The 67,239-nt window shown below is 43.8% G+C and overlaps 3 protein-coding genes across 6 annotated transcripts; all 3 read left to right on the top strand.

The window, feature by feature from the left end:
• The first annotated feature begins 16,954 nt into the window (after positions 1 to 16,954).
• On the top strand, positions 16,955 to 19,384 carry LOC146389352 (uncharacterized). Its single transcript, XM_084922912.1, has 3 exons — positions 16,955 to 17,925; positions 18,010 to 18,128; positions 18,588 to 19,384. Exons 1-3 carry the CDS (start codon positions 17,646 to 17,648, stop codon positions 19,317 to 19,319), a joined length of 1,131 nt encoding a protein of 376 aa, XP_084779038.1. The 5' UTR covers positions 16,955 to 17,645; the 3' UTR covers positions 19,320 to 19,384.
• Positions 19,385 to 36,390: 17,006 nt separating this feature from the next.
• On the top strand, positions 36,391 to 38,633 carry LOC146389353 (HLA class II histocompatibility antigen, DR alpha chain-like). 3 transcript variants are annotated; one of them, XM_084922917.1, is made up of 5 exons: positions 36,391 to 36,531; positions 36,634 to 36,882; positions 37,634 to 37,918; positions 38,109 to 38,249; positions 38,368 to 38,633. In XM_084922917.1, the coding sequence occupies exons 1-4, from the start codon at positions 36,474 to 36,476 to the stop codon at positions 38,237 to 38,239; spliced, it is 723 nt and encodes a 240-aa protein (XP_084779043.1). In that variant the 5' UTR covers positions 36,391 to 36,473; the 3' UTR covers positions 38,240 to 38,249; positions 38,368 to 38,633. The 3 variants fall into 3 exon arrangements, with proteins under 3 accessions (XP_084779043.1, XP_084779042.1, XP_084779045.1); XM_084922916.1 differs by having other exon boundaries at positions 38,109 to 38,633; XM_084922919.1 differs by having other exon boundaries at positions 36,451 to 36,556; positions 36,593 to 36,882; positions 38,109 to 38,633.
• A 4,554-nt stretch (positions 38,634 to 43,187) lies between these two features.
• Positions 43,188 to 53,746, top strand: LOC146389354 (H-2 class II histocompatibility antigen, E-S beta chain-like). Of its 2 annotated transcripts, none has more exons than XM_084922913.1 (6): positions 43,188 to 43,318; positions 44,492 to 44,761; positions 49,353 to 49,566; positions 52,863 to 52,930; positions 53,009 to 53,134; positions 53,378 to 53,746. In XM_084922913.1, exons 1-6 carry the CDS (start codon positions 43,264 to 43,266, stop codon positions 53,401 to 53,403), a joined length of 759 nt encoding a protein of 252 aa, XP_084779039.1. In that variant the 5' UTR covers positions 43,188 to 43,263; the 3' UTR covers positions 53,404 to 53,746. The 2 variants fall into 2 exon arrangements, with proteins under 2 accessions (XP_084779039.1, XP_084779040.1); XM_084922914.1 differs by having other exon boundaries at positions 43,190 to 43,318; positions 53,021 to 53,134.
• Positions 53,747 to 67,239: the final 13,493 nt, after the last annotated feature.

Raw genomic sequence — 67,239 nt, forward strand, 5'->3', positions numbered from 1 at the left:
TGTTAAATGTTGGTTTTATTGTAAGCACATCCTATCTGACAGATCTGTTTCTTGTGTTGTAAGATCACACACACACACGTACACACACACACACACACACAGTGCCTTGTCTTTTGTAACGGGGGGTCACATTGTACAGGTCAGTGCATTCATCAGCAAGAAAAAATGTTTTATTTCCTGTTCACCACATTTGTTGACAGCTCTTGTGATCCACACCATTTTGCTTTCATTACTGAGGATGGCTTAGATGTTTTTCTTCACATGTACAATCTGATTGTTAGATAAACTGATTGCATTCTATACAACTACATTTAAATTACATGCAGGTTTTTTTCCTCTCTTAGAGATGAAATGATATGCCAGTGCAGCCAAATATGTAGGATGACAGGACACTTTCACTGCCCTGTCTGTAACATGACAATCATACGGCGTGGGGATATGGCAAGGCATTTATTGTCATGTTACGAATTAAGCCTCTGGGCTCTGTGCTGGCCGTTTGTGGCCACTTCACATCTTTTTTTGACCATTTTTGTTGTGTTAATGCAAATGAAATAAAACTTCCCAAGTACATGAATAAAACATTTAGAATTTGCAATATGAACTATAAACCACCTTTGGCCCTAAAGTTTGTTTCTGGGGGTGTCTTTTTTCTAAAAGCGAGTGCTTCAGGAAGGTGAAGAGAAATTGTGATTATTATTATAGAGATGAAACTTGGCCCAGGTGTAGAGTAGGTGGCCCAGAGGAAGAATGTGTTGAAAGATTGATGCCAACTATCAAGTATGATTTGTAATGAAGTTTTAAAAATGATGTGATTCTATTGCAATGACCTGATTGAATTATTCAGGTTGACCCTGGTTCTGCGATTTTGTATTTCATAGAACCGTGTAGTTTTATAACAGATAAGAGACAGTTACTCTCAGGTTCATTACAGATACTCAATATTGCATCAAATTCAAAAATTCATTAAAAGTCACCCTTGGCAGTTGATGTTATATACTCTGTGAAAAAAAGGTCTTCTGGTTCATCCTATTGAAGTTTGGGCCAAGTCTTATCTCAAATGGTTCTCATATTCTTTCAGACTGCAGGCTTACTTGTGGTTCCAAGAGTATTTTAAGGTTGAAAGGCAGGCTGAGTCTTCAGCTCTCAGGCCCCTCTTCTGTAGAAACAGCTCTCAAGATGAATTCAGGAGACAAACACCTGTCTCTGCTTTTGAGATTAGCCTTAAAACTTTCCTTTTTGACAAATAATATAGTTCGGGTGGATCAGGTGACCCTGAATCTTCCCTCATTTATGTTGCAGTAAGCTGGGGCTCCTGCGGGCTTCACATGATATACGTAGTTTTTCTTATTCAGTCACTCGGTGTTTATACACCTCTCTGCATTTTATCATTAGTTAGTATGTATCTCTTGCTCTCTTCCACAGTGTATATGTTGTCCTGTCTCCTTCCCATCAACCTCAGCCAGTCACAGTACATGGCTGTCCCTCCCTGAGCATGGCTCTGCCGGAGGTTTCCACCCTTTCAAAGGGAGTTTTTCAGACTCTGTCTGTCTCTCTCATCATGGTCACCTAAATGCAGCGCACAGTAATGTCAGGTTTTGTAATAAGGCAGATCGCGCTAACATAACATGCACTGTTTGTCAAGTCAAACCGAGTAGGAGGTGGAGAGGCCTGAGGCAAAAAAGGAAAAGTGACTGGAGGGCGGAACTAATCTTGTGTCTGGGTTTCTGTTAGTCATGTGCGATACCACTGATTTCCTTTCCGATCCCATACCAAGTAATATTCAGGGTGGTATCGACGATACTGATCCGATACTTTGTACAAAAACTTATTTTATTTATTGTATCTCAAATTATTATTATTATTATTATTTTTTATTTTTCTGCCTGTCCCGTTTGGTTCTTTTACATCAGAATTATTGTCTAAAGGCGAAGAAAGATGCCCAACGGATTTACTTTACCAAATGGACCATCCCAGCCTTGCCGTAATGGTCCATTTGATTCACCTTTTATTGTTTATTTTATTTGGGGATAAAGGGCAAAAAACAAAAACCAACAAAATAAGCAGACAAAAAATACAATACTCCGGGGGCACCCAACCCCCGAAGTGGCCCGAGTGAGCCCCAGGCTCCAGGCCCCGACAAGCAGCCACCAGGAGTGAGCCGGTGTGTACCTGGACGCCCATCCCCTGACACAAAGAACCACCAACGCACTGATGTCTGAGGGCGTCTGCCACCGGCAGGGGAAGTGGTGGGGGGAGATAGGCCTCCATACCTTGGAGGGCCTGAGATGTCCCCAGAGAGGTGGCGTCTGATACCCAACCTGACATATAGACACAGACAAACAGGCACACACAGAAACAAACATCCATTCCCACCCTCATGCTCTCATATGCACTTACTCCACACTCACCCAACGTGGAGACAGACATAGAGGTATCCTTGCCCTGGAGGGGGAAACTGCACCCAGACCCAAGTGGTGTTACCCTTTTTCCTGTGGTGGGGAGAAGCAGACCACCCCTCCTCCTGGCTGTGGTGATGTGTGGGTGTTCATGTGGTGATAGGGTTTGCCAGCAGGGGGCGCTGTATTTGAGAGGGCTCATGAATGCCTCCAGGGGCATTGCCTCCATAAAAGAAGACTGGTCTGTGAATGGTGAATAAAATGTTTGGAGCAGTAGCTCGCAAAAGACAAGTGGATGCTGTGTTGTTTTTCAAAGCTCTACGAAGACAACACATGGTACCAGGAGTAAAAGTGGGAGAGTGGAAGCGATAGCAGCTCAAAGTTCTGTTTGAGATGGAAAGTTTGAAGCCACCGGAAGGACTGAAACTGGTGGGGAATGTGGACAGCAACTGGCGGTGTTTTAAGCAGCAGTTTGAGCTGTACATGGCTGCCATGGGACTGGACTCTAAACCCGATGCCAGGAAAATTGCATTGCTGCTCACGGTAGCTGGTCCTCAAGCCATTGAAGTCTTCAACACGTTTGAGTTTGAGGAAGTTGGTGACAGGAATAAGTACGACAAAGTGGTTTAAAAGTTTGGTGCGCACTGTTCACCACAGAAGAACACAGTATATGAAAGGTATGTTTTCCGATCTCGGATGCAGCAACCAGAAGAGACTTTTGATTGCTTTGTGACTGGTTTGAAGCTAAAGGCACAGCCATGTGATTTTGGAGAGCTGAAGGATTCTATGGTTCGTGATCAGATTGTGTATGCGATCCATGATAAACGGACTAGAGAACGGCTGCTCAGAGATTCCAAACTGACTCTAGATGAAGCAGAAAGACTGTGTCATGCAAGTGAGTTGGCCCTGCAGCATGCAAGGACATTTAATGAGACAAGCGTCGCTGCAGTACATGATAGTGCAAAAATAGCTGTGGTTAAAAAGAAAATGAGGAAGAATATGTCACTAAAGTCCAGTAAAGAGGATACAGTGTAGTCCTGTAAGCGATGTGGTAGCAGACATGAACCTAGACAGTGTCCAGCTTATGGCAAAAGATGTTTGAAATGCGATGGAAAAAGTCATTTTGCCAAACAATGTCTGTCGAAAGCCAAACCCAAATCAGTGCATGTAGTTGAAGAGACTGACTTAAGTGAGACTTTCTTTGTGGGCATGGTGTCACTTGGGGATGTAAAAAGTGAGCATAACGAAGCAGAAGACAGTGAGAGACGCTCAGATTATGAAGACACGTGGATTGTTTCACTCCCAATACAAGGAACTTTGGTGGCGCTAAGGATTGATACAGGTGCACAGGCAAACCCAATCAGCATGACAGAGATCAAAGCCCAAAATAATAAAGAAAAGAGTACCTCTGAAAGACTACAATGGGAAGAATATTGAGAGCAGTGGTCAATGCAGGCTTAAAGTGACAATAAAACACAAAGATTATGATGTGTTGTTTAATGTTGTTCCAGAAGGTCGTGAATCACTGCTGGGTGGCGTGACATCCAAAAGATTGAACCTAGTAGAAAGAGTGTACCACATCAGCTGTGCAGAAGCAGCAAGTGGTCAGCGAGGAGCAGGTGACTCCATTGTACAGCATTATGAGGATGTCTTCAAAGGTTTGGGATGTCTACCATGCACTTACCGTATCCACCTGAAAGAGGATGCAAAGCCAGTGATCCATGCACCACGTAGAGTCCCGGCTCCACTGAAGGACCGTTTGAAGAAAGAACTGGACAGGATGTTACAGTTGCAGGTCGTTACAAAAGTGGAAGAACCGACTGCGTGGGTAAACTCAACGGTGTGTGTGGATAAAAGGAATAAAAACAATGATTTGAGAATATGCATGGACCCTGGCGATTTAAATCAAGCCATAAAACGTGAGCACTACCAGACACCAAAGCGTGAAGAGATTGCAAGTGAAATGGCAGGCGCCAGATACTTCTCAAAGCTAGATGCAGCACGGGGTTTTTGGCAAATGAAGCTGGATGAGAAAAGTTCAAAATGCTGTACTTTCAATACACCTTTTGGCAGGTACAGATTCCTCAGAATGTCATTTGGCATAATCTCAGCATCTGAGATTTTTCATCGTGCCATGGACAACATGTTAGAGGGATTACAAGGTGTTCGCTGTTATGTTGATGATGTGGTTATTTGGGGCTCCACCCTACAAGAACATAATGAAAGACTGGTGAAGGTGCTGCAACGTGTGAGGGAGAATGGATTAAAGCTAAATCGTGACAAGTGTCATTTTGGTGTAAAGGAAATAACATTTCTGGGAGACAAATTCTCTGCTGGAGGTATTGAGCCAGATGAAAGGAAAATAAAAGCCATCGCATCAATGCCACGCCCGACAGATAAGAGAGGTGTGCTCAGAGTGATGGGAATGATCAACTTTGTAGGAAAATTCATACCTAACTTGTCAGTGAGAACATCAGCACTATGGGAGTTACTTCGTGATTCCATAGCATTTAAATGGTCAGCGAGGCATGAGCAAGAATGGAATGATTTAAAAACCACACTGACAACGCGCCCAGTGCTTGCATATTATGATCCAACTAAGAGTCTGAAAATCTCAACAGATGCCTCAAAGGATGGGCTTGGAGCTGGGAACCAGTTGCTTATGCTTCTAGATCCATGACTGAGTCTGAAATCAGATATGCTCAGATTGAGAAAGAATGTCTTGGGCTGGCATATGGACTTGATATTTTTCACTGTTATGTTTATGGTCTTCCTACCTTTACAGTTGAGACAGATCATCGTCCTCTGGTGTCAATCATTAAGAAAAATCTGAATGAGATGTCGCCGAGGATTCAACGTCTCATGATGAAACTGCAGAGGTACAGCTTTGACTTGATATACACACCAGGCAAGCATTTAGCTTTAGCGGATGCACTGTCGCGAGCATCAGAGGTGTGTCACGCAAGCTCCACTGAGAAAGAAGTAGACGATCATGTTAATATGATAGTGGAGTCTCTGCCAGTGTCTGACGCAAAGATAAAACAAGTATGTGAGGAGACAGCTGCAGACAGGGAGCTGCAAACGGTGATGGGAAATATCCAGGGAGACTGGCCCAAAGGGTCTTGTTCAAAGTATTATCATGTTAGATCAGAGCTCAATGTGGTAAATGGTCTGCTGTTGAGAGGCAATAGGATTGTGATACCACATAGTCTGAGACAGCTGATGCTTCAAAGAATACATGAGGGACATCTGGGAATAGAAAAGTGTAAAGGATGGCTAGAGACACTGTGTACTGGCCTGGCATTAATAAAGACATTGAGACCATGGTCGGAAAGTGTGAAACATGTAACACGTTTCAGAGCAGACAGGCAAGAGAACCCATGATGATTCCTGAACTTCCTACAGCGCCTTGGAGGAAAGTCGGAACAGATCTATTTCATTTTAATGGGAAAGACTATCTGTTGGTGATAGATTATTACTCTAACTTTCCTGAGATGTCTCTGCTTACAAGTACAACTGCTAATAATGTGATCACACATGTGAAGTCTATCTTTTCCAGGCATGGAATACCTGAAACTGTCATTAGTGACAATGGTCCTTGCTATAATTGCAAAGAATGGCAGAATTTTGCAAGAGAATACGGCTTTAAACATGTCACATCAAGTCCTCAACATCCACAGGCAAATGGCAAGGCTGAAAAAGGAGTGCATATCATCAAGCAGCGTCTGAAGAAGGCTACAGACAGTCGATCAGATCCTTATTTAGCCCTGCTGAGCTACAGGACTGCTCCTCTTGACTGTGGTTTATCCCCTGCAGAACTGCTGATGAGTCGTAAGCTACACACAACTTTGCCCTGCTATGCAGAAAGCAAGCAGAGTGAAGGAATTATAAAAAAGCAAGAGCATCTGAAATGGAAACAAAAACAGCAATACGACAAGGGAACAAGAGCACTTGGATTGCTTGCAAAGGACGATGTAGTGAGAATCCAAGATCAGAATGCATGGAGCAGGAAAGCCATTGTTCTTTATTAATCCCTCGGGAGGGTTCCTCCGGGGTTTTCACACAGCTGAATAAACGTCAAACAGAAAACTGATTAAACAAAGTGTGAGACGGTCCAGAGTTTACGTCAGCGCCCGGTTATATTTTAGATAGCAAGGAGCAGACGGCAGAGTTTCACTCCACCGAGGGAGCTCGTGACGTACTACCCGGCTTTCTTTAGACCGCGAAGGCCGGTCCTCGGGTGGAAGCAGCCTCTGAATTTGGACACCCCCGCTGTTTCCGGGCCGGCCAATAATAACGGTGACATTTAACGTATTTTATCCGATAAATAAACACTGTAAAATGTATTTATCACCCCAACAGCCCTTTTGAATGTCTCCCTAATTCTGAGGTCTCAATGTTGGCAAGTGTGGCCACAACACCTCACTTTTTTGCCACATGTATCGCAAACCACGTCTCAGCTGTTTGTGGAGGTAAAATACGTCCGCACAATTACGCTCAGCCGTTGTTGTGAGTGCGCGCGCCAGCGGCTGCCAGACATTTATACAGCCGTATTTCGCACATGACTATGAAAGGCGGAAGAGGAAGTAGTTCCTTTGAATGTAGACAATCCGAATGTTATAGTTTCTTTCCACTGTGTTCCTGTTAATGATAAACTACAAATTTACCCTAAATTACTAAAATATCGATATTTTAATGTGAGAATCGATTCTAGAACATAAATGATTGGTATCGGAGGAATCGATATTTCAGGATCGATCCGCACATCACTAGTTTCTGTCGGGGAGGAAAAAGAAGGCGAACTGGGGAACAACAGGAAGTGGCCACTTACGGGAAAGTTAACCCAGCATAATTCTTTCAATAAGTTGTCACCAACATGGATATTGTGTGGAACTGATGAATCTACAAAGCCAGGGAGGCAGCCGGTAAGGAAATGGTTGCTGACTATGTTAAAAGACTGGTTGAAGCGAGCTGCTAAAGAATCGCGGCTGCCGCTAGGTTACGTAGCATTAGCATTGTGCCATGAGTTGGTCGCCTGTTTACGAGCGGCAGCATTGTTTACTGTTGGTCTGCACATGGAAGGCTGTTAATGCTTGCATATGGTTAAGAGAAGCTGGTTATAAATACTATTGTTACTGCTTAAGTTCTAATGCAGATTGATCATTTAATTTAGCACTTTATAGAAAGCAGTATCTTTTAAGTTGTATGTACAATTGTTAGAGTGAACTATGTAATTTGAGCATTTAAAAATACTCAAGTAAATATTGTGCTGTGAAGCTTATGCACTGCATTGATGTGTTTAAAAAATGTTTGAGATTGTGCACAATATTCTCAGATGTGTGATAACAAACATAATTTGTGTTTTGGTTTTTTGGTTTGTATTTAAAGGTCTTTCACCTCTGGCTGACTATGGCCGAAAAGAAGATTAAAAGAAAAGGAAAGCAAAAGATCTGCCTGGTCATTGAGTGAAATCCAGTTAAACACCTGTGGTAGATGCATCAATCCCTTTCAAGCGGGGAAGCTGCACAAACTTAAAGAGCTTGACACTGTTAGTTGATTATTTACCTGCCGCATTAACGGGAGAGGACGTGCAAACGTTACCGCTGCTGCTGGGTTGAGAGTCACGAGTCTGGAGCAGAATTAAAAACACGACATTCATTTAAGGTCATCGCGTGTTTGTGAGCAAATGCTTTTGCATATTCGTAGTGTTTCCTCCCTTAAATGAAATATCTACTTTGCAAGTATTGCAAGTTTGGACTGTTGTCATCCGTTCTCGTGAAGCAGGGGTGTCCAAACTTTTTTCACTGAGGGCCACATACATAACAATATAGGAGGGGCGGGGCCACTTACTAGAAATTAGGCATATAACCTTAACTTCAGTGTATTAAAGTTAGAAAAATCACTTAAAAGTGGTCAAATATGTTATATTGTTGAATATAATTAAAGACAAACTGCCTTCATCACAGCTTTCCATGAATGGATCTTTGTTGATTTATTCAGAAAAAGCTTTGGTAGCTCATCCTCAGAACAGCCTCAGATTTCTTCTTAGACAGAAGATTTACAGCACAGAGAAAAACAATAAAGGGGAAAATGGGACATTTCAAGTTTGTTATTTAAGTTATTAGGCTCAGCAACACACCTATTAACGTTCGTTTGAAACCTTTATCAACATTAACAGACTGAACTTAATAACAGGAGTGCATAATTTTAGTAAATTATTATGTAAATCGGGCCGTCCAGCTGCGGTGCTGATCGCCACTCGTGCCAAAAATCCGGACAAATGTCACTTGATCAAGGAGCAGATGTGCATCAGATGAGATCAGCTGACTGCGTGTGCGCTGTGCACAGCGGTGTGTACTCTGTGTGTTAACAAGAAAAACGCATATAAGAAAGTGGTGGGCAAAAGCAGAGTAGTGACAGAATCGATGCGCATTATTGATATTTGAAGCATGTGCACATGCATGCTTATTAACACACGGGTACTGTGGGATATATTTTTAAAGTGCTCGTGCTCTCCTCCACTCCCCGCAAAAAAATGATCAGCTGTGCGGTGTCTGGCGTCGGTGCTCTCATCGCCTGCGATGGAGTAAAAATCAAAAGCACAGCTTTATCAGACAGTTGCAGTTTAATGTTGGCTGACGAGTCTTTAGTGCGTCGCACGACTGGATTTCTGGACACGCTGACGTTGTTGAAGTCCTGCACTGTTTCCACATTATTTCAGTGACTTTAACGAGGCCGTGTTTTATGAGGTCTCCATCTGAGAAAGGCTCGCCATGTCTTGGGATGAGTTGGGCGACCTCATAGCTGGCTATTGGAGCCTTTTCCTGGACAATTTGAGCACCAAATAAATACTGTTGCTGACCCTGCAGGAGAGCTACCCTTTGCTTTACTTTCTGCTCTCGCTCAGCACCAGTGTCGGATGCACAGGCCTGATGTTTGGTTTCATAATGACGTCGTACATTATCCTCTTTCATAACTGCCACAGTTTCAGTGCAGATCAAACAGACACACTTGAATTCTTTGAAGAAATATTCACTCTCCCACCGTGTCTGAAATTTCCTGCACTCACTTTCTACCTTTCGCTTCTTTGGTTCTGACCTGTTTAGTAACTTGGGGTACATTTCTTCTGTGATTGTCCTTTTTGGTGGAGCAACTGCCTTGATCACCAGTAGCTCCTCCTGGTGTTAAAACTAAAAAGTGCAACACACTCCAGCAAAAGTTGAAGTGCGGGCCATATTCTGTTCTGTTTATAAAATTACTTGCGGGCCAATGAAAACTGGGCCGGAGTTTGGACACCCCTGTCGTAAAGTGTAACAGAACTTTTTAGCGTTTGAGCCGCTTAGGCGCCATGTTTCCTGCCAGGTAAATGAAGCTCCGCAACGTGGTGACGTCATTCGGGGCGACTGGAATCGATAAGGGAATCATTGGCAAAAATGCCAAACAGTTCCAAGGAATTGAAACAGTGGGAACTTCTCAACAAGAACTGGTTTTCGATACCCATCCCTATGGACGAGTGACAAAGTGTTTCTCGAAACTGAAACTGTTGGAGAATGCTGGAAACTGCTGCTCATCTTCTAAATTTATCTGGGGCTCCAAAAACCTCTATGTCATGAATCGCTGTGCGGCAGGCAGGAGTTGGACCCAAAATGCAGGACTCACAGACTCAGCGGATGAACTCAAAATCACAGCTTTATTTGCTGGTCACAGAAAACGAGCATACAAAACTAAACTGGGGAAACATAAACTCACTTTGCAGCGAGGCACACGAGGAAACACACCGCTTGAGGGACGACGCGACACTGACTCAGAGAAACACAGGGTTTAAATACACTGGGAAGTAACGAGGGGGATGAGACACAGAAGGAGGGCACAGCTGGGAGACATCAGGACTGACGAGACAAGCAAAGCAGGACGCATTCACATAAGACACGGACCTTCAAGGTAAAACAGGAAGTATCACACAGAGACACGAACTTGACACAGTGGGGACAGCAACTAAGAAACACAGAGACATAAACCATAAGGCAGAGGTCTAAGAACCAAAATACACACAGGGAAATACTAAGCTTGGAACACAAGAGACTAGACTAGAGGGAGGAACAAAAGACCAACCATGAGAACATAATGCAGAATGCAGAGTGAGAGAAAACAAGAAACTCAAACATGCAAAGACACACACTCACACAGAACAGAGGGGGCACAGAGAAACATGAAGGGCAAGGGATCAAAACTAGAAACCATAGAATAAATCACAAGTACAATAATACAAAAACCACAAAGAACTAAAAACGCTGGGTCAGGAGACCCAGGACCCTGACACTCTACATCACCAAAATGAGAAGCATGCATCATATATTTAAGACTTCAAATACTTTTTAAAAAGATCCCAGCACAGCTGACTGTATGTGCAGAACCAGACACTCCAGATATTTGTCAGAGGTGTGTTTGGCAGCAGATGTGAAGCGTTGGCATCTTTAATTCATTTGCATATTAGTTTGGTAACAAAGTAAATACCGAAGCAAGATAGTCACCTGTGCTCATCCATCTGTTATGTTATCCTGTCAGTCCACTGTAATAATATTAATAATCAGTGGTTTAGTCATAGCTTTTTTATTCCACTTACCATATTTTTCGGACCATAAGGTGCATTGGATTATAAGGCACATTAAGCGAAACAAAACAGTAAGATAAGTCAAACTTTACTCAGCTTATTCTTCTTGCTTCCTCCACTACCGTACCATTGATTCATTAATGCTGAATTCTCCCGCAGCTGCTCTATTCCCATGAGTTTGAAATTCACTTCGTAAGCATGTCTCTTAACAGGTGCCACACACAATACGGTAATATCATGTTAAAGCACAGTACGTATCACTCCGCAAGGCTCCTGACTACGGTAGCCGCAATGCTCCGACAATCCATCAAGCGGTGCGGCTTCGTAGCTTAGCAAACTCGTACTAAAACATTTTTTAACAGATTTTTGAGCGCCGTGTACCACATAAAATTGGTTCGAGGTCAGTAAACACAACCAGAATTCATACATAAGGTGCACCGGATTATAAGGCGCACTGACGATTTTTGAGAAAATTAAAGGATTTTAAGTGCACCTTATAGTGCGGAAAATACAGTATTGTTTTCTTTTTTTAAAAAAACAAAAACGGTGTGCATCAGTGTTTTGAGGAGTGGGACAGGTTGTTCTCATTGGCCCTGTGTTCCTGGATGCCCCTCTGGTTAGGGATTCAATCTCACTGTTGCTGTATTTTGTAGACCAAAGCTCATTTGAATGATGGTGTTGAGATGAATTAGCACCAACTAAAAGACATGCAAATTTTAAAGCGACATACAGTTAGGGCCATAGCTACTCGGACAGAGGCAACTTTTCTTATTTTGGTTCTGTACATTACCACAATGAATTTTAAATTAAACAACTCATATGAATTTGAAGTGCAGACTTTCAGCTTTATTTCAGTGGACTGAACTAGAAGATTGCATAAAAATGTAAGCATTTTAAACAATCCCTTTATTTTAGGATCTCAAAAGTACTTGGACAAATTAAAAAACTTACATGTGCTGTGTGGAGCGGGCAGGACTGGGGGACCCAAAATACAAACACTTTCAAATGTAAGTGTATGAACATCTGGTTGTACAAAAGTTAAATTGTTATAGCGGTTGTTGTTAAGCTTTGTGCATCTGCATGTTTTGTTCTTTAATTTAAATAAAACTAAACCAGCTTGTATGGCGGGGCCCGCGATCTTTCCCGCTTACATACAGCTAATTTAGATTTTTTGAATTGGTGACATGTTGTGGGGAACAAAGACCAAACGGCTTCATTTATTAAACGAGGAGAAAACGATCACCTCTTCACTGGGGTGAAGAACTGGAGGTACGGCGTGGAGGTACAAGAATAAATCAGTTTACACATCATAGTCATATGAGTGCGGTCCTATTAACCCTCATGCTGCACAGCAGCGGTCCCCAACCTTTTTTGGGCGATCGTGGCTCAAGAGTTGGGAGTTCGCCTTGTAATCGGAAGGTTGCCGATTCGAGCCCCGGCTTGGACAGTCTCGGTCGTTGTGTCCTTGGGCAAGACACTTCACCCGTTGCCTACTGGTGGTGGTCAGAGGGCCTGGTGGCGCCAGTGTCCGGCAGCCTCGCCTCTGTCAGTGCGCCCCAGGGTGGCTGTGGCTACAATGTAGCTGCCATCACCAGTGTGTGAATGGGTGGATGACTGGATATGTAAAGCGCTTTGGGGTCCTTAGGGACTAGTAAAGCACTATATAAATACAGGCCATTTACCATTTACCACAGACCGGTTTATGTCAGACACGGAGCCTTTAAGGTGTCGCGGATAAATACAACCACATAAAATGATCCGACCAAGACACAAACTGTGGTATTTTGTAAATATAAGACTACACACCTTCAGAGTGGGAGTCACAAGTTCGATTCCCACCCGGTATCCGGTAAGGGTCCTGGCTAGAACCTATCATGGGCGACCGTGGCTCAGGGGGTTGGGACGTGCATCTGTAACCGGAAGGTCACTGGTTCGATCCCCGGGCTCTCTGTCCAGGTCGTTGTGTCCTTGGGCAAAACACTTTACCCTACTGGTGTTGGGGCCGATGGTGCGATATGGCAGCCTCGCTTCTGTCAGTCAGGGCAGCTGTGGCTACAACTGCAGCTGCTTCCACCAGTGTGTGAGAGTGAATGAATGAATTGTAAAGCGCTTTGGATAAATGCAATCCATTATTATCATCATGTTCTTTTCTGAATTCTTTTGCCGACAGAGAAAGACTGGACTCAGTGTGGTCAAAGCTCAAAAAATCATCTTTATTGTACATTTCCGGAAACAGAGAACTGTAGACACGAGCACGCACCCACAGTTCTGAAAACATTGCAAGTATATGTAGTTCTGCCCTACGTCACACACAGACACACGTAGTTTAATCAAAACATCTCTGCTTAGTTTCACTGTCTGACCCATGGACCGCTGCTGTACAGAACCCGTGATGTCCAGACGGCGTTCCTCTGCTGTGAAAACTTTGGGTTTAGGGACTAACATAGTTGCCATGGTTTCCTTTCTCCTCTTATTTGTTGTGTGTGATCAGGACAATTCTGGAGAAGATGGGCCTGCAGGGAAAGTCACCCGCTTGCAGGCCAGAAGACATGAGATAACTTTAAAGAATACAAAGTGCGTCTGTGTGTTATCAAGGAGATAATCCTTAAGAACACAAGTTAATAAATGTGCAACTACTAAGAGTTGTTGTGGTGTTTTTATTTGCCTGCTGTCATCTTTGATTTCCTCTGCCTTTAGGATTGCAAGTATCCAGGCTCAGGAGAGGGGTCAGTGGGAAGCCCACTGCTGTGCTTGGCCCTGGTTTGAGGTGAGAGGACAGAGGCCTGTCCTAACATCCTCTCTCCCTGAGGACACTCCAGGGCCAAGTGCAGCAGTGGGCGACCAAAACGACAGCGATGAGGAAGAGTGAGCCACCCACAGCATGAGGCAGCAAAGAGAGGCTGAGGAGAGGAGAGCAGGGGGAGGATGGACACACTGTTTTCACTGCTAGAAAGATTAGTTCCCAAATGGGAACAACCAGCCAGGCTTTCAGGGTTTCACAATGAGCTCACCTGAAACCCTGGCTGATTGGGACCCACGCCCGCTTTCACACCTTGGCTCATGTGATTAGAGGATCATCAGGGGGTCCTTTGTCCCTCTGTGGGGGGAAACTCCCACTGGGTTTAAATCTGGGACTCTCCACCATTTGACCTTAGAACTGAAGAAGCTTCTCTGATGAGAGGTGAAACGTCTTCAAGCAACTTAAAGAAGTCCAGACGCTTTTCTTTCCAAGCTCCTTGGTCATTGCACAAGTTTTACACAAAGAGTAAATACAACTTGTCTTAGATTCTCTAAATATTTCATACTTTTTTCTCATCATTCTTATTACTGCTATTCTCTGTTATCTTCTTCATAATCTAACTGCACACTTCTATATGCTCATGTAAAGCTGAGGAGCACGAGCCAAAGAAGGTCATTACGGGTAAATGTGGCTGCACTGTTTACGCATCAATACACACATCATATATTCAAGACTTCAGAGAAAATATTTAAAATCCTCCCAGTACAGCTTGCTGCATGTGCAGAACCAGACACTCCAGATATTTGTCAGAGGTGTGTTTGGCAGCAGCACTGCTTTGCATATTAGAACACCAAAGCCAGAGAGTCATGTGTGCGCTCATCGTATCTGTCAGTCCACTTTAATAATATTATAAATCTATCGTTTAATGTTAGCTTCTTTTCTCATTTAAAAAGTGTTTCTCTGTGTGGACTAACTCTGCTACCTCCTCTAGAAGTGGGTGTTCTTGAGTAGCAGGTAACCTGCTGCTCTCCTCCTCACAGTTTGTGTTTTGCTTCCAAAACAGCTCCATGAGAGCAAAGCTGTGGGAGCTCTGGTGGACCTGCTGAGGGTGTCCTTTGGTGTGCAGTGCTGGGTGCTGGCAGTGGGTTTGGGTCACAGTGTTGAACTTCCATGAAAGAGAGCAGTGGTCAGTGCCTTCTACTCTGTCTTGGTACATGTGACAAAAATGGCATCTGCATCACTATTTGATGACATTACAACAAAATAAATATGAGCCCTGGCTTGTTGAGCACCTTCCTGCTTTGAGTCAGACATTCTAGCCCAGGGGTGGGCAATCTCAGTCCACGAGGGCCGGTGTCCCTGCAGGTTTGAGATGTGTCCAACACAGCTGGTTTAAATGGCTAAATTGGCTCCTCCACATGTCCTGAAGTTCTCCAGAGGCCTGGTAATATTTAATATTAGAATGTAAACAGAGCACATCAGCCACAGTCACTGCACTGCTTCATGTTCACAGTAATCCACACGTTTTTATTTGATACCAACAGGTCTGTCTTTGACACAGTGTAGACACGTCGTGTTGTCATGTTTGTTAGTGTAGTGAGGACACTGTGAGAACATTGGTGAATTATTTGATCACACAGAGCTAAACGTTTGACAGCAAAAGCAACAACAGAGGTGACTCTGAGTTTGTCTCTGCAAAGATGTTGTTTTCTTTCTTTAAAACAAAGAAATGGGACTTAAAGATGAACTGGTAGCTTATTGACAACAGTCAGCATTAAAATGTTCTGTTTAGTATGTGATCAGTTCTCAAGTTAGACGACTCACTGCCTTCATCGCCTGCACTGACCTGTTTCAGTGAACCAGTAAGACGTCACAATAACCAGAACTAAAGGGTAAAGAGTTAATTACTTTAGTGACTGCTTAATAAATTCGGGGTTAATATGTTTGGTTCACAGTCTGATCATTTACAACATTAAGTGCATTAGATTATATCTCTAAGAGGACCTGCCCACCATCAGAGGACACTTGGCATGTGACTCTGCAGCAGAGCTCTGTTCGATTCATTTAGAAGGAGGAAGTCGTCCTCAGCGTGATCGTCTGATCGGCACTGAAACGGTATCCAAGGAAACAGCACAAACTAGTTTCTGGCTGTTTCCAGTAAGGTTCCCCAGGCTGGGCCTCCCCATGCTCATGAGGCAAACATTTTCTTGTTAGCTGTTTTAAACACACGGAAACCGAAAGATTAACTGGCTCCCCCTAAAAATGTTCTGTTTAGTTTCTGATCAGTTCTTCAAGTTGGAAAAAACATCACTGCTTACTTTCACATATTTTCTGTGAAGCGGTTTAACAGATTTGTCTGTGTTTTCTCATTTTCAGGTTGTCATTTGGATCAGCCCGGTAAGCATCCAAAGACATGTGACCCTTGTCTTCCTTCTGTCAGCTGTACAGTAATGACAACATGTGCACAGTGATCTCCACATTTGTTTCAGTGACACAGTGCGCTGACGTTTGGTTTTTCTTTCATCTGTGAAAGGATTTTGTCAGTAAAATCTTCCACTTTTCTGACACAGAGGAGGAACATCTGTGGATCACATGTGCACCAGAGTCTTCAGATCCTTCTTAAAATAACATCCACATGAATGCCAGCGCTCAGGATGCACTGATCAGTGTTATCTGTGTCTCTGAGTGGTTTTAATGTGGTGATCTGTGTACTCGCTGTTAAACTGTGCTGTCTTTTCTTTTCTCAGCATGTGGCAGCAGGGCTGTGAACAGCAGCAACATCGCAGGAGTTCATGATGCAGCACCAGGAAGTTGGCCCTGGTTCGCTTTTATAAACATTTTTGTTGGAGGGTCCGTTGATGTTTTTGGAGGGTCTCTGATCAACGACCAGTGGGTGCTGACAGATGCATTTGTACCAACGTGAGTTACTGCTGCAAGTTCACGCTTTGTTGAGGAATAATATGATGGTGAAAGTGAAGTGTAATATTTATGAGCAGTAAATAATTACTAGAGATATTTATTAAATGTTTTCTCACTTCTTTTAACATTTAAAAACGGGCGATCGTGGCTCAAGAGTTGGGAGTTCGTCTTGTAATCAGAAGGTTGCCGGTTCGAGCCCCGGCTCCGACAGTCTCGGTCGTTGTGTCCTTGGGAAAGACACTTCACCCGTTGCCTACTGGTGGTGGTCAGAGGGCCCGGTGGCGCCGGCAGCCTCGCCTCTGTCAGTGCGCCCCAGGGTGGCTGTGGCTACAACGTAGCTGCCATCACCAGTGTGTGAATGGGTGGATGACTGGATGTGTACAAATACAGGCCATTTAGAAACAACAAGCTGAACTGCAAAGTACAGAGTTGTCTCCACAACAATCAAACCAGATGCCACATTGATTTCATCTCATCCAAGACTATAAAGTACTTCCATAGATTTCATGGTGTTTTAGAAGAGTTCATTTGTCAGAGCTGTGCTGTCAAATGAAGATATTGACCTCATTCTGTCCATTGATGTCATAAGATGGTTAGCTTAGCATGAAAACTTTAAATGGCAACCTGCTATTAAATACAACTACCTCTGTGAGGTCATTAATGAACACTGAAACTAAGATCAGGTGCAGCAATGCAAAGTGGGGAAAAGACTCAGTGAGAAAAACTCGTTTGTTTTGTTTTGTGTGCAGCTGTGATCAGCTGACCTCACGTCACAGTCACTGCTCAGTTCAACAACATGTAAACAGATGTTACTTGAGCTCTGTGGCTGATATCCACACCCTGTAAAGCTTTGATGTCTGCTAACCTTGATGCCCTCTGACCACGCTCTGCACCAGTCCAACATAGAGCACCTCTGTAACCTTCACCACAGTGTTGTAAACTAACCAGTTTAACCTGCACTGAACTGTCTGATACTTTCATGCAACCTTCGGAAAATAGATTTTTCCCGTCGACCTCCAGTAGCAGGGTGGTCTATCTGGGCCGGAACAGCCGCTCAGGTCCAAACCCAAATGAAGTGAGTCGCACAGTGGAAAACATCACCTGCCATCCTGGACTCAACTCGTCGACTCGTGAGAACTTCATTTGTCTTCTGAAGCTGTCGGCTCCTGTGAATTTCACAGACTACATTCGGCCGATCTGCTTAGCCTCACAAAACAGCACTTTCAACAATGAGACCAGCAGCTGGGCCATCGGCTTTGGTAAATCATAAAATATTTATTGTATTTTACAGCATTGTGTTGGAGTCTTTAGAACAGCCTGATGTTTAAATTCTCTCCAACTAGGAATCAGCAATAACCTGCAGGAGGTAAACGTACCAATAGTGGGAAACAATGAGTGCAAAGCCATCCGTCCAGCGCTCACAGACAGCATCATCTGTACTGGAAATACAGGTTCATGTTTGGTGAGCACAAGTTTATTTGTTATAATCTGTTGTTGACAGTCACTGAGATAATCTCACCTTTAGTCACACTTTGGTTTACTTGTTTTGCTGTAATTGACCATAAATATTAATATTCATGTTTATCAAAGGTTGTTTTTTCTAAAGCCTCTAATTTATTTGATGAAACTGATTCCTTTAAACGAGCTGCCTGAAACTTTCTGTCTGTGGAATCGTCACTTTCATTGCACCAAAGCAGCTGAAGTGGATTCACAGTGGTTCATGTTTCCTAAGTGGACAGACTGATATCCATGAAGTGTTACTGACTGTGTTATACTGGGACGATCAATTTATTTATTACTTAATTTATTTCAGCAGTTTGTAACAAAACTACCAACAAAGTTCAAACTTTAGTGGGTGACAAAGGTTGACCTCTAACAGTTACACATCTGTCCTGATAACTTTATCACTGTCTTTCCACAGGGTACTCTTGGGGCACCACTGATGACTCAGAGTGGATCCGTCTGGCTGCAGAGTGGACTTCTCATTGTGCGTGGATGCCCTTCAGCCTACACTCCTGTGTCCCAGTACCAGAAATGGATCAGCGACACAGTTACAGGGAGTTCATTACAAACCACCGCTCCTCCCACTGCTCCACCCACTGCTCCTCCCACTGCTTCCCCCACCGCTGCTCCCACTGCTCCTCCCACCGCTCCTCCCACTGCTGCTCCCACCGCTCCTCCCACTGCTGCTCCCACTGCTCCTCCCACCGCTGCTTCCACTGCTCCTCCCACTGCTTCTCCCACTGCTTCTCCCACCGCTCCTCCCACTGCTCCTCCCACTGCTTCTCCCACCGCTCCTCCCACTGCTTCTCCCACCGCTCCTCCCACTGCTGCTCCCACTGCTCCTCCCACTGCTGCTCCCACTGCTCCTCCCACCGCTGCTTCCACTGCTCCTCCCACTGCTTCTCCCACTGCTTCTCCCACCGCTCCTCCCACTGCTCCTCCCACTGCTTCTCCCACCGCTCCTCCCACTGCTCCTCCCACTGCTTCTCCCACCGCTCCTCCCACTGCTGCTCCCACTGCTCCTCCCACTTCCCCGACATGTGTGGGTGTGTTTTGCAGTGGTGAAAACCTGATCCACTTCACTCACTTCACCTCACTGTGTGTTCTCGTTGTGTTGCTCCATGTGTTTGCTGCAACTGTTGGAAACTAGATCAACACATTTACTCAAGTTCAAGTACAAACATGAAGAACTTTACCTGACATGTTACTTTATAACTTTAGGAACCTTTGATTCCACCGTATTTATGGACATCAGGAGGGTTTTCTTATTAGCAAAGTTATTATTTTTATGTGATTATTTTCTCTACACATCTGTCTGTATTTGCTTTACTGTTTAACAGCTGATTGTCATTAAGAGAACTTTGCCTTCTTAAATAATTCTGAGTGAAATGTTGACATGTTGTTATCACACATTCACTCATTTCTGTTGTTTGCTCAAAATCTTAATCAATTAAAATCCTTGTAAATCTGGGATTTTTTGTGTGTCCAGGTAATTAATGCATGTGCAATTAAATATATATTGTGTTTTATTTTTTCTCACTTTCACACATTAACATATGAAGTCATATTTCTAACAGCGAGCAGGAGGCGACTCAGATTGTAAAGCAGACAGCGACACTGCTGATGATTTGCTCCGTGACCAGTTTGTGGTTTATATATTTCAGCATCTTATTTAATACAACATGATGTTATCTTTTAAGATGTGACCCACTGAAGAGGAGGAAAAACAGGGCTCTAGACTAACTTTTTGACATGGGCGCACCGGTACGCCTAACTTTAAAAATTTAGGCGCTTCCGACACAAAAGTTAGGCGCACTCAAATTTTTCAACCGCCTCGCTTAACACCACAGTTTGACATGTGCACTTTCTTTGGGGGGAAGTCCATACAGACAATATTCATTTCTGAATTATTAACTAACAAACTTGTGCTTAAAGTGCTTTGTCAATATTGTAGAAAATGTTAAACTTAGTCATCATCTCGGCTCCTCTGACGACCTGTTTGCTGCTGCCTGCTGCTGAAAGGCAGTGGGGAGAGGGGACACTTGGGCAGTGCATTTATTGCAGCATATAATGTGTTTCCTGGATACACTGCTGCTTTTTCAGCGTTCAAAGGTTGATGGCACCGTGTCAGAGCTGGCTATGAATTTCAGACGGATCAGGCCTTAACTTAACAAAAAAGTTATCAATCGTTCTTTTCATCTTTTCTCATTACCCACAGCTACATCCACTCTGTCGGGCCTAGGCTGCTCACTAGGGCTGGGCATCATCACTGATTTCTATAATCCATTCGATTCCGGTTCTCAAAGTCCTGATTCGATTCAATTTAGCCTCAGACAGTCAGAAATATTATAATTCTGATCATTTATCAGCACTGATACATGTGAGACTTCATCAGAATTGTGAACATCACAGCAGATGCCTTTGTGTGAAAGTAACTGAGAATAAAACAGAAAAACATGAAGGAGATTTTCCTGGTCTGGCTTTTTATAGCCGATAACCTTAAAAATATTCTGCAATATTCTGTAATTTTGCATCATTTTAAGAAGTTTAAATTTCTTCAGTATTGAACAGCAGAAATTAGGCTTTCTTGTCCGAGGTCATTTAAGTGAAAAAAGAAAAAGACAGCGCTGTAAACAACGGTAGACTGGTGGGTAATAAGCCAATGAATAATGCAGGAAACAGAGATTTGAGACGGGAAACTGTTCCTGAAGCACAGAGAGAGAGAGAGCTGTGCAGGAAGTGTGATTTTATCGTGGTGGAAGCAAAACAGCAAAAGTCAGAGGGAATTCATGACGACATTGATCAAATGTGAAGCGCAGTTTGCTGCTTCTTTTGCTGCTGGCTCGGCGAATTTTGGTTGGAGAGACAAAACCTGCAGCTCAGAATCAGCACAAAAAGACGTAAACACAGAGCATACCCGACGCATCAGAATCGCTGAGCTCCGACGGCGTGTCCGTGTTCGGGCCGTCGGGTGAGAAAGCCGAGAAAGACAAAGCTGATTCTGATGCGTCCGCTCTGTGTTCACGTCTTTGTGTGGATCCGTTAATGAATCGATATCGCTTTATTCAAGCTACTCACCTCTCTCTTCCACCTGCACTTTCAACTGGACCACGGCCAATCAGAGAGGTCCCGCCCCTGACTATCTCTGATTGGTTTAGTCCACCATAGGGGCAAAATGTGTGTCTGTTGTTGACCACACGGAGAGTTGCAGAGATTTTCTTTTTGTTACCCGAACAGTATTTATTTTTAGTCGCACCACTGAAAAATTTGGACCAAATTGGTCGCACTCTAGAGCCCTGATCAATATCTTTCATATGTCACATCATAGCAAACAACTGAAGTGACCACCAAAGAGAGCTCAGTAAAGGATTACCACAGCAACCATGGTCGATGGTGACAACCCATCAGCAACAAAGCAACGCACAATCTGGATTAACAGCTGGATTAAAGGACACTCACTAAAACAGGGAAATCCAGAAATCCAATTACAGGAATTTGTCAAGAACCAAGGTTGACACACAGAAAAGCAAACTCAATACAACATTCACAGGAACTATGTACAGATTTACTTCTTTCACACACATGATCAGGAACAACCAACGGAACAAGGACATAACTCAAGCCAGGAAAACCAGGAACTGAAATGCCCTGGGAAGGCGTGATCGGGTCCGTGGGAAAAATCCGAGGGATAGACAGAGACTGAGGGAGTTGTCTCGCACGTGAATAGGCAGGAGGACAAGCAGGTGAAATTCTGTGAAAGAAGGAAGGGGGACAGACGGTGCAGAGGGCGACAAAGAGATGAGGGGCTGGATTTAATTCTTTAAAACAGTGTAATGCTAAACAGGCCGCCGGGAATTATGTTGTTGTTTTTAGCTGTAAAGGTGTCATAAAATCTGCTGTGTGTCCATTTGTTCAGGACTACTACTACTCTCAACATCTGGTAGTTTGTTTGTTTTACTGTAAGTGTGTAACAAGAAAGAAATTACAGATTTTTACTGAATGCGGCTCTCAGAAGGAATAAAAGATTTAGACTTTGCCATTTGAAGTTTGAACTATAAAACACTAAACAACAGCAAATATGTGAACCTAAAAACAACAATGATTGTATTTTAACATTAAGAGCATCATTTCAAGTTAAACAACCATATGTGTGATCAGAGATGGCATAAATGTAGCAGCTCAGACTCACACGTGAATAAATATGTCAAGTCATACTGGACCTTCCTCAACCCAGCCACCATCATTACACTGTGGTCTGACATTGGGATTATTCTCAAAGAAATTAACTTGTAGCCTAAATGAAACCACGTTCTCTTCCCAGGAAGTGCTGCAGAAAGTGGCGTCCACACCTTTGTCACACAGCCCCTCTAAATCTTCATCTTCTAATGAAAACAAAGGTTTTTAACATCTTTCTGTATTTCGATGGACGTGGGTGGAAAGAAAAGTCAATGGGAAGAGTACATTATATATGTTTCTACATATGTTATAATATTAATGGGCAAAGATTGGTCTCTAACCTTTGTTTGATACTTCTATTTTAAAAAACATTTGGGTGCTCTTCAGGAGAGCGTGGACATCATGATGCTTTTTTTAATGGCCAAAGCTGTGATGGAAGCGTTCCCAAAGAAACTGTGTCTGCCACCTCTCTGTTTCAGTTGTCCCAAATGTCCTTTCCAAAGGACGCTGGCCCAGAAGACACTTGAGGCCTCAGGTGTATAACATCTCCTGAAGTTAAATTTATTTTTTGTGTCAACAAACATTATATTTAATATATTAGTATGTGACAATGACAAAACTGTCCAGGACCCACTGACTGGACAACGTACATTACAGTACTGTTATTTGAGATGATCTTGCCTTAAATTTTTGTGCAAATATTGCAGTGGATAGAGATGAAATGTGGCCCAGAGGAAGAATGTGTTGAAAGTTCGACATCAACTAACAAGAATGATTTGTAATGAATTTATGAAAATGACCTGATTGTACTGCGTTAACTGAACTATTCAGGCTCACCCCGACTTTACAGGGTTATATGAAAAACAAATTTGCACAGGCAGTGCAAATAACAACAACAAATAAAGGACAGTTATTCTCAAGTTCAACACAGATACTCAAATATTGCATCAAATTCACAAAGTCATTAAAAGTTATCCTGGATTGTTGATGCTACATACTGCTTTTGAGATTAGCCTTAAAACTTTCCTTTTGACAAATAATATAGTTCGGGTGGATCAGGTGACCCTGAATCTTCCCTCATTTATGTTGCAGTAAGCTGAGGCTCCTGCAGGCTTCCCATGATATACACAGTATTCTTATTCAAGGGGGGAAAAACAACAGCCAGTTTATTAACAAAAACATTTCTGCTCTGAACTGGAAGAAAAAACCCTGAGTAGAAGCTCACATCAGGACAATAGCTCCTCGGTTCACAGTAGCATCGCTCTGCTAACATGCTAACAGCACATTTGAGCGACTCACCCCCTCCCTTCCTGTGCTGAATCGTAGCACGAACGAATCACTCACTCGATTTCAATTTAAAAAAATAGTACAATTAACCTCAAGAGAATCATATTAATGAATAATAGGTTTTTGTGTTACCTGACTATTACTGAGGAGTATAGGACACATCTCTTAAATCTGTTTCATTGATTTTTTCATGTTAATGACATCTATGGTGTTACGGGTAAATTTCGACCCATAGATATTTACATCAAGAAAAGCCAAAAAAGTTTTTCTTTTCAGCAGTAGACCTTTAATATAAACTAAAAAACAAAGAAAAGTCCACTCCTGCTTTGCTTTGGTTATAGTCGTGGGTAATTGTGAGCTTTTTATCACTTCCTGATGATACAGCTACACCTTTGTGAAGTTTCCTTTGTGAAGTTCTTGTCCGAGGTCATATCTGGTAAAAAAAAAAAAATAAATAAAATATCACAGCTGATACTGTGACCCTGCAGTCCAGTGGTCATACTGAGGACCACACATTTTCATTGGTTCTTCTCAGGGGTGCCACTCGCAGCTTTGACTGTGAAAATCTGTACATTCCAGGCATAGTTGGTTTTGGCATCACAGGCTTCCCAGATTTTTCTGCCGTATTTCCCTGGCTTACTGGGTATGTATTGACGGAAGGGGCATTTTCCTCAAAAAGTGGACAAGCCGTTCATCCACTGTCACCTCTGGCCCCGGGATGAAGATCAGTGGAAGAAGCTGCACCCATCTCTCCCAGACATCCCTGATGGGAGCAAGCTTGTCAGACCTCGGTCTGGTCTCTCTGTTGTCAAATCTGAGGACTCTTGAATCAAAATGATATCAAATGTGTGAAGTGACATCGTTGCCCAGAAAATATTTCTGCCTGTCGATGCGTCCCATAGACTATCAGTGGCCTCAGTGCAGCATCTGTACACTCCAGCAAGAAGAAGAACACCAATGAAAGCATCCAGGTATTCCTCATCAATATCTTTCCACATGTCGCCATAGTAATGATTATTCTTTTTAGTAACAATGGCATAAATAGCTCACAACATCTCTTGATGTCACTGACTTTGGTCAGAGCAAACCTTGTGATTCCAGGGGTCATTTTGATGACATTTGCAGCAGCTGCCCTGCTCATGAGGTACTGAGCTCCAAAAGATCTTACCATTTTTGGACTTGAATTTTCAGCAGGTGTAGCTTCAGCACCAGCGACCTCCACCTCTGATCAGATGTGTCTGTGTCTTCTGGATGATAGTCCACATTGTCTTCCTCCTTAGAAACCTGCCCATCTGAATCGCTTTGCTGCTCTGTGTCCTCTCCTTCATTTTCACCAAAAATATGATCCACAACTTGACTCACTTCTTATTTTTGTATGCTGCAAATTCTAAATGTGCACTCTGGAAGTCAAATGGCCACTCAAATAGTGAATTCACCTCACATGTCTGGACGTGCCCGTCTTTGTTTTGTTTTTGTGCAGGTATACTGCAAAAACACGCAAAATAAGAATCCCCTGAAGCTCATATGATTAGGAGAGGAGCTTGCGGTCAGTGTTTTAGCTGACAGTGCACTTATGATTTCAGTTTTGGCTCTAATTATTGCTTTATACTCATAATATTACAACCCTAACAACACAAAGGTCAAAATTTCAACTAGGGCATTTTATAATTTAGTGAAAAGATTTTTTTTGTTTTATTTTGTAGAAATAGAGGTTCCTGACAAAGTCAAAAAGCCTTGATACAATAAACAAATGTGATTTTTTTATGCATTTGAAATTTAAAATGGGTCGGTGCCGACCCTAACACGAGAGGAGGGTTAATTCTTCTTTGCAGTGAATCCTGTCCAATTATAAAACCTGTTTATTTCCCCTTAAATGTGGCCACATGTTTAAGGAAAAAATACATTTGTGGGTTGAGCAGCAGAGTTGAGTCTGTGGGTTGAGCAGCAGAGTTGAGTCTGTGGCATAAAGCCTTTTGTAATCTTCAGTCACAATAAAATCATGAAAGTGATCAGAAACAAACATCCAGCCTCTGATGATGCTGTAAATGTGTTTGAATAAAAGATGCATCTTTATCTACAGACTAAGGAGCTTCTTCAGTTCTAAGGTCAAATGGTGGAGAGTCCCAGATTTCTGAAGAAGCTTCTCGGATGAGAGGTGAAACGTCTTCAAGCAACTTAAAGACGTCCAGACGCTTTTCTTTCCAAGCTCCTTAGACTACGATGACCTGGATGACTGAGAACCTTCACCGACGACTTTATCTACAGTTTGCAGTTTCTGTTGTTTCTTGTATTGAAGACAGGATCCAAACATCGAGCTTCATATTATTCATATTTACATCTTTACTGGCTGCTGCTGTTTGCTCATTCATCATTCAAAATGATGAATTAATTGTAGAGGTTGTCAGTCCTGTGTGTGCTCAGCCTCATGAAGGTGCAGCGTGTTTCGCTATTAGTTAAACTCATTTTAACACAAATGGAGGAACAATAACACATAAAAACAGCTGTCTAATTCATATCAGTGTTTATCACACGTGATTGATATAAAGATCACAAACTGTTGGGTCTGTGTTTCCACAGGCCCCGCTAGTTTAGAGACTTATTCCTCATGAAGAGCCAAAACAAGATAAAAATATCTTCAACCGGTCTTTTGCTCGCTAACCAGGGACGGCTTGGTCAGAACCAGGCGGTGGAGCTAGACGCTCCTCACCTGTCTCCAAACCAAGTCCTTCAAAGAGCAGCTCTCCTCGCAGCCTTTTTATTGACAAACTCTTACAACACAACACAAGCACCTCCCGACGTAAAACCCCAAATGGATCTAAAAGACAAGGCACTCTGTGTGTGTGTGTGTGTGAGAATGTGTGTGTCATGGGTGTGCGTTTGTGTGACCTCCTGCTCACCAAAAGGATCATAAAAGCAGGAAGCAACAACACAAGAAAGAGATCTGTCAGACAGCATGTATCTGCAATAAAACCTCCCCCAGCACAGAGTGGCTGGAGAGGTGGTCAGACACAAAGGGATGTCTTTGATCCTGTAGTCTGAACTAAGACTTTACAAATTTAAGAAACACAATGACAACATTTAGCAATTTGACTTAACTCAAACAGTGTATGAAGAATAATCACATTTACCGAACAGTGATTAATGTTTTATAGAGACTGGAAGCTCTCAGTGAGCACCAGAGATGCTCACTAATCCGATTACTTTTTTCAAGTAACAAGTTGTTACGGCTGTGGCCATAAGAACACTGCGTGGGCTGTTTTTGTTCTGTGTGTCTTTACTGTGCTTAAGACTCTTTGCAGGTCCCTCCCCTGATGAGGAGTAGCGAGCAGCTGATTGGACCATGGCACATGTGACCACGTTCAAAAAGCCGCTCTGACAGCTCCCGCCGGAGAGGGAGAGAGAGAGGGGAGCGAGCAGCTTGACAGCCGACGCGGTCCTGACCCTGGTTTCCAGCCTATACTTTTGTTGTGTATTTGTGTGAGCGTGATCTGTGAGAGCCGCTCCCGGTGCACTAACTTGGTGCTTAGGCACCCTTAGGCTGAAGCGGAAGGGGTGAGCCGCCTTTTTCTTTGGAACAGTTTTCTCCTGTTTTCCGGGTTAGGGAGCGAGGGTTAGTATTGTCATTTGTTTGTTCTGTTTCTTTCTTAGGGTTTAGTTAGTTTTCTGGTGGGACTTAGTTGGTTTTGTTTATTATTTTGGCCTGGGTTCACCCTGGAGCTATGCTTCATTACCTTCAATAAAATCACCTTTTTTACTCACAACTGGTTTTGGATGTTTGGCTTGGGAACCAGGGTGGGGATTTGTCTCTCTCTCCTCCAACCTTATGTGCGTCTCTACACGCCTAGACTAGGGGCGTAACACGAGTAAAGTAAGGGATTACTGTTGCAAAAACGGTAATTAGATTACCGTTACTTTCCCGTAGGAACGCTGCGTTACTGCGTTACTAAAACCGTGATTTTTTTGCGAGAATGTCTCATGACAGTGACGTAAGCGAGTGCGACGTTCGTGACAACAGCTGTGTGCAGATCAACAATGGATCATATATCGAGTGCGGAGAGAGTATGAGCGTGCAGCGTTTAAAGCGTGGAAGTACTGACCTTACTTTGAGTTTGATTCCATAAAAAGTGACAAAACATTAGTGTCCGTTGTGCGTGGGAAGAAAACTTCTTTTTACAGCGAAAAAAAAAAAACCCCTAAACAAGCACCGAGTACCTACCACGTAATGGGAAACTCACAGAGAAACTCGCGGATTCTTCCACTGACCGCTGCGGCACACCTGCACCAGGGTAAACCTCCGCCTACCCACTCCTGCTTTACGGGTGAAAGTAGAGCAACAGGACCGCTAGTCTGTGACTTTATTTATTTTCTGCTGTGTTTTACTTGCATCTATTTGAAAGACTGAGTGTAAACATAAAAAAAATATATTTTATGTGCTGGAATGTGCAGAAAATAGGTTTAAATATTAAACTAATTTCTTCCAGTCAGAGAATGTTGCATATAATTAAATGTTTGCTTGATGCATAAAGTTAAAAGATTAAAACTGATAAAACAAGTTTTAAAAAGAGACTTTTCCATTTGATTACATTTTGTATGATGGATTATGCAGAAAAAGTAGAATTGGGCTGAAAGATCTATCGCTTTATCACCTATTCAGGTTGTAAATCGTGCTTTTAAAAAGTAACTAAGTGACTAAGTAATTAATTACTTTTGAAAATAAGTAATCAGTAAAGTAACGGGATTACTTTTTGGGGGAAGTAATCAGTAATTAGTTACTGAATCCTTTTTTCGAGTAACTTGACCAACACTGGTGAGCACAGATATTTACTGCATGCAGGAGAAACTGTGATACAGCAGAAAGCTTCTGAAAATATCAAAAATCAATCACTGCACATGTTGGTCTGACCGTGGCTCCTGTATTTACTGTAAATATCTTTGTCTGGATGATTAGTTTAGTATTTATTTTAAAATGTCTTAAGATACTTTTACATTTCTCATGTGTCAAATGGTAAATGGCCTGTATTTGTATAGCGCTTTACTAGTCCCTAAGGACCCCAAAGCGCTTTACACATTCAGTCATCCACCCATCCACACACACATTCACACACTGGTGACGGCAGCTACATGGTAGCCACAGCCACCCTGGGGCGCACTGACAGAGGCGAGGCTGCCGGACACTGGCGCCACCGGGCCCTCTGACCACCACCAGTAGGCAACGGGTGAAGAGTCTTGCCCAAGGACACAACGACCGGGACTGTCCAAGCCGGGGCTCGAACCGGCAACCTTATTAATGTCTTATTAAAGTGTAAAAATTTGCAGATATTTTTTGACTGCTGCTGTTTTAGTGTTTTCATGATGAGGCTGACTGTTTGTTCCTGTCAGACAGATGGCTGTCCAAGCTGAAAACTCTGTGAATGGCATGAAAGATCTCCACCCTGCACCCGACTGAAGAAGGACACAGTTCCTGGACTCCTTTTTTTTTTTTTTTATAAGCTTTATTTTTTCATTTTTAAATTGGAAAACAAACAAACAAACAAACAAACAAACAAACAAACAAACAAACAAACAAACAAACAAACAAACAAACAAACAAACAAACAGAAAGCTGTGTTTGTAGAAATTAACATGGTCTGTGCCTGTTCCAATAAATGGTGCCATTCTACCTCTTCATAGACATGGCCCCGGTCTGTTTCCCATTTTCTTTTTATAGACATTTTGTTATAGTCAGGTAACTTTTCATTGATAATGGCATATATAGAAGATGCTATTTCTTTTATTGACTTCCATGGTTTAGTGCAGAGATGGGTTTCAAGAGGAGTTTCTTTTGGTATCTCGGGGAATACCCCTTTGGATTTCTCTTTGACCCAGTCTCTTATTTGTAGGAATTTGAAGAAACTTTGTCCTGGGAGTTTGAATTTTTCCTTTAGTTGTTGAAAGTCAATAAATGAATCATTATTGTATACGTCAGCAACAGTTTGAATATTTCTGTCCTTCCATCCCTGCAGTGTTGGGTCAGCAATATGATGAGAGAGATCAGGATTGCCCCATAGGGGGTGTCCTTCTAAGAAAAGAGATATTTATTTTCAGAAGTGAGTGGGATTCCTGCCAGACGCAGAAGGTGTTTAATATTATCAATTTATTTGTGAGCCTGGATAGACATTGTTTTGTACCTAAAAATGGATCATCTTTTAATGGGGGTTCACCTCATGTTGTTCTATTGGAACCCATCGAACCTCACTGCTCTCTGCATGCAGCCAGATCCAAATTGATCGATACTGAGAGGCAAGATAATAGTTCCTAAAGTTTGGTAAATTAAGTCCTCCCTTTGAATATGGGGCCTGCAGAGAGGAGAGTTTGAGTCTTGGATTTTTCTTTTGCCATATGAAAGAAGTTATAAGTTTATGAAGCTCTTTGAAGAAACTTTTAGGAACCTTTGTAGGGAGACATTGAAATAAGTTCATTTTAATAACATTAATTCTCCCTATGAGACATATTGGAAAATCCATCCATCTCTGAATATTCAGTTTGGTTTGCTCCAACAGTTTGATATAATTTAGTTTGAATATTTGATCCTCGGATTTGCCAATTTGTATACTCAAATATGTAAAGCCATTATTACGCCACTGTAATGGGTCAGTAAGAGCTCTAATACGGCTATCTTGTATAATTAATGGCATAATCTCACTTTTGGTATAGTTTAACTTATATCCTGAGGCTGCACTGTATTCTTTAAGACACTTCATTAAAGAGGGAATTGATTTAGAGGGGTCCGTTATATACAGTAGGAGGTCATCTGCGTATAGAGACAGTTTATGCTCACTTGTGCCAAATTTGATTCCAGATATGGAGGCACTAGTACGAATGGCAACTGCTACAGGTTCGATCGCAATCGCGAAGAGCAAGGGGGAGCTTGGACAAGCTTGTCTGCAGCCTCTAGTTAAAGAGAAAGTGCCTGAGAGCACATCATTTGTTGTGATATTGGCTCTGGGGGCATTAAAAAGTGTCCTAACATAGCAGGTGAACTTCTCTCCGAAGCCCATAGCTTCCATCGCCTGAAATAGAAAGTTTGGCTCAGTACTGTCAAATGCTTCATTAGCGTCCATGGAGATTGTTAGCAGGGGGTCTTGGTTTTTTTGAGCAGTGTTCAGTATGTGGAGCAAACGTCGCACATTATCTGATCCGTGCCTGTTTTTAATGAAGCCTGTTTGGTCGATGTGTATTATCTTAGGCATGATGTCTTCCAATCTGAGTGCAATTATTTTAGATAATATTTTATAATCTGCGTTTAAGAGGCTGAGGGGTCTGTAAGAGTCACATCTCTGTTTGTCCTTGCCCGGTTAGGGAAGTAATGTGATTGTTGCAATTTCCAATTCTGGTAATTTATTATTTTCTAAAGCTTCTTTAATCATATTTGTAAGTGGCGTCAATGATTTATTAGAGAAAGCCTTATAATAATCAGGTCCAGGGGTCTTATTAATTTGTAAACACTTGAGGGCTTGAAGAACCTCCATCTCAGACATATCTGCATCAAGCAGTTCTTTGTCCTCATTACATAAGTTAGGAAGGGTTATTCCATCTATAAATCTTTTTGCAGCAGTACTGTCGACCCCTCGCTCAGATTTATACAAATCTTCATAGAACCGTTTAAACTCGGCATTTATAAGTGCTGATTCATCATGAAGTTTATCATCTTCCGTTAATATTGTCCGTATAAATTTATCAGATGTTTCTTCCTTAATTTGCCAGGCCAGTAGTTGACTTGTTTTGTTTCCAAATTCGTAGTAGTGATATCTAGTTCCTGCCATGGCTGCTTCAGCTCTGCTGGTGCATAGATTATCATATTGCAACCTTGTTTTTGTTAATATATTGAGGTATTCTTCCTTTTTGGTAGCAATATATTCCTGCTCCAGGTTTTTAATGTCAATCTCCAATTTAGTTGTCTTCTCTCTAATTCTTTTAGCCTTGTTGGCACCGTATGACATAACCAAACCTCTCATATAGGCTTTGAGAGCTTCCCAGATATTGGCATGTGAAGAGGAATTTGAGTTGGTGTGGGATTGAACAAAAGTATTTATCAGTACAATATAATCTGCAGTATGATCATTGCTTTAACAATGTAACCGATAGCTTTAAGATGGCCTTAAAATGTTTATGCATACTGTTATCATATTAACCTCGTATTCCAGATGCAGTTATAACTATTTTTATACACCTTGCAGTTTGTGCCTTTTAAAGAGTTGTGGCTCAGTCCATTAATGGAAGGTCAAGAGCTTTGGCCAGCGATATGTCTGGCCAATCCAGTGTGAGGTCGACTGGAGCTGTGGAAGGAATTGCAATACATGCTTACAAAACACTTATATCAGGTCATTCTTTATTATCTTTTATTTGTTCATATTCTTTTATTAAGTTTTAAGTAGTATCATTTGATTCAAACATTTATTCAATATATTACACATATAGTTTCAGTGGTGTACGTGCTGGCCTTCTGTCTGGTGGAAAGGTTACAAGGTTCAGCTGGTGAGGTGAGAGGTGAACCTGAGTGCATTTCATGCTGACACACACACACACACACACACACACACAGTAGATAGACTCATTTATAGGTGAGAGGTTAATCATGTTTTCTTGCAACTGCATTTTTGTGCGTGCAGAATTGCTAGTTTGTTGCAGAGCATGGCTTGAGGTTTTGGAGAAGCCAGAGTCAGAAGGTTGACAGGAAGCACCTGCCGTGGAGACAATGTTCTTTTAAACTGTGTTAAAAGTCATTGTGGTTTTGAAACCTATGTATGTATTGTATTTGTTTGACGATGAAGGGGCGTCAGTAAATCTAAACCCTGATGGTATAAAACATCTGCTTATGCTTTGTTAGTGAGAGATCAATGCTGTCTGCGTACAGCGCTGGTCCCTCCACGCGTGAAGTCAAATCATCGTTTGACTTCCCCTGGCCGGATCGGTGTTGTTATTTTTGGATTACCTCCTGTATCCCTCCTCAATATTGAACCCTTAACATTGGCATCTAGGAATATTTCAATATTAATGTTCATATATGAAATAAAGCCAGAGTCTCCTAGCATGTAGTTTTTAAACCTCCACCTGTAGGTTGCAGGTTGCGACATATTGATAGCCCAGGAGAGTTTGATGGGATTATGGTCTGAAAAAGTAGTTGCTAAGTAGGAGCAATCTATCACTGTTGCCGTCATATTTTGTGGTAAGAGAAACATATCAATTCTAGAGTGTGTTTGTTATGTACTGGTGAAAAAAGGAGAAATCCCTCTGGCCTGGATGAAGGTTTCGCCACACATCAATTATGCCTGTATCCTTCATACCCTGGTTCAGTGCTGTTGCTGCCTTTGATAGTGAAGCTGTTTTGGGTGAGGACCGATCCAGAGAAGGATTTAGGACCAAATTAAAGTCTCCACCCACAATATACTGGTCCTCAATTGTAGCCAGTTTCATTATTAAGTTGTTAAACAATAAAGGTTCATCGTAGTTAGGCCCATATATATTATCAGTGTTGGGAAGGTTACTTTTAAAATGTATTCCATTACAGAATACAGAATACATGCCCCAAAATGTATTCTGTAACGTATTCCGTTACGTTACTCAATGACAGTAACGTATTCTGAATACTTTGGAATACTTAATATATTATCATGCTTTTTACAACAACGTGAATGTACTATTGCTGTGTGATTTATTACTATTACTGAAGGTCCGCGACTCCGAACTGTAGTAAAGGGACCTCTGACTAATACGGCGGGGTCCCTGTCGGCTCGTAGCCGAAAAATAGCTTTACTTTGTTGTGTGGGTCAACTTTTCTTGCGAGAGACAGAGAGAGGCGTTGAAAGACTGCTGCAACGGAACTTATTGTTTTCGGAGGAAAACACGAACACAGTGTACAGTCGAGTCTTAATGGCTTACTTACAGCTGGGCTCGTCAGGCTCTCTTCTTGGCTACAGTGGTTATTATTATATTTACATGCTTCCAGCTCCCATTTTTGCTCGATGACAACTCGTACCTTTCCACTCCCCTTTTTCTCCCTCCTCGCGCTCACAGACACATAACGTGTATGGCAGTCCATTCTCCCTGCAACACGGACTACACTGCCCATGATGCTACATTCTTTAGAGCTGTGCTTGTAGCATTCTGCCTGTTAGCTTAGCACAACAACAACAACAACGAAAAGGCGCTCTCTCACCCAGGAAACACACAGTCGCAGAGAGAGAGAGAGAGCGTCGCCCTGTAACCATGGCAACCGTAACGCTGCCGCCTGGAACAACAGAACGTAGCTGTCAAACAAAACCCAAACAGTCCTGACCCGCGACAAAATGAAACAGGAAAGTACCGCAGTGTAATCCATTTATTTCAACAAAGTAACTGTATTCTGAATACCACCTTTTTAAACGGTAACTGTAACGGAATACAGTTACTCACATTTTGTATTTTAAATACGTAACGGCGGTACATGTATTCCGTTACTCCCCAACACTGTATATTATATATATATATATTTACCAAAGTTATCTTATTTCTATTTATTTCACAATCTACAAGTACAAAACATTGCTCACCCAATCTCTCAATAATTTTAAATGTTCAGCGTCTGTGAGGTGACTCTCCTGGATAAAGCGACATCTACTCTCTGCCTCTTTAAGGATGTCAGCATTTTCTTCCTCTTAATGGGTGAATTGATCCTCTAATCTTCCAAGATATACAAGTTAGATGGACCATAATTTAAGTTTTTTATGTGAATATCTTGGACAGGTAAGTGTCATGGTATTCAACTCTGGGGATTTCTGAACACTTTCCTGCTTTTGTGCGTTTCGATGTGGTGAAGCTCTGTACATGGGTATAACAGTAAGATACGGCCTAGACCAGGGAGCTGTCTGAACAGTTGCGTAAGTGTGAGTAAAATTTTTGGTAAGAGACCAAACATAACCCCAAAACGTTAAAGTAAAAACCTGCCTCATCAAACCCCTGTAACAAAACCACATTAGGTAGGTAATTCAGCTAAACAATAGTGGTGGCCCAGGCAGCTGCTAAGGTTGAAACTTTAGCCACTCTCGGTAAAATATTTACAGCAAAGTACTGAATTTATCTTTCAGATAACGTTGTGCTTCGGCAGGAGTGGAGAATATTTTGATAGATCCCTGGTGCCTGATGCGAAGTTGCGCTGGGTACATCCGAGCATATTCAATCTCCTTCTCTCGCAGCCTCTGTTTCACGTCACGGAACTCGTCTCTTCTGCGTTGCAGGTCTGCGCTGTAATCCGAGAAAAAAGATATTTTCTTATTAAAAATCCAACAGCGTCGCGGCCTTCTGCTTGCTCCGGGATGTTCAGTATCCTAAGGTTGGACCTTCTACTGCGGTTCTCCAAGTCGTCGACTTTGTCTTTGAGTTGCGTTGTCAATTTCTCCATTTTATCGACACGGTTGTGTGCATCTTTAATGTCGTCTTCGTTTGCGCTCACTCGCGCCTCCATCTCCTCAACCTGCTCAGAAAGCGCATTAAGACAGGATTCAATTTTCGTCAGGGTTGTTTGTATGTCAGCCGTTTTTTTGTCAATGTGGTTTGTGAGGTCCTCTTTAGTTTCCTTGATAGCATTGAGTAGTTTGTTAATTGGCAGTTCCTCCTCCCCATCCGCCATATTTCTTGTTGCTGATATGTTCAGGTACCCTGAAGTTTAAGCCGTTTTCTTTCGTTTTGAGTGTCGCAAATTGTAACTTGCCATACAGAAGTTTACTTAGTAACTTTGCCTCTTACTATGGTCCAGAATTATATGAGGGCAAATCAGGATAAAGATAGATTCCTGGGCCTACCGCCGAGAGCTCACGAATACACGTCTACTCTCTTCCGCTGTCAGCCATCATTCCAGTTCCTGGACTCCTTAATAAAGCTAGAAACATCTGGACTCCATGGTCAGGACCAGCCCAGGCTTCAGATCCATGGAGCACACTGGGCACCAAACCAAAGGCTCCAGTGAGCTTCAGTCCACCAGGATCTAAACCCAGGACCAGCGTATGAAGCACTGGGAGACAGTCCTGACTCCACCCCTCACTCTCAGGACTTCATCCAGTATTTCAGCTTCCTGGATGAACTAAGTCTGCTCACTGGAGGACAGTCTTTGGTCCCCATCTCCAGGGAGTTCACATGATAAACAGCAGAGGAAACACTTGAAAATCTTGTATTTGTCACATGATCAGAGCAGCTCCTCCTCCTCAGCTCTGTGATCAATAATCACTCTCTGAAAGCTGATCAGGTTATTGTAGAGGTGTCAAACATAAGGCCTGGGGCCAGAATCGGCCCAGTAAAGACTCTGATGGACCTGCTGGATGGATCTACAACATATGATGGAGGCGTAAAGTTTTTGTGTCTGTAAAAGTTTCCTGCTGACAAACACAGCTGTGACTCTCACTGTCACAGTAACACACATGAACTCAGGTGTGATTTCAACTGGAAACTATTTAAATAACACATAAAGTCATATTTCACAGTGTTTTTAAACAAACTGAATCATTTTATTAAAATAAAGTGTTTTATTTTGAAAATCCTCAGAGTGGAAACTGATCAGGCTGAACTTTATTTTGAAGAGTCTATAAATATTGATTATTGATCGTGCTGTCTCCTCAGATCATGTTCTCCTTCAGCTGCTGTCTGCCTGGACACTGATGACATCATGAGCTGTGAGCTCTGTGATTGGCTGCTGTGTGTTAGAGCTCAGCTGCACTTTCAGAGAGTTCCCTCACACAATGTGAGGTTCACACACACACACACACACACACACACACACACACTCTGTGAGGTTCACACACTCACACTCACAGTTTAACTGTCAGAGCTGCTGATGAAGATGAAGGAGTTGCTCCTCTTCCTCTCCTGTGTCCTCTGTGTCTCTGCTGACGGTGAGTTTGTCTCTGTAAACAGCAGGTTATTGATCAGGTTATTGATCAGGTTATTGATCAGGTCATTGATCAGGTCACTGATCAGTGTTTGATGTGTTTCAGCTCTGCACAGTGACATTGCTGTCGGTGGCTGTTCAGACTCTGATGAAGAGAACATGTATGGACTGGATGGTGAAGAGATTGCCTACGCAGACTTCAACAAAAAGGAGGAAATCTACCCTCTGTCTCCTTTTATTGATCCTATCACTTATGGGGAAGAAGCTTATGAATCATCTGTGGCTTTTCAAAAGACCTGCAGAGAGCTCATAAAGCTTTGTGGTAAAGGCATGAAGGACTACCCTCCAGAACAGGGTAAATACAACATGTAACACCTGTCTCACCTCACCTGTGTTTACCTGCACGCTCTGTAAAGTAACACACTGATGACATCATCAGCGTCGATGTATTCTGTCCAATCAAACACAGCCAGCTTCAACCTGATTAAATATATGAAATCATTCCACCTTAAACACATTCATACTGATCATGTGTACAGAAACCTCACACTGACATGTTTATATTTGTGTTTATGTTAAAGATCACATTTTATATTATTTTTCCTCCTTTTAGTTTCTCTGAAGCTGAACTGAGTCTGTCTGTAGTTTAACTTCATGATTCTGACCTCACTCTAGCTTCTCTCACACTGACAGTGATGACATCATCTGAGTGAACACCTGAACTTTTTATTGATATTTATCATCATCATTCCTTCTCTCACCCCAACCGGTCGCAGCAGATGGCCCCGCCCCTCCCTGAGCCTGGTTCTGCTGGAGGTTTCTTCCTGTTAAAAGGGAGTTTTTCCTTCCCACTGTCGCCAAAGTGCTTGCTCATAGGGGGTCATATGATTGTTGGGTTTTTCTCTGTACCTATGAAGCGCCTTGAGGCAACTTTTGTTGTGATTTGGCGCTATATAAATAAAATTGAATTGAATTGAATTGAATTGAATTGAATTGAATTGAATTGAATTGAATTGAATCGAATTGAATTGAATTGAATTGAATGATCACCTGCTGATGGGAACCAGCTGAAGCTCTGATCCTCTGCCTGATGTGTTTGTGCACAGATGCTCCTTCAGCTGTGATGATCTACACCAGAGATGAGGTGGAGTTTGGAGAGAAGAACACTCTGATCTGTCATGTGACTGGTTTCTATCCTGCTCCTGTCAACGTCTCCTGGACCAAGAACGGACAGAAGGTCACACAAGGATCCAGCATCAACGTTCCCTATCCCAACAAAGATGGGACCTTCACCCAGATCTCCAGACTTCAGTTCACCCCACAGCTGGGAGACATCTACAGCTGTGCAGTGCAACATCTGGCCCTGACAAAACCGCTGACCAAAATCTATGGTGAGAAAACCTCATTTAAACCCAGAACACTGACAGAGGTACACATGTGACAGTCTCCAGCTGTGAAGACTGAGCCCAGTGTTCATCAGAGCAGCTGGATCTGATCTGAGCTGACAGTTTGAGACAGATGTGTGTTTTCCTCTTTGCCTCCAGATGTGAAGGTTCATGTTCTCTGTGTTTGTGTCTCCAGAGGTGGAGGCGTCCGCTCACTCTGATCCAGGTGTTGGACCCTCTGTGTTCTGTGGAGTGGGTCTGACTCTCGGTCTGCTCGGTGTGGCTGCTGGAACCTTCTTCCTCGTCAAAGGAAACGAGTGCAGCTGATTGGCTCACGGTGATGATGTCATCAAAGTTCTACAATGAGCTCATAATCAGTGTGTGTTATTGTTGTGTGTGCAGAGTTCACCTGTAGTGAACATCTGCTTCCTGTCTACCTGTCTCACCTGGTTTAGGTTAATCTCCTGTATGAGCTGTTCTGTCACCATCTGTGTCAATAAGGTTTAACTCTGGGATTCAAAGCAAACTAAAGCTCCCTCGTCACAGTGAGTATCTCCACCATCCATCCAGCAGATTCCACCTGGAACCTTTTCCTGCCACAAAAACAAAGGAGACAAAAGTCAAATTAATGAGACTGAGATCAGTTTTATCTGAACTCAGTGTCAGGTGACCTCAGTGTGTTCAAAAACTTGTTCATCAAAGTAATAAACCCACAAATCTGTCTCAGTGTTCTTCCTGTGTCTTTACAAATATTTATGGATCAATTTCACTCCCTGTGGTTTGTTTCTCAGAGGTGAGTCAGGAGTGTCTGAGCAGGTTCATGTTTCCTGTTTATAATCATGTGATTATTGGTCGTGTCCAAATTCATGGGCTGCTTCCTCCTGAGGCCGCATTTGTAGACCGATTACGTCACAGCGACGCGCCGAAGACTGTCCAAATTCGTGGACTCCTCCGAATGCAGCTGACAAATGCGTCCTCCTTTTCTCCGAATTTGAAGGATGGGTCGGGTGTGTCCTTCGTGGCCCACCATATCCCAGAATTCATAGCACGGCCCAGCCAAACTCCAGTTTCCAACAATGGCGGCCGCTACTAAGTTTTAAAATTACTCTTATTAATCTTTCTGGGTCACAAAATAAACTTTTAACATATTTTCAGGCGAGAAAGTAGCTGTGTAAACTTGAAATATCTGCTCGGTTCATCAAGATATCGCATATTTGCAAAGGTGCTTCGACGTTTTCGGAGACGTCTGTTACCCACCAGCTCGATAGCTAGCCGGGAGCTCGAGGGTCAATAGAGCTACCTAGAACGGCACAACTCCCGACACATCATTTTCAGATCACCGCGGACTTTTGCTACTCAGGTTACCGTATTTTCGCAACTATAAGGCGCACATAAAAGCCTTAGATTTTCTTTAAAAAGTGCGGCGTGCCCTATAGTGCACGCCGCACTGTATATACTGTATAAAAGGACAGGTATGTGCGTTATGCGGAACATCGTTGTTTTAACAACCCTGAAAATGGCAAAGAGACACGCTTATGAAGCACAGTTTAAACTGAAGGCCATCGGCTACGCGGAGGAACATGGAAATCGAGCAGCAGCAATCGAGAGAATTTAAGATTAATGAATCGATGGTTCGCAAGTGGAGGAAGCTGGAAAACAAGCTCCAACAGGTCAAGAAGACGCAGCTGAGTTTCCGCGGACATAAGGCGAGGTGGCCCGAGTTGGAGGAAAGACTCGAGCAGTGGATCATCGAGCAAAGAACGAGTGGGAGAAGCGTTTCGACGGTCACCATTCGACTAAAAGCAGTTTCGCTAGCAGAAGAAATGAAAATTGAACATTTCCGAGGAGGTCCGTCTTGGTGCTTTGGTTTCATGAAACGGTGCCATTTTTCCATCCGGACCAGGACTACGGTAGCGCAGCAACTTCCAGCGCATTATAATGAAAAGCTGGCCATCTTCCGCTCCTACTGCAGCAAACACATCGCCGACAAACACATCCAGCCCAGCCACATCACTAACATGGACGAGGTGCCGCTCACTTTCGACATCCCGGTGAGTCACACTGTGGAGAAGAAGGGACCAGCACGGTAGCGATACGCACAACGGGGCACGAAAAGCCTTCTTTTACTGTTGTGCTTGGCTGCCATGCCAATGGACAGAAACTGCCGCCTATGGTGATTTTTAAGAGAAAGACTTTGCCTAAAGAGAAGTTTCCAGCAGGAATCATCATTAAGGCAAATGAAAAGGGCTGGATGGATGAGGAAATGATGAAAGAGTGGCTGAGGGAGGTGTGTGTAAGGAGACCAGGTGGTTTTTTCCACGCATCACCATCGCTGTTGATCTGTGACTCTATGCGTGCCCATCTCACAGCCGATGTGAAAAAACAAGTGAAACAAATGAACTGTGAGCTTGCTGTCATTCAGGAGGCCTGACAAAGGAACTCCAACCGCTGGACATCGGTGTGAACCGGCCGTTCAAAGTAAGGCTGCGAGCGGCGTGGGAGCGATGGATGACCGATGGAGACCACAGTTTCACTAAGAGTGGAAGGCAGCGCCGGGCAAGTTACGCCACAATTTGCGAATGGATTGTAGATGCTTGGGCTAACATGTCTGCTGGCACTGTTGTTCGAGCTTTCGCAAAAGCCGGCATCATTTCCGAGGAGCCGCACGGCACGGAAAGTGACTCTGACGGTGAAGAAAGTGAACCTGGAATGTTTGATGGAGATTTAGCGCAGCTGTTCAGACACAGAGGATGAGGACTTCGCTGGGTTTGATTGATGACAATTACCGGTAATAAAAATGTGAGTACCAAACTCAGTTTTGCTCCCGCTTCATTTTTAAATACGCACACTTGTATGCGCCCTATAATCAGGTGCGCCTTATGTGTGTGTTAAATACAGTAATGGCACACATAACTGAGACTGCGCCTTTTAGTACGGTGCGTCTTATGGTCGTGAAAATACGGTAAACGTAATATATAAATCACTGAGACAACCTAAAAATGTTATTGTTGGGCTGTTTTCAGTGTTTTGTTTGTTCGTGAGTAAATCGGTTTGGCTGAGATTAAAGTTATTAGATTAGATTAGATTGAACTTAATTAATCCCTCGGGTGGTTTTCACACAGCTGAATAAACATCAAACAGAAAACTAATTAAACAGAAGTAGGAGATGATTGAGAGTTTACTCCAGTGTCCTGTTATATTTTAGATAGCAAGGAGCAGACGGCCGAGTTTATTAAACTCCACCGAGACAGCGGTGGCGCTAATCAGAAGGAGAGAATGTCGGGTCGGGTCCTCAGGAGGATGCAGCCCATAAATTTGGACACGACCATTATCATGCTTCCCTTCATTGGCTTCCTGTTAAATCCAGAATTCAAAATCCTGCTCCTCACATACAAGGTCTTAAATAATCAGGCCCCATCTGATCTTAATGACCTTGTAGTACCATATCACCCTATTAGAGCACTTCGCTCTCGCTCTGCAGGCCTACTTGTTGTTCCTAGAGTATTTAAAAGTAGAATGGGAGGCAGAGCCTTCAGTTTTCAGGCCCCTCTTCTGTGGAACCAGCTTCCAGTTTGGATTCAGGAGACAGACACTATCTCTACTTTCAAGATTAGGCTTCAAACTTTCCTTTTTGCTAAAGCATATAGTTAGGGCTGGACCAGGTGACCCTGAATCCTCCCTTAGTTATGCTGCAATAGATGTAGGCTGCCGGGGGATTCCAATGATGCACTGGGTGTCTCTTCTTCACTCACTATGTGTTAACAGACCTCTCTGCACTGAATCATATCTGTTATTAATCTCTGTCTCTCTTCCACAGCATGTCTTTATCCTGTTTTCCTTCTCTCACCCCAACCAATCACAGCAGATGGCCCCGCCCCTCCCTGAGCCTGGTTCTGCCGGAGGTTTCTTCCTGTTAAAAGGGAGTTTTTCCTTCCCACTGTCGCCAAAGTGCTCCTCATAGGGGGTCATATGATTGTTGGGTTTTTCTCTGTATCTATAAAGCGCCTTGAGGCGACTTTTTGTTGTGATTTGGTGCTATATAAATAAAACTGAATTGAATTGACTTCATTGGTCAAAGATGACGTTACTGAATTCCAGTTTTTTAAAGCAGACTCAGATTGAACAAACAGGCCCTTTAACTCTAATAAAAGAATCTGTGTGTGTGTGTGTGAGTCTGCTGATAACAGTAGTTGAAAAGAAAATCAATGAGTGTTTGTAGAAATTAATATAACACGTTTCTAACGCTGCTGTAACATGTTTTAATATCTGACATTTCAATGACTGAAGCAGCATTTACATTGACTCTGACAATCACGTTGAGATGAACTCTTTTCCTCGTCAACAATCTGATCACTGACTCATCTAGGAGCTGAAACGTGCTGTTGGACTCTGACTGAATGTCTCCATTGAATATGATTTAGTCTGCATGAATAGCTAAATAGAAAATATGAATTACAAACATTTAAAGTTCATCTGAACCTTTACTCTGAATGTAGCAGTGAAATGTGATTCAGCTGCTCTGGAGCCTGAAACTGAAAAATAAATCTCTGTGATGACATCACACTTCACATTAACTAAGAAACAGATTTCATGTTTGGGACGCATTTTCAGTCCAATATCCATGAGATCTGTGCCGTCCACACAGAGGAACATCAGAGCGCCGCAGAAATGTTTCACAATAAGAGTGTTTCTGTCCTTTTAAGTTGAAAGAGACAGGAAGTGTGAGTATAAACAGTGTGATGCAGTAAATTCAATTGATCAAAAGTACTGAGAAAGAGCGGATTACTTATTATTAATAAAGAAGAAGAGGACAGGTGTGTAAATATGACCCCTGTTAATATGAGAGATTATTGTAAGGAGCTTGGAAAGAAAAGCGTCTGGACTTCTTTAAGTTGCTTGAAGACGTTTCACCTCTCATCAGAGAAGCTTCTTCAGTTCTAAGGTCAAATGGTGGAGAGTCCTAGATTTAAACCCAGTGGGAGTTTCCCCCCAAAGAGGGACAAAGGACCCCCTGATAATCCTCTACCTAATCACATGAGCCAAGGTGTGAAAACGGGTGTGGGTCCCAATCAGCCAGGGTTTTGGGTGAGCTCATTGTGAAACCTGGCCCCACCCTATCATGTGATTTCCTGAGGTCAGATGGCCCAGGGTGTGAGTGGGCGTTAAGGCTACATAGGGGATGACAATGTTGTTGCGTCTTTCTTTCTTATTTTGTGTTCCAGTGAGAGCTGTAAGCTGGTGTCACAGAGTTCTTCCTGGTAACAGATGACGCTGTGATTATGTGACCTGTCCTCTGTTTTTAGAGCAGCTCTCAGTCAGACTGAGTCAGTTTGTCAGGAGAACTCAGGAACATGGCTTCATCCTTCCTCTGCCTCAGCCTCCTCTTCATCAGCCTCAGCACAGCAGGTATGATCGATACAGTTATTAATACACTGATCGCTGATCAATACACTGCAGAGATACACTGATCTGTAATCAGTATAGTGATCAATAAATGCATCAATGATCAGAATCAGAAAGGGTTTTATTGCCAAATGTTGAGCAGGTTAACAACATTAGGAATTTGCTGTGGTACTTAGTGCAAAACATTCTGTCAGACAATGCTTAAATATACATTGTACAAAATGCCCCGTAGTTATGGTTTTATCCTGTTCAGTTGTTAGTTCACCTGTAGTTTTTTAGAGTGGCCAGTAGAGGTCACCCCACCGCTTTGTATGAGAGATGGGCAGGGAGCAACGTGGGCAAGGCACCTGAGCTCTTCTGCTCCAGATTACCAGCAGAGAATTGGTCATTCCGTGAGAAGTGTGCGTTAACGAGCAACAGACCACACACACACACACACACACACACACACACACACACACACACACATTGTTACGGCTGTGGCCATAAGAACACTGCGTGGGCTGTTTTTGTTCTGTGTGTCTTTACTGTGCTTAAGACTCTTTGCAGGTCTCTCCCCCGGCTGTCAGAGCGGCTTTTTGAATGTGGTCACATGTGCCATGGTCCAATCAGCTGCTCGCTACTCTTCATTAGGGGAGGGACCTGCAAAGAGTAGCGAGCAGCTGATTGGACCATGGCACATGTGACCACGTTCAAAAAGCCGCTCTGACAGCCGGGGGAGAGACCTGCAAAGAGTCTTAAGCACAGTAAAGACACACAGAACAAAAACAGCCCACGCAGTGTTCTTATGGCCACAGCCGTAACACACATACACACATGCCCACGCACCTAAACCTGTATGCGATACCTGCTCCTCTGACAATCCCTGTTACCTTCAACTGTGTGAAGTCAATACAAGAGTCTGCACTATCCTCGGTGTCTTCATTGTCTCCCTTCTGAACATTCATCCGGGCCTTGAGCAGTGTTCTGGCCGACACTCCGGGGAGTGGTAGCTGCAAACCTGAACTAGCACCTTACAGTCCTCCCAGTCCAAGCTATCTACCCAACATACATAAAAATAAGAATTAAAAGTGCTAAGTAGATAGATGTATACATGATCAACATAAGTTATTTGTACATCTTCCCATACACAGCAGGTATGATCAGCTCACAGTCTGATGTTCTGTTTGTCCTCAGATGGATTCAAAATGTATGTAGTGTCTCGCTGTGACTTTAACTCCACTGAGCTGAAGGACATCAAGTACATCAGATCTTACTATTACAACAAGATCGAGTATGCCAGGTTTGACAGCGATGTGGGGAAGTTTGTTGGATACACTGAGTACGGAGAGGGGAACGCAGAGATCATGAACAGTGGTGCATACCTGACTCAAATGAAAGCTGAGAAGGAGATGTACTGCCAATACAACATTGGTATCTGGTACAGCAACATTCTGTCTAAATCAGGTGAGTGTGCTGGTCTGTGTGACATCATCAGGTGTTCATGTTGACCTCACTCTGAATAATTCATGATGAACTCACAGCTGCAGGTCAGACTCTGATGATCAATAACTGTAATAAATCACTGATCACAGCTCTGACTGTAATGTCACAGAGCTAACCTCAGTCTGTGGCGCTCCCTGCTGGTGAGACAGGCAACTGCAGCTGTTCATTATAACACACTAATGATTCATTAAACCTCTTTAAGCTGAAATATTGCTCATATTTATTTATTTATTTTAATATTTCCATATAAATATTTCTAACAGCATAAAGCAGCTCGACATGTTTCTTCTAATTCAATTATTTTAATTCAAACAAAATTGAGAAACACTGATGTTTGTTTGAAGACCGTCTGCTGTTTATTTATTGATTCTGACTTTCCGAGCTGGTGTCGCAGCTTCACACCTGCACACATTTACAGCTCAGATCTATGAGTCAGTGTAACAGTGGAGCTATTAAATATACTGCGCTCTCTCGCACTTTTCTTGTTTCTGTTTATTTTCCGCGCTTTTGGTCACTCAGACCACATCACTTTCTCCAGAGATGAACTGCGAAACATCAGGCAGTTCAGGCAGTCGTCTCACTATAGTTCTTATCCATTTTTCACAAACCTGGAAAGTTTTTTGGAGATTTTAGTTGGAGGGGCAGCAGCTCTCTGTGGCTCCTGGAGTCGCGCTGGTGTGCTGGTGTGCTGGTGAAACTACGTCGGCGAGGATTCCGCACGGCACTCCCCTCCATTCACCTCGCGAATCTCCGCTCTCTTCCAAACAAAGTCGACGAATTACTGCTCTTAAACCGGACTAACAAGGACTTTGCACGCTCTGCTGCCCTCTGCTTCACTGAAACCTGTCTCAGTGAGCGAGTCCCAGACGCTGTCTTAAATCTGCCGGGCTTCCAACTTCACCGGGTGGACCGCGAAACGGAGCTCTCAGGGAAAACAAAAGGTGGTGGAGTCTGCTTCTACATTAATGAAGGTTGGTGTACTGATGTCACAGTGTTACAGAAACACTACAGCCCACAATTGGAAAGTTTTTTCATCAATTGTAAACAGTTTTATTCACCGCGGGAGTTTTCTTCCTTCATGCTGGTTGGAGTTTACATCCCTCCACAGGCCAACGCGAACAACGCACTGTGCGAGCTGGCTGACCAGATTACTACCCTGGAAAGGAAATTCACGGATTCCTTTACAATTATCCTTGGGGATTTTAACAGAGCAAACCTAAACCACGAACTCCCTAAATACAGACAGCATATAGACTGCCCCACCAGGGACAACATCATACTGGATCACTGTTACACCACTCTAAAAGATGCCTATCGCTCTGTGCCCCGGGCAGCTTTGGGACATTCTGATCACTGCATGGTCCATCTTATTCCAGTTTATAGGCAACAACTCAAACGTGCCAAGCCTGTAGTCAAAACTGTGAAGAAGGGGACTAACGCAGCAAAGCAGGAACTGCAGGACTGTTTTGACTGCACTGATTGGACTGTTTTTGAAGCTGCATCTGAGAACCTAGATGAGCTCACGGACACTGTGACATCATACATCAGTTTCTGTGAAGATGTGTGTGTGCCAACAAAGACCTTTTGCACATACAACAACAATAAACCATGATTCACTCCTAAACTCCAACATCTTCGTAAGGCCAAGGAGGACGCCTACAGAAGTGGTGACAGGGCCCTGTACAAGCAAGCCAGGAACACACTGACCAAGGAGATCAAAGCAGCTAAAAGCATCTACTCCCAGAAGCTGGAAGAACGGCTCTCAGCCAACGACCCAGCGTCAGTGTGGAGGGGCCTGCAGGAAATCACCAGCTACAGACGCCCCCCACCCACTGTTGAAGCAAACAAAGACCTGGCCAACGAGTTAAACACTTTCTACTGCAGGTTTGAGACGGACAGACTCCCACGCCCCACCCTCCCCTCCCCAGAGACATTGCTTCAGACATTGATCCCCAACACACCTCCCACCTCTCCCCCCTTCACCTTCACCCTCCCCAATCCAGTCTCAATGACCACCCCCACCCTCCCCAATCCAGACCCAACGACCACCACCACCCTCCCCAATCAAGACTCAACGACCACCCCCACCCTCTCCAATCCAGACTCAATGACCACCACCACACCTCTCACCCCCCTTTCCTCCTCCCTGAAACTCAGAATACACACTGAGGACGTGAGCCGACTATTTCAGAAACAGAAGCCTAGGAAAGCCCCCGGACCAGACGGTGTCTCACCCTCCTGCCTCAAAACCTGTGCTGAACAGCTGGCTCCCATCTTTACTCGCATCTTCAACAGATCCCTGGAGCTGTGTGAAGTTCCCTCCTGCTTCAAACGCTCCACCAGCATCCCTGTTCCCAAGAAACCCACCATCACAGGACTGAATGACTACATACCTTTCGCCTTGATGTCTGTGTCATGAAATCCTTCGAACGACTGGTGTTAGCCCATCTGAAGGACATTACAGGCCACCAGCTGGACCCTCTGCAGTTTGCCTACCGGGCAAACAGGTCGGTGGATGATGCAGTGAACATGGGGCTGCATTACATCCTGCAACACCTCGACCACCCGGGAACGTATGCCAGGGTCCTGTTTGTGGACTTTAGTTCAGCTTTTAACACCATTGTGCCTGAACTTCTCTCCTCCAAACTCTCCCAGCTCAGCGTGTCACCAGCTACCTGTCAGTGGATCACCAGCTTCCTGACAGACAGAAAGCAACAAGTGAGGCTGGGGGAGATCACCTCTGAAACTCGGTCCCTCAGTATTGGTGCCCTTCAAGGATGTGTCCTCTCACCACTACTGTTCTCCCTCTACACTAATGACTGCACCTCCAAGAACTCAGCTGTTAAACTCCTAAAGTTTGCAGATGACACCACCGTCATTTGCCTGACAGTGGACTTCAGGAGACATCCCTCAACTCTGCCCCCCCTCACCATATCAGAGAGCCCTGTGTCGACTGTGAAGAACTTCAAGTTCCTGGGTACCACCATCTCCCAGGACCTGAAGTGGGAGACCAACATCAACGCCATCCTCAAAAAGACCCAGCAGAGGATGTACTTCCTGAGACAACTGGGGAAGTACAGTCTTCCACAGGAGCTGCTGATCCAGTTCTACACTGCGGTCATTGAGTCTGTCCTGTGCTCCTCCATCACAGTCTGGTATGGAGCAGCCACTAAACAGGACAGGAGCAGACTGCAGCGGACTGTACGGGCAGCAGAAAGGATCATCGGCGCCCCCCTGCCCTCCATCCAGGACCTGTACCTCTCAAGAACCAGGAAACGGGCAGGGAAAATCATCACAGACCCCTCACACCCTGGACACAGACTTTTTGATCTGCTGCCCTCTGGCAGACGGTACAGAAGCCTGCAGACCAGGACCACCCGACACAGGAACAGTTTCTTTCCCCTCGCCATCTCCCTCCTAAACAGTTGACCTGTCACACTGCTCCCACTGCCAGACTGCAGCTGCACCTTATGTACATTCTGTAGTATTCATTCCACCTCCACTATTTTATGTATATAAGTTTAGATTAGTTATTTATAGTTGGTTTACACAGCTTTGTGTATGTATGTGTATGCATGTGTAATGTATATATAGACACGTGTGTGTGTGTGTGTGTGTGTGTGTGTGTGTGTGATTTACATTGCTGTGTTTGAGAGCCACCATCTACCGGAACCAAATGTGTCTGCACATATACTTGGCCAATAAACACGATTCTGATTCTGATAAAGTTCCCATTACAACCCAGAGGGAACACACACGCCCTTATTAAATATTTCACTATTTTGGCACTTAATGTTCATATTTATTTCAGCCTATTGTGTACAGCGGTTTGTGAAAAGAATGAATAAACCTGACTTGATCAATATGATCAAATAGACCGACAGAGCGCCCCCTGCTGGCTCTGGATGGTACAGCCTGACTAGAGTCCCCCCCCCCCCCCCTCAGGGCCTTGCTCACCACCATAATCACAATCTCCTCCACAACACAAACATACTGTGAATAGAAATAAGTGTATCTAACAATAATAAATCATTTTTACTTTATAATTTCTGTTCAGGAATTAAACAGCTGGATGAGCAGAAATTCAAACTGGGACCAGCTGTGGATTCAGTCCTTTAGTTTGATGTTGATATTAAACTGAGTGAAAACACTCAGGGTTCATTTATGTGTGGATGAGTTAAGGTGTTAGTTTCTCATCAAGTCTTCATGTGTCAGATTTTACTTTCAAACCACAGCAGCTGATCTGCAGGAGGAACAGTTCACTGATGGTTCAAACTGATGTCACTCTGAGTCAGCACTTTGCTGGATATTAATAAAAACTGATCCAGGTTTAAGTCTGGTAGATTTCCAGCACATACAGCTCTGCATGTCTTACTTTATAATAATAATGTTTACAGCCTGATGATGTTTCTCCTCACAGCTGATTCATCATCTGATGTCAGACTGATTATATGTGACTCTACTGTTGACAGTATCTTTATTAATGCACATGTATACAATCATCCCTGATGATATGACGTTAACAATAACAGAAACTCATAATATCCTCTAGTTAAGCCGTACGTCAAACTTCACTCCACAACACCTGCTTACAGTCAGCATCCCGCCATGTTGGTCTGCAGCGTCTATGACTTCTTCCCCAGTAAGATCAAAGTGAGCTGGCTGAGAGATGGACAGGAAGTCACCTCTGATGTCACTTCCACTGAGGAGATGGCAGATGGTGATTGGTACTACCAGACCCACTCACACCTGGAGTACACACCCAGGTGAGCACTCCAGTATACTCCGGATTACCACACAAAGATCACTACTCTCCTCAGTGCCAACAATACCTATGAAGCCTTAAAGCGAGACCCCACAAGCAGCTACAAAAAGAAACTTATAGTTTGCCTTCAAGACCTTGAAAAGGACAAAATCATTGACCGCCTCACATATCACCGCCTTTACCCAGGGCATGCCATACCCTACATTTACGGACTTCCTAAGATCCACAAGGAAGGGGTCCCACTCAGACCCATTGTCAGTAGCATAAACTCAGCCACTTATAACATTGCAAAACACCTTGCTACCATCCTGGCACCTCTTGTGGGGAACACCCCACATCACATCAAGAACCGACTTCACCGACAAGGTCCAGAAACTTACCCTGGACCCAGATGAAACCATGGTGTCCTTTGATGTAGTCTCCCTCTTTACTTGCATACCCACCACGGAGGCCGTGGAGACTGTTAGAAAACGACTACAAGAAGACAGCTCCTTGGAAGACAAGGATAAAGTCATCCTTGCTGACTTTATAAACGCCCAATTAGGATAACCGCACGTTTTGAGTGCTTCCTTTACATGCGTGTGTTCCTTCTTTTTCCCTTCAGGCTTAGATTGAACATGTTCTGCCCGGTAGTGTAGGGTCCTAATTACTTCAAGTTTGTGTTCCAGAGGGTGATGGGAGTCAAAGAGGAGGTACTGGTCCGTGTGTGTGGGCTTCCGGTAAACTTCGATGTTGAGTTTGCCGTTCTCTTCAATGTGCACAGCGCAGTCCAGGAAAGGCAAACAGTCGTCCTTTGTGTCTTCCCTGGTGAACTTGATGTTTTTATCCACAGCGTTAATGTGCGCAGTGAAGGATTCCACTTCTTGTGTTTTTATTTTGACCCAGGTGTCGTCTACATATCTGTACCAGTGGCTGGGTACTCTTCCTTTAAAAGAGCCAAGAGCCTTCCTTTCCACTTCCTCCATGTAAAGGTTGGCTACAATAGGTGACACGGGGGAGCCCATGGCACAGCCATGTTTTTGTCTGTAGAAACCCTCGTTGTATTTGAAATATGTAGTGGTGAGGCAGAGGTCTAACAGTGTGCAGATCTGATCGGGTGTGAAGTTGGTCCTGTCCTCCAAGGAGCTGTCTTCTTGTAGTCGTTTTCTGACAGTCTCCACGGCCTCCGTGGTGGGTATGCAAGTAAAGAGAGAGACTACATCAAAGGACACCATGGTTTCATCTGGATCCAGGGTAAGTTTCTGGACCTTGTCAGTGAAGTCGGTGGAGTTCTTGATGTGGTGTGGGGTGTTCCCCACGAGAGGAGCAAGGATGGTAGCAAGGTGTTTTGCAATGTTATAAGTGGCTGAGTTTATGCTACTGACAATGGGTCTGAGTGGGACCCCTTCCTTGTGGATCTTAGGAAGTCCGTAAATGCAGGGTATGGCATGCCCTGGGTAAAGGCGGTGATATGTAAGGCGGTCAATGATTTTGTCCTTTTCAAGGTCTTGAAAGCAAGCTATAAGTTTTGTAGCTGCTTGTGGGGTCTCGCTTTAAGGCTTCGTAGGTATTGTTGTCACTGAGGAGAGTAGTGATCTTTGTGTGGTAATCTGTAGTGTTTAGGACCACGGTGCATCTTCCCTTATCAGCTGGTAATATAGTAATGTTGTGGTCTTTGCTCAGAGAAACGACGGTCTTCTTTTCTTGTAATGTGAGGTTAGACGGAGGGACTTTGGCACTGGAGAGGGTGGCTGAGACTTTCATCCTGATTTGCTCTGCTTCTGTCTTTGATAATTTGTTAATCCGTATGGCAGTTTCTGTGGCTGTGATGAGGTCCACTATGGGCAACTGTTGTGGAAAAATGGCAAAATTGAGTCCTTTGGCTAATACTTTCTTTTCAGGTTCAGTGAGATTCCGGTCTGAAAAGTTCTTCACCCATTTCTCCTGACTGTCCTCAGGTGTGTGTTCTTCACTGAGTTGTGTAGATTCAGACTGAGGAGTGAGTGTTTTTGAAAGCAAGGTGTGGAATTTCCTGTGTTGTCTTTCTTTTCCTTTAGAGTGTTGGGCCCACTGAGCCTTGTCCACAAACTTGTAAACCTCTTCTAAGATTGGAGAGGGTAGAAGTTCCTGCAGAGTCTGGCTAATCTTGCTTTGGAGGGCATATATAGTGAAATGGACCTGTCTTATCCTTTCACTTAGAAGCTGATTTTGTGCTCTCCGTAGAATCAAGTCTGCTCTGTATCTCCTGACAGTGGATGCAAGGTGCCAGCTCTTAGGAGCAACTCTGCTTTATCTGCATCTCAGGTTGAAATGGAGATCGTTCCTATAATCCGCTAGTTTTCTTGATTCCCTTTCATACTCCCGCACCAGTTGAAGGGTGTTCCTCCCAAAATGTACGGCAATATGTCTGTGAAGGTTCTCAGTCATCCAGGTCATCGTAGTCTAAGGAGCTTGGAAAGAAAAGCGTCTGGACTTCTTTGAGTTGCTTGAAGACGTTTCACCTCTCATCCAAGAAGCTTCTTCAGTTCTAAGGTCAAATGGTGGAGAGTCCCAGATTTAAACCCAGTGGAAGTTTCCCCCCTAAAAGGGACAAAGGACAGAAAAACAGGGAGCCAAGGCCATAACTCAGGCTCACTGAGAGTTAGAAAGTATGTGAATGTTTAGGTGTTTATGACTGGGTGGGGGCACTAGAGGCTATAAGAGTTTGACTAACCCTCCACCATTTTGAGATTTTGCTGTGACCCTCTTCATGCATGTCTCCCCATCCGGATGGTGTTTGCTCATAAAATGTTGAATTGTATGGAATAAAATGATGGTTGATTGAGCATTTATACACCGAGTTTTGTCCTTCCTTCAGCCCAAAGATTTAAAGAATTGGGAGAATTTAACAAGGGCCACTCACATCCTGGGCCATCTGACCTCAGGAAATCACATGATAGGGTGGGGCCAGGTTTCACAATGAGCTCACCTGAAACCCTGGCTGATTGTGACCCACACCCGTTTTCACACCTTGGCTCAGGCGATTAGGTAGAGGATCATCAGGGGGTCCTTTGACCTTCTTTGGGGGGAAACTCCCACTAGGTTTAAATCTAGGACTCTCCACCATTTTACCTTAGAACTGAAGAAGCTTCTTGGATGAGAGGTGAAACGTCTTCAAGCAACTCAAAGAAGTCCAGACGCTTTTCTTTCCAAGCTACGTAGAATGAGGTCTAGCAGCGCCATTTCTAATGATGGAGACCTGAACAATTTTTAATATGAGGTCAGCAAGTTTAAAAGTTTAAAGTCCAAATCGGAGAGTCAGTGATGTTTGTGTTGAAGGTCTGGAGAGAAGATCTCCTGTAAGGTGGAGCACGCCAGCCTGGAGAAACCTCTGATCACTGACTGGGGTAAATACCTGTCTGTATCTACACACCTGTACACACCTGTACATACCTACCTGTCTGACTCTCACCCGTGTGACTCAGATCCCTCCTCAGACCCGTCCATGCCTGAGTCAGAGAGGACCAAGCTCTCCATCGGAGCCTCAGGACTGATCCTGGGTCTGATCTTATCTCTGGCTGGATTCATCTACTACAGGAGGAAGGCCCGAGGTCAGAGCAGGACTCTCACTCACAGACCAGTTCATACCTGAAAACAGTTTAGAACCAGACAACTGTTAGTTACATTAATGTTTCAAACACAGGTTTTTACTGTTTTTTGGAGGACTCTCAGACCTGGTTCAGGCCCTGAAACATGAAACTTTACTGAATCATTGCCATTGATCTGTTAAAACCAGTGTCCATGGTTTGTTTTCAGAGTGTTGGTGACTGTGTCCTCGCATCTTCTTCTTTCAGGTCGTATCCTGGTTCCCAGTAACTGAGCCTGGATCCTGGTCCTGGTTCTGTCTGATGTTATAAAATCTGCTGTTTCCTGTGTTCAGCAGACTGATGATGATGATGATCTCTGTCTGGACTCTAAACCGATCCAGGACCATCTCAGTGTTGTTGATGGTTGTTGTGGTTTTACTGGGAAGCTTTTGGACCATGTTTAACATGGACTCTTGTGTTTGATGCTTTATGTGCACGTCTGCTGTTTAATCCATGTAATGTAATCCCTGTAATCCATGTGTCTGAATGATTTGGGTGTTTCTGCTGTTCTGATTACCATAGATCACAGATTTTTACTGGAGGTCATTGTTGCAAAATAAATGACTCCAACTTTGAGCTGTGTGTTTGTTTACCTGCATTCTGTTAATGTCAACCTGAAGATTGAATTATTGTCACAGAAACCAGTCTGTAGACCAGTTTTAACCAGTTTAAGTAAATAAATAAATTATCCATCCATCCATCCATCCATTCGCTTCTGCTTATCCTTTTCAGGGTCGCAGTGAGGCGCTGGAGCCTATCCCAGCTGTCATAGGGCGAGAGGCAGGGACACAGGGACAGACAACCATTCGCACTCACTTTCACTCGCACATTCACACCTAGTGGCAATTTGGATTATCCAATTAATTATCCCCACAAGCTGCATGTCTTTGGACGGTGGGAGGAAGCCAGAGTACCTGAAGGGAACCCACGCAAACACGGGGAGAACATGCAAACGCCACACAGAAAGATCCCGGCCTGATGTTGGTATTGAACTCAGGACCTTCTTGCTGTGCGGCAACAGTGCTAACCACTGTGCCACCGATAAAAATGAATAAATAAATAAATTAATAAATAACATTTTAATTATATAGCACCTTTCTAGATAGAATCACAAAGTGCTGCACATAAGATAACAAGTCATAAAAATAAAAAAGAGTATGATTTTTACCTAATAAGGAAATTTGTGACCCACCACACAATTAGATTTATACTGAATATAAAAAAAACTCATAATAAGGTGATAACAATTTGGTCAAAGTTAATCACGTAAACATATTTAAAATTTATATTCTGTACCTTTAAAGAAGCCAACAAAGTCCTTTCATTATTCATTTTAACATTGCTGCTGTTTTAATGTTCAGATAATGATGTCAGGGCAAAATGATGAAGTCCAGATTTCTGGGTGGATATGATATCAATGAAACCAGGCGTGAACATTTGATTAAGAGGCCGGGGTTTATCCAACAACACTGAGTGTATCACAGGATTAAAGCATAAATCACAGGATATCAGTTTGTATACAACAATGAATGTCAGCTGACATATTCACACAGTGACTTTGTTCAAACAACTGAAACAACAAAACGATTAACACTGAAGTGTTTAAAACTGTTAGGGTGCCTGGGTTGTTGACCCGGAGTTTTGAGTTTATTATATTATTCATCGTTCCTAGTCTTTGGTTTCTTTGTTAGAGTTCTGTCTTATGGTTTGCAGTGCCTGCCTGTGAGTCTGTGTCTGTAAGTTCAGTCTGTTATGTTTCCTGTTTTACTCTGAAAGTCCGTGTCTCATGTTAATGTGTCTGGTTGTGCTTCCTTTGTCTCGTTAGGCCTGATTTGCCCCAGCTGTGTTTCCCTCCTGTTTCCCATTCCCTGATTGCTCCCTCTGTGTATTTAAGCCCTGTGTTTCTCTGTGTCCGTGTTGCTTTGGATGGGTGGTGGGGGGAAGAGCTAAAGAACTTAAATTGGACCACTTAGACATATGTCAGCGAGTGCCGAGGCCTGCAGTCCCTCCATGGATACTTCCTGAAGCAGCTGTAGATTTTTCTTCATTGCACCAGAAGAGTAATGACGGGGCAGCCGGTCTAGACTCAAATATAGTTCAGGGTTACATAGATCAGTATTATGGGTAAGTGCAGGTATATACGGATGCTTCAAAGAATCCAGCTAGTCAAGTGGGGGGTGGCAATAGTAATTCTGGACTTTATGGTAAAAGGGTTAACTGCAGTTTTCCAAAGAAAAGCTTAACAAGAAATGCATCTTGGGACTTCCTGTTTACTTCCTGCCATAGGCCGATGGTGCGATATGGCAGCCTCGCTTCTGTCAGTCTGCCCCAGGGCAGCTGTGGCTACAACTGTAGCTTGCCTCCACCAGTGTGTGAATGTGTGTGTGAATGGGTGGATGACTGGGTATGTAAAGTGCTTTGGGGTCCGTAGGCGGGACTAGAAAAAGCGCTATACAAATACAGGCCATTTACCATTTTACCATTTACTTTTTTTTGCTGTGGATGTGGAACGGGAATGTTGTGAAGGAGTTCAATTGTTGGTAAGGAATTGTTAAATATACACATAACTCATTGAAACATATTGGTATAATTGTAGTGCAGTGGCAAAACGTCAGTATTTTAACAAGATGATGTATTTCTGAAATGTATGAAAGGACCTGCAAAGGACCTGTATGTGCAGCGTGGAGCGGCCATTTTCTGCATGCAAGGGATAAGTTGCGAGATCGTCTGTGTGCTCCAGTATTCCAAGTGAGCTGAGATTGCTGTGGAATGTAAGTGTTTATAAAAATGTATGTAACACTTCCACATCTTTTTAAAGGAGCCTTGTGTGATTTAGCTCTTTGTATTTTGTTCTGCACAGACAGAGGCCACTGCCGTATTTCTGTGTTTTGTATTTCATTTCATTTCCTTTATTCCTCCCCAGTAATTGTGTCCTGTGTGGCTAACCATTTCCCAGCCTACATACAGACTGGTCATTCGAAAGGTAGCTCAGATATTTTATTAGAGGTTCAGCAAACTCTTTTCAGGATACATATGATGGGTCTGTCAGTAGTGTTTGTATGGGTCCCGGGTCACTATGGGGTAAGGGGGAATGAAGCAGCGGACAGGTTAGCAAAAGAAGCGACTAATCATGAGATAGTTGATCTGGCGGTGAATTTTGGTCAGGAGGAAGTAAAGAGTATTATTAAGCTACAAATGAGGGGTAGATGGCAGAAACAGTGGGAAGAAGACAGGAGGGGAAGGTGGTTATATAAAATTCAAAGGGGGGTGGGAGTGAGGGGAGCCACAAGAAGGAGTAGGCGAGAGGAGGTGGTGGTGTCAAGACTGAGATTTGGACATACGGTTTAAATTCCACACTGTTCTTGATAGGGAAGCATGCCTCAGGGAAATGTGATTATTGTGGAGCGGATGAAACTTTGGAGCATGTTGTTTTGCAGTGTCAGAAATATACGGTAGAGAGGAGACGGTTGGTCCAAAATCTCAGTAGCATTGCTATGAAGCTTGATCTTGTAGGGTTATTACAGAAGGAGTCAGGGGATAAATGTTATCAGGCTTTTTTCAGTTTTTGAGAGAAGAAGAAGAAGAAGAAGAAGTGTCCGTGTCGCGGACCGCGAACAAGTCCAGACGCTTTTCTTCCAAGCTCCTTAGACTACCCTTATCTACCCTCATCTTGCTGTGTGTTCTGTCTACGTGAGCTTATTTTGTATTCTCAGTTTTGTTACCCTTTGGAGTTCAGCATTAAAGCTGTTTAAGTTCACGTTTGTGTCCAGAGTCTGCACTTTGGGTCCTTTTCCTGCCTTCACACAGCCGTCACATAACAGAGGATCGCGACCAGAACATTGACCCCGCAGACTCTTCAGCCTTTGAGTTTAACGCTGAGATGGAGCGGATGATTAAGCTTCCTGACCGCATTGCCCAGGCCAAGGATTTGAGGACCATGGCGGACGGGCTAAGCGCAGTAGATGGCCTGCATTTTGTATAGCGCTTTTCTAGTCCATAGGACCCCAAAGCACTTTACACTACATTCAGTCATTCACCCATTCACACACACGTTCACACACTGGCGATAGCAAGCTACATTGTAGCCACAGCTGCCCTGGGGCGCACTGATGCTGTCATTCGGAGCATCCCTCGGCTAACTCAGTTTTCTATGGACACTGTGCTGGGCAGCTCCATAGCTGCCTGGAGGGAGCAAGTCGGGGCTGGCGAGCTTGCTCTCTCTACCTCCACCTCCACTTCTTTACCGCTGCCCCAGGACAACACACACACTCCACCTGCCTCATCGCTACCACAAACTTCCTCTCCCTCCCCACGCCAGCCGGGACCTCGTTCGCCTGCCTTTTTCCTGGCGGCTATGTGGTCGGAGGATGAGGAGGAGGTCTCCATTTCTCCACCGGTTCCTGTTCCCTCATCCCCAAGGAAAACGCACCCTCGCCACCACCACTCCTCTCCTCAGTCATCTGTTCTGCCACCTGTTCCTGCTGAAGGGCCGAGGGGCCCGTCCGGCCTTCGTCTGTTGTTCCTGCTGGGGGTTCTGGAGAACCGCTCCAGCTGTCTTCCGTCCATACTGAAGGGTCCGAGGAACTGCGTCAGCCGTCTGTTCCCGCTGGAGGGTCCGAGGAACCGCTTCAGTTGTTTCCTGTCTCCGCCTGTGGGTCCGAGGGGCCCGTCCAGCCTTCTGCCTCCGCTGGAGGGTCCGAGGGGCCCGTCCAGCCTTCTGCCTCCGCTGGAGGGTCCGAGGGGCCCGTCCAGTCTTCGTCGCCTGCAGTGCCACCTCCTGCAGTTTCCACACTGCCGCCTGCAGTGCCACCACCTGTTCCGTCGCCTGCGGTTGCCATGCTGCCATCTGGTCCTGCTTCGTCTCTGCCTGAGGTCTCCACAGCGTCTGGCCCTGCCCCACCTCGTTCTGTCCGGCCTGCTCATCCACATCTTGTTCGGCCTGCTCGTGCTCGTCCTGTCCGGCCACTTTCCAGGCCGATGGCTGAATGTCATCGGCAATGTCGACGCCCTCCTGAAAACGGTGTCGTTCTGTGCTGCCTTCCGCGCGGCCAGCCTCCGGACCTGCCCAGTCGCCACCGCTGCCCTCTGCGCGGCCGGCCTCCGGACCTCCTTCGCCTGCCTCGCCGCCATTGCTTTTCACACGGTCGGCCTCCTAAACTGCCCGGGTTTGGACTTTTGTGCTGTCAACCTCCAGGCCGGCCCCCTGAACATTTTTCGGAACTGTTTTACTGGCCGCCTGTACCTTTTGTGACCCTTTTTTGTTTGGTTGGTTTTCTTTGAGTTGTTTTCTGGGCTCCTGTGTTTGCTGTGCTCCTGTGTTTGCTGATTTGGTTTCTGGCTCCTTGTTTTTTGGTTTGTTTCGAAACGGGCCTGTGGGCTGAAAACCTGTGCCAGAGTTCTGACAGGCAGGCCAATGATTTTAGAGCACACTGATGCAGTGTGCTGCAGTCTGTTCCTGTTCTGAGGGCTGAGGGAGTGGAACCAGCAGGTGATGGAAAAGGTCATGATGCTTTCCAGGAAGGCATAGTAGAAAGTCATCATGATGGATGTGCTGACTCCAAAAGAGTTGAGTTTTCTAAGGATATATAGCCGTTAGGGGCACCTCCTGAGAATCTCCTCTGTGTTGGCAGAGAATTTCAGCAGGTTGACAGATTTAAGAAACAAATTAAAACGTACAGCTCTGCTATCAATCTCAACATAAATAAGGACAGGAGAGTAAACAGCAGTGACGTTTGTAGGGTTACTGAAGTTGGGCTGCCTGGTATATAATTATGTGCTGTGTGATCGCTAACGAACTGAGGACTTAATAAAAGTTAACATGAGGGTTCCTGATGGTCAGGGACAAATGCAATCACATGGCAGGATGCTGTAAACGGACCAAACTTCAGTCAGGAGAACAACTAAGATAATCCATCCACAATACGAGGTTAGTCATTAATATTCTGCTGCATGGGCTGGGCTGTAGTTACATCGTAAGGGTCTAAGGAGCTTGGAAGGAAAAAAAAGAAGCCATCTATGTCTACTGTTAGCAACCATCTTTGAACAGAGGCGGTGGTTTACGACGCCAACTGTCTGCCATCTATAATCCAGTTTTGAGTTCCCTCCCCAGACGTCTTAACACCCACTCACATCCTGGGCCATCTAACCTCAGGAAATCACATGATAGAGTGGAGCTAGGTTTCACAATGAGCTCACCTTAAACCCTGGCTGACTGTGACCCACACCCGTCTTCACACCTTGGCTCATTTGATTAGGAAGAGGATCAATAGGGGGTCCACTGTCCCTCTTGGAGCAGGGCTCTAGAGTGCGACCAATTTGGTCATAAATACCAGGTCGCACCAGCGCGACCAATTGTTTGAGTAAGAAAAAAAAAGAAAAGTCTCTGCAAAAAAAAAGTCACCGTGTGGTCAACAACAGACACACATCATGCCCCTATCGTGGTCTAAACCAATCAGAGATAGTCAGGGGCAGGACCTCTCTGATTGGCCGTGGTCCAGTTGAAAGTGCAGTTGGATAGAGAGAGGTGAGGAGCTTGAATGAAGCAATAAAGCTCAAAAACTATTTCAACAAACAGCAAATGAGAGCAAATAAACAGATTCTGCACAAAGACGTAAACACAGAGCGACCCGACACATCAGAATCAGCTTTCTCTTTCTCGGCTTTCTCACTCAACAGCCCGCACACGGACGCGCCGTCGGGGCTGAAAGCCGATGTTAAGTCTAATTGTTGAATGTTGCCATTGTGTTCCTTAAATTTGTACAGTCTTAGTTCAAGCAGTAGGATCAAAGCCATTTCTTTGATCCTGACCACCTCTCCAACCACTCTGTGCTGGGGGAGGTTTTATTGTAGATACATCCTATCTGAAAGATCTGTTTCTTTTGATGTAAGCTTCCTGGGTTTACGACCCTTTGGTCAGCAGGAGGTCTGGTTTACGACCCTTTGGTCAGCAGGAGGTCTGACACACACACACACACACACACACACACACACACACACACACTCTTACAGAAGTTCACACATATACATAAAATGCTTTGTCTTAGGACCATGTGGGCGTGGCTTTGTTCTGACATGTTTTTTGTGAACTGTCTCTCAATAAAAGGTAGCAGGAGGAGGTCAGATCTGGGGGTCATTTTCGTGGTGGACACAGACGAGGCCTCCCTTGCGCAAATAATCGATCGATCGACTGTCTTGTTTTCTTCATGATGAATAAGTCTCTAGAATTAGCGGGGTTTGTGGACCATTTATTTGGTCCTTCGAGCTGGATCCTAACACATTGCATCCGCTGAGGAGAGGGAGAGGACGCCACCACAACGTCTGGGATGATTGACGTAAAGCCCTGGTGTTTCACTTTGCTTGTCACCAGGCCAGGAAGTTTGCGCCTGAACTCCCCTCGGGATGGATGACGATTGACGGGATCCAGAGACTCTTCCCATGAATGTAAACAAACAGTGAGTACAGAAGGCCTTAGACAGCGGCTACGTGACCCTGCGTTGAACGCAGATACGGGAGCGCGCTAGCCGCGTGAGAGAGACGCAGGCTTCTCCGCCGTGTGGGGCGTAGAGACAACCTAGGTTCGGTGAGTCCGCCGTGAAGAGAGTCCGGAATCTCCGCCATTTGGGGCGTTAGAGAGTGTCCGAAGGTTGAATTCTCCGCCATATGGGGCGTTTGAGAGTTTTCAACAGAGAGCGCTAGCTGTGCGTGTAGACGCAAGCGATAGGCCTATGTTTTGTGTGTGTGCGGGCCAGACGTGGTCTGCGTGAGTGTGGCTGATTGTTGTCTTGTAATGGAGAATAAAATGTGTAAGTCTGCCTTAGAAGGGGATGTAAAATTTATGGAGAAATTTTTACCGGGCAGCACGCAGTATGTAGGTTGTTGGCGTAAAAAAAAAATGGATTTGAAGGGACATTAGTGGAAGTTGTAAATGCTTGTAGAAAGAATAGCTGTAAGTGTAGCAGGTAAAACAGGGAAAGCGAAGCAGAGGGAGGAATTAAAGTTAACAGTTGCTAAGTTGTGGCTGGAGCAGGCTCAAAAGAGAAGAGAAGCACAGAATGTTAAAAGAGCAATATTGCAAGCAGTAGTTGTGAAACCTGAGGATGAAACCACAGCTCAATCTACTGCAACTACTTTAGAACAACACCGTAGAAAAGCTTTAGAAAGAGCAAGAATGTTAGCAGAAAGAAGAGCCAGAGAAGAGCGTGAGAGAGCAGAGGTGGAGGAGAAATTAAAGGCTGAGTATGGAGAGACATTAGGAGCAGCATTGAGTCCAAGACAGACTAGGCAGGGTAGGAAACAGAAAGTAAAGTTAGTGAACACAAACGTTACAACTACATATCCATCCCTGACACAACACAAAAAAAACATATGGTGTTTCTGTCCCAGAGTGTGAAGATGAAGAAAGTTTTTCTCCTGATCCAGTCCATGAGTGTGAGCATGTTTGACATCACGGTGTGTGTGAAAAGGTATCCAGCTGGGGCAGACGTGATTCTGCAGATCACCTGCCCAGTGGACAAAAAGAAATAGTTGTGTGGATGAATGATAGCATGAAGAGTGTTTGGTGTTTCTCAGTCTGACACAGCTGTAATGCTACTTTCTGTTTTGGAGAAAAGTACAGTTTAAAAAAAAAAAAACAGAGAGAGAGATGTGTGTTGTTTTAAGCAGTGATGAGAATAATGAAAGTGTGATGAGATGAACACAAAAACATACAGAAAATGCATTAACTATACTAACCCTTACATGCACATACACAATAAATGATACTCATGAAGACCAGACAGCATCTTAAGCATGAGATTCTGTTTGTCATCTTGTCCAAGTCACTAGTAAGATGAAAGTGATACATAGACTAGTGGACTGAATATTATAGGAGGACAGATGGTTGCATCATAGAGGAGGAAACAGAACGCTGATGAGAGGTCTTAAATGAGTGAGCTGAGTGAGCTGATTGTGAGTTTCTGGTGTGTGAAGAAGTTTTACTATGGCACACATTTGGTTACATGAGAAGAAACTTATTATGTGCTGAGACAACAGGGTTATGCTGTATGTTGTGTGTATGGCTGATTTGGATGAATGTTTGAGGTTAAACTGGCTGTTGATTTGTCTTTTGTTATTAAGTTGAGCCTGCCAATTGGGTTGTTACGATTTATCCCCCTGAAATGAAGAACACGTGTCATGACTTAACAAGGCCTTTCTTTCCTTTATTTTCTTTTCTTTTCTTTTGTTACTTTCATGGTGCACTGAAAGTTCTGTTTGATGATCTTTGTTTGAGCAGATCTGCACGATTAGAACCGAAGCGTCGTCGAGAAAACTGTTGCAAAGTGAGCTTCTCCAAAATTAAAATGCGCTCAGGAGAAAGCCACTTATTTGGGACAATTAGGAAACAAGTTCCTGTCCAAAAGGATTCAACGAGGAAATCCAGTCTAAATTCTTTTTCTTTTTGAAATGACGTCGTTTTGCTGAGCGTGGAAACGAATGCGATGATAATTTCCACAATTAGCAAAAGAAGGAATCACTGAGTGAATGAGTAAGAATTTTAAATAAATGGGGAACTGACTGACTGACAAAAGCTGACAAGACTGACTGACTCAACACCATTGTGTGAAGTTAACCCCCACCTGACAAAGGTGTGGCTGTATCTCTGTGTGTGTCTCTGTTGCAGGAGCAGAAGGAGACCACAGGAGGAATCTTGGGTCACATGACTATGTGAACTCTGAAAATTTAACCTTTTTAGTTTAATTTTTTCTGTGTCTGTGAATTTACCATGGGTGTGTTATTCACCACCTTGTGTTGCTCACAGAGATTACTGTGAGAAAGAGTGTATACACCTGCGCAGCGCTAACATTTACATTTCTTTTTACAGCAGATGGTTAATCATGTGATTTGATCATGTGATTTACAGCAGGACACAACTTAATGATGTTTTTCTACCACAGGATTACTGAGATTTTGTGTGAAGAAAACTGTAGTTACAGGCTATATGTTGATGATGAAATGACACTGTGTTGTTGAGAGAATGTTGGAGAGAATGTGAATGTTACAGGGGAGAAATTAATACAGTGTGAGACATACTGTGATGAGACCATTGTTACTTTTCCACAGCGAGTGTTAACTTTACGACCTTTCACAGCTCCTCTGGAATCTGGATGGCCGACACCTGACAACCAGGACGAACCGTGTGTTTGGCTAATGTTGTTTTTCTTTAAGAGTGCTTGTAAAGGATTCAGCACAGACAGACAGGTGACAATTGAACAGATGTGCAGTGGTTACAAAATAGTTACATGGACTCATTATCTGACCACTGTTGGGCTCATGGTGAGTGACAGACTTAAGGGAAGTCACTGATTACAATGTGGAATGACGTTGAGATGTTAAATGATTTGGAACAAATTATGGGAAAAAGTAGGAGTTTAATGAGTTTAGAATAAACCTGCAATGATACTTGTCTCTGTGACGCTGAATACCTTATTACACTTACGAGCTGCAGTTGGTTGCAAATGTGACGTTGTTTTAACTTTAAGACTTTGTCTTCTAGGATACAGGAGCTGGGAGTTAAACAAGCTGAACATTTAAGTGCTGACTAATGTTTTTACACAGGGTTACAGCTTGGAGTGAAGCTGCTCCAAGGGACCAACCCTGGAGATTGTTTTAGGGAGACGGTGCAACATTCTTGTGCATGTCTCATTGGGGAGTTGACACATGGCGAAAGCCGTGTGGCGAGAGGAGTGTCATTTTTTTCAATTTGTAGATGTCGTGAGGTGCCATGACGAGAAGGAGTGACTGAGAGGATTGTCCACAAGATGGAAGCTGAGGCCTGGAGAGAGTCTTCAGGAGGATCGGAGGTCACCTTCAGCACAGAGAGCTGTGCTACTGGGCTTCCAAAGGATTGTCACGAGGAGACTTTGCACAGCAAATCTTAAATAAGATGAAAGAGTTTCGACGTTGACGTTAAGGAAGACAACTAAGGTGTACGACGTGCTCTGCCTTAAATCTTCAGCAGCGTTGGAAAATGGAACCTGAGGGAGCGTGCCAAGCTCCAAAAAGTGACAGCGCAGAGGAGGTCCAGTGATGGACTTGTGGTTCTGTGAACAGCACAAATGCCAGGTGACTGTAAAATAACTAACAGCACTTTTTCCACAAGTGAAGCCAGTAACTTCCTATCCTAAAAGATTAGCTCTGGTTGCTCGTGTTTTACCTCCATGCGTGAGATCAGTATGTGCAGCAGCTTAAGCTGTACAATGTTTCAGGAGATAGTTTATTTCACCTTTTGACACTCTTAGTTCCACACGAGGTAGATGTTTACTACTGCAGACTAAACTTACATTTCTGTCACGAGCAGCAGAGATTCTAGCTTTAACGGAAACGTCTAAAGCTGCAGAGAGACAATATACACCGATAGGCAATATGCATTTGCTACTGTACATTTCTTTGCAGTGAGTGAGACGAGGTGTGACAACCTCTACAGGGAAACCTGTAGAACACGCCAAACTCTTGCAAAATCTGCTGGAGGCAGTGTTATTGCCCAGTAGAATTGCCGTTTGTAAATGTGCAGCACACATGTGAGGGAAAGTTTTTGCAGATAACATCACAAAAGAGGCAGCTTTAGTTAAAGATGGTGTTAACATTTTAGCTGTACAACATCAGCAGACATGTAGACCCACTCACCTATTGCAGGAAAACAGCTGTGACTTACAGAAGGAGCGAGCTTGCAGGTTGGTGTTTTTATCTGCTTGATAAACCAATACTGCCTAATAATTTGTATAAGATGCTGCTATTTTGAGCCATGGGCCATGCCATGTCTCAACAGGAGGGAGATGAGCAGTAGTTTCTACTCACTCTAGGATTATTAAATACTTTAAAAAAAATTGCAGGCAGAGAGAACTAATGGAACAGTAAAGTTAAGACTTAGGAAGACAGGCAGGACATGGTTAGACTGTATAGAATTAGTTAAGATGTACATGAGGATTACTCCAACAGAGAACGGTCTGACTTTTTGAGATTACATATGTTAGAGCATTTAGAGTTCTAGTCTTCTGTAGTGATGATAGAAGAGCAGAAGAGAGAGCATATTAGCAGATTAGATGCTTGAAATGTTTAAAAGTAAAGAAGTCTTGAGAACAAATGATCTGCCAGATGATTCTGTTTCTCCGCAGGAGCAGAGTCTGAAGTCTGGAGATTGGATGTTGATAAGGCCATGGAGAGGAAGTGCTGGTCCAGTCCACGGTGGAAAGGTTCCTATCGGGTGCTGCTGACAACGACCACAGCAGTGAAGATTGCTGGAAGAAACACTTGGATACATCAAGCGCACTGCAAGAAGGTGACACACATCCAGGCCAGCTCGGAGTAAGTGGCAGGAAGACCGGGTACAAAGGGGGGGGAAGCCTCCAGGGCCCCTCGTCTCAATCCGGTGAAGAAACCAACTGAGCCACAGGTACTCATCAGAATGGCCGGGAATGTGCTGTGCATCTTCTTGAGCCTGTGGACCCTGAATGGGATGACAGGGAGCGCACTGGGACAGAGCAAACCACACCCAGTGCCCGCATGGGTTTTCAACAACTACTGGTGGCAGTTTAAGAACACAACCGCTCACATAAAGAACGAGACCAATGGTTATGCTTGTGATGCCACTGGCTACACATTCTTCTGGACTGTGGCCATATAGCATCACTGAGAGCGAGACAGTTTGTTTGGTTGCTTTGGCAACACATCCAGGAACACTGCCAACTTTTCAACTCGTCTGAACCTGAATGGACGGTTGATTCACCAGTAGCCGGGAAGGTGAACTGCTCTGGTACGACAGACCTGCTCGTCTGACTCCACGTATCTGACTCGCTGCAGGACATTGAACAGCTAAACGAACTGGAAACAGGCCAATTTCCTATGTGTATGAAGGACAATGGATTAGTCCAAGTTGGAGATTTACCATGGAACATGGTAACATCACCTGTTCTTTGTGTCCTCTGCAAGAAGGATGTAAACAGAGAAGCCTTTTGTCTACATTTACATCATGAACACTTGAGGTTTTGAGCCAAGAAGATCAAAACAGCTTGATCCAATTTCCTTTACAAAGCTTTTTCTGTGGTGACAACAGGACAGGAGAAGAGTTGTAAATGCAGGTAATTCACCAGTTGACTCTAACCCCCACAGGATGCCTACAGTGAGATTTGGGGGGTTGATAGGAGTCATAAAGAAGGGTGTTGACCAGGCTGCAGCTTTGAAGTTAGCTGAGAGCCACATGGACAAACAATAAACTCAGCTGATGTGTTTGAACGTCAATGTCTGTATACAGTTGGATTGTAGTGACATATGATTTTTGGGAATGTTGATTCTTCTTGTTTGACTGTTACATTCAGTTGTTTACTTGAAGAAATACATAATGAATCGCACGACAGGAGTAGATCTGCCACAAGGCTGGATAGCTGGTTACTGTCTGGTCCTTGGTGGCATCTTCTTTTGAAAATATTAATTCCTGTTTTTGGACTGTTGACATTGATTTGCTTATGTATAGGATGTAGTTTACTGTGTATGAATGAAATCTACACTGACACTGTCCAAACAAAGGGTGCATAAGTTGAAATTTAAGTATACAATGACAAAAAGGAGGGAAATGTTAAGTCTAATTGTTGAATGTTGCCATTGTGTTCCTTAAATGTGTACAGTCTTAGTTCAAGCAGTAGGATCAAAGCCATTCCTTTGATCCTGACCACCTCTCCAACCACTCTGTGCTGGGGGAGGTTTTATTGTAGATACATCCTATCTGAAAGATCTGTTTCTTTTGATGTAAGCTTCCTGGGTTTACGACCCTTTGGTCAGCAGGAGGTCTGACACACACACACTCTCTTACAGAAGTTCACACATATACATAAAATGCTTTGTCTTAGGACCATGTGGGCGTGGCTTTGTTCTGACATGTTTTTTGTGAACTGTCTCTCAATAAAAGGTAGCAGGAGGAGGTCAGATCTGGGGGTCATTTTCGTGGTGGACACAGACGAGGCCTCCCTTGCGCAAATAATCGATCGATCGACTGTCTTGTTTTCTTCATGATGAATAAGTCTCTAGAATTAGCGGGGTTT

The sequence above is a fragment of the Perissodus microlepis genome, chromosome 3 (assembly GCF_051167445.1).
Source record: "Perissodus microlepis isolate ML-2025 ecotype Zambia chromosome 3, ASM5116744v1, whole genome shotgun sequence".
NCBI classification, from domain to species: Eukaryota; Metazoa; Chordata; class Actinopteri; order Cichliformes; family Cichlidae; genus Perissodus; species Perissodus microlepis.

Coding starts and splice junctions, on each gene's coding strand:
- LOC146389352 (XM_084922912.1), top strand. CDS start 17,646: ATGCAACCTTCGGAAAATAGATTTTTCCCGTCGACCTCCAGTAGCAGG. Junction 17,926..18,009: donor CAGCTGGGCCATCGGCTTTG/GTAAATCATAAA, acceptor CTCTCCAACTAG/GAATCAGCAATAACCTGCAG. Junction 18,129..18,587: donor GAAATACAGGTTCATGTTTG/GTGAGCACAAGT, acceptor GTCTTTCCACAG/GGTACTCTTGGGGCACCACT.
- LOC146389353 (XM_084922916.1), top strand. CDS start 36,474: ATGAAGATGAAGGAGTTGCTCCTCTTCCTCTCCTGTGTCCTCTGTGTC. Junction 36,883..37,633: donor GGACTACCCTCCAGAACAGG/GTAAATACAACA, acceptor GTTTGTGCACAG/ATGCTCCTTCAGCTGTGATG. Junction 37,919..38,108: donor ACCGCTGACCAAAATCTATG/GTGAGAAAACCT, acceptor TTGTGTCTCCAG/AGGTGGAGGCGTCCGCTCAC.
- LOC146389354 (XM_084922913.1), top strand. CDS start 43,264: ATGGCTTCATCCTTCCTCTGCCTCAGCCTCCTCTTCATCAGCCTCAGC. Junction 52,931..53,008: donor ACCTCTGATCACTGACTGGG/GTAAATACCTGT, acceptor CGTGTGACTCAG/ATCCCTCCTCAGACCCGTCC. Junction 53,135..53,377: donor CTACAGGAGGAAGGCCCGAG/GTCAGAGCAGGA, acceptor TTCTTCTTTCAG/GTCGTATCCTGGTTCCCAGT.